This window comes from Patella vulgata, chromosome 1, assembly GCF_932274485.2.
Source record: "Patella vulgata chromosome 1, xgPatVulg1.2, whole genome shotgun sequence".
NCBI lineage: Eukaryota > Metazoa > Mollusca > Gastropoda > Patellidae > Patella > Patella vulgata.
The window spans coordinates 4,212,028-4,284,116 of NC_065879.2; the positions used below are offsets into that span (position 1 = coordinate 4,212,028).

At 35.7% G+C, this 72,089-nt stretch overlaps 3 protein-coding genes across 3 annotated transcripts in view; 1 reads left to right on the forward strand and 2 right to left on the reverse strand.

The window, feature by feature from the left end:
• Nucleotides 1–4,962: 4,962 nt before the first annotated feature.
• LOC126808504 (uncharacterized oxidoreductase TM_0325) lies at nucleotides 4,963–17,190 on the reverse strand. Its single transcript, XM_050533264.2, has 9 exons — nucleotides 17,106–17,190; nucleotides 16,050–16,189; nucleotides 14,843–14,935; nucleotides 13,281–13,419; nucleotides 8,780–8,820; nucleotides 7,034–7,106; nucleotides 6,746–6,782; nucleotides 5,885–5,954; nucleotides 4,963–5,604 (listed from the first exon to the last, which is right to left on the reverse strand). The coding sequence occupies exons 1-9, from the start codon at nucleotides 17,140–17,142 to the stop codon at nucleotides 5,431–5,433; spliced, it is 804 nt and encodes a 267-aa protein (XP_050389221.1). The 5' UTR covers nucleotides 17,143–17,190; the 3' UTR covers nucleotides 4,963–5,430.
• A 3,455-nt stretch (nucleotides 17,191–20,645) lies between these two features.
• Nucleotides 20,646–53,119, forward strand: LOC126808501 (neuronal calcium sensor 1). The gene is made up of 7 exons (XM_050533262.2): nucleotides 20,646–20,823; nucleotides 25,512–25,536; nucleotides 25,856–25,904; nucleotides 45,752–45,841; nucleotides 47,060–47,138; nucleotides 48,371–48,537; nucleotides 50,292–53,119. Exons 1-7 carry the CDS (start codon nucleotides 20,760–20,762, stop codon nucleotides 50,388–50,390), a joined length of 573 nt encoding a protein of 190 aa, XP_050389219.1. The 5' UTR covers nucleotides 20,646–20,759; the 3' UTR covers nucleotides 50,391–53,119.
• A 7,111-nt stretch (nucleotides 53,120–60,230) lies between these two features.
• The window catches only part of LOC126808497 (GDP-fucose protein O-fucosyltransferase 1), a 19,421-nt gene continuing 7,562 nt past the window's right edge, over nucleotides 60,231–72,089 (reverse strand). Inside the window, exons 3-8 of the mRNA XM_050533257.2 lie at nucleotides 69,129–69,238; nucleotides 68,119–68,242; nucleotides 67,507–67,684; nucleotides 65,994–66,186; nucleotides 65,391–65,618; nucleotides 60,231–64,156 (exon numbers count right to left, since the gene is read on the reverse strand). Coding sequence (XP_050389214.1) covers nucleotides 63,962–64,156; nucleotides 65,391–65,618; nucleotides 65,994–66,186; nucleotides 67,507–67,684; nucleotides 68,119–68,242; nucleotides 69,129–69,238 — 1,028 coding nt within the window. The 3' untranslated portion in view covers nucleotides 60,231–63,961. The remainder of the gene's footprint in view (nucleotides 64,157–65,390; nucleotides 65,619–65,993; nucleotides 66,187–67,506; nucleotides 67,685–68,118; nucleotides 68,243–69,128; nucleotides 69,239–72,089) is intronic.

Below are 72,089 nucleotides of genomic sequence, written 5' to 3' on the forward strand. Positions count from 1 at the left end.
ATGATCACCATTATGACTTTGATAACATTTCTTTTTATGTCCTTTACAATTATGTGTACATCCATCATCTTCATCTTCTGATGACGATTCTCCAAACATTCGTGGTTTTTCATAAATACAGCAACCTTTAATTATATATCAATATTACCTAGTATTTTCTTTAATGACAATTTAGAGAGAGAGAGAAAGAGAGAGAGAGAGTGAAAGAGAGACATATGGAGCTTAAGGTAGGGGTCTTTAGCAGTGGGGAGAAACTGGAGGTCGGAGGACCCAGAAATAACCCAAAAGGTTGGACAGGCGACCCTACTCCTTGTCACGTACAACCAGGGAATTCAAAACATAGCAAATGACTCAATGACAGACGTTATGATACAGCGCATATGCGCTAACCATTCGGCCCCGCTCCCCACCCCACCTGGCAATCTAGGATGTATACAATTAAAACTGTCATTTACACAATGATTCTGTTGGTTATCATGATCAAGGAAACAATATCTATACTTTGTTAGTTTCCAGAAAAAATATTTAATGTCAAAAATAGGATATCATACGGACAGAACGACAGCTCTAAATATCCTATGAATAACACAAGGTACAATTTTATGGATACACAATTACTGAGTTTAATACTAAGCGATGTTTTGACGAGGATACTCTCATCTTTATCAAGCAAATGATACAGGTATGTGAATAGTAGGCAAATATATACAGAATATTCAACAAAAATAAGAATTAAAAATGTCAAATTGTTGCATAATCTAATATACTTGCCCTCTTAAGACATTGCGTAATATATCTGTATCATTTGCTTGACAACGACAAGAGTATCCTCGTCTAAACATCGTTTAGTATTAAACTCAGTAATTGTGTATCCATAAAATTGTACCTTGTGTTATTATGTTCAATTACTAAATGCCAATCAAAGATCCTATGAATACCTTGTGGTGAGGGTATAAATATTTAATCGAATATGTACATGTATTAGGTTAATATGGTGATATTAAAATTATCTTCCATACTGCATATTGCTGTGTACTACATATAAATGAATTTGATATCAGTTCACATATTCTATATTCTGTGTAAGTCTTAACAAACAAAACTACATGCATATTAACACGATTGTTTTGAAATAATTACAGGCAGCCTACAAGAAACAGAGATTGATGCAATTCAAATATAGGCTGCCAGGCAATGAAACATGCACTCATCAGACACAAAAGTTGGCCAACAAACAGATACATGTATGAGCCAGGGGGCCACAGTGGCCGAGTGGGTAAGACGCTGGCTCGCTAGCCTGGAGGCCGGGTGTTCGATCCCTGCATTGGCCGTGAAAATTCATCCAGATTTTCCAGCGTGGTTCCCCTTTGTCAGTGATGCAGGACAGAGGACCTGACACAGATACCTGTCTAATCGTTCAGATGTGACGAAAAACTAAGGTACCGTGTACACATTGTCGTGCACGTAAAAGATCCCTTAGCGGTTCGAATTCGATATAAGAGTAAGCCATAGCACTGTTGCCCGGCCAAAATTTCCCTCATAGCACACTGTATGGTGTATGCCCATCTTCATTAGCCCCGACTGGAGCAGAACAGTAATGTAGGCCTATAAAAATAAAAAAAACATACATTTTGATTTCTTTTTGTTTAAATTTTCATTATCAACAGTTCCAGTGGTCCATTTAACTTTCTTATCAGATTTCGGTTTGTGTAATCTCAGTTGTAAAACTGGTAATTCCTGAAAATTGTAAAATAAGAAATTGTAAATATACAATTTGAGTTGCTATTATTACGTATATAAATATATTAAATCAGTAGCTAAATATTTACTTGTGTTATCAAGGAATGGAAAGGATTCAATTCAAAGAATTTTGCCCAGACAGTGGAATATCTGAAATGTTATCTAAATTATTAATTAGACATTAATTAACTTATCCAGGCCATAATCAACTCTCCATGTCATCATTAGCCTGAGATATTTAGGGGATTTTATTTTAATACATTTTGTGAAAAATGATTAAACGTAAAAATGGGTAATCAAGACTTTGTTTTTTTATCATAACGACTTTAGAAATGATGATCGAAGCTAGCCTAAAATTCAAAAGCTAATGTCTCGGTCCAGAGTGGAGCAATTTGACTGAAAATTTCAGCACATTCTATTTACGTTATCTAATTTTTGACTATTATAGCGAGTACTGTCAACTCTTTATCTAATCTCCCATAATGCCCCTTTAGGTTTAAGTCAAGAATAGGCTACAAATGTCAAAAATGTTTTGTTTCATAAACTGTCTTAATATAAAATCCTGTTGTGGTCTTATCATCCAATCTTTTTATGTGTGAACTGTTCTGTATTAACGTGATTGAGAACCTCCTTTTCTTCTCTGATTTTCTGTTTCTGACGTTCGAGTTTCCACTAGTCCTACACTACCGGTACTAACTAGACGAGACGTATTTATCATAATCATTATAATAGTAAATAGGCCTACTTACCTCTTCTTGTTCGTTTTCAACAGTTTCTGTAACGGTCCCGCCAGAATGAGAGCCACTAGCACTGGCCATGGTTTGGGATAAAGATATAACAGATATCGGCCTATTAGATATACATTTATGATACTTTTTTTTCTGTTTGTATCACAAAATTTTAAGTCGTAAATTTATTTTATTATCTCCCCTTGGATTGAGCCAGAGTTATCGCTTCCTGTCTATGATATTCTCGAACGTCATGCCCACGATACAGTTATTGACATCATTCTGTTTCACAGCGGCTATGCGACAGCCGTCTTTTAACTCTGTAGAGGATGACTTTTACTCATTTTACGCCTTTCTGTACTATTTTATGTATCTATTTACACTAAATGTCCAGATATGCTTCCAGTTATCTTTTTAATAATTTAAAAATTTGTTTTAGAATTTAATTTGCGCACACAGCTATATATAACTCGACCCGATGTTCGATCTGCTCCAACTGGACAAATGAAGACGGGCATGCACCATACAATGTGCTATGAGGAAATTTTTTGCCCGGACAGCGGCGCTACTGACTACTCTTACCCGGGATGTTGTTTTTTTTGTCCCATCTGAATGACTGGGAACTATTTTTTTAAAATAGGCTACTAGGCTACGCTCACATTTAACCGAAGGCACGTCGAATTACCTAACTACCCACTAACTAGGCTGACTTTGGAAATAAAACAACAATTTAGTTGTAGACGCGTCTGTTTTGTGCCAAAAATCGGAGTGCAGTATTATCAAAGGAGCTCCGAGAAATTATAACCTCACCCACCCACCTGGCATTTCCATTTTATACTAATCGGATGATTCGGACCTGGCTAATTTGGACCAGAGTCCTCGCTGGTAAATAAATAAAAACTTATAAATTGATTTGTTACAGAGATAGAGATAGAGAGAGAGAGAGAGAGAGAGAGAGCATGCGGACTGCACCATAAGGTCTGTCATTGAGTCATCTGGCGTGGTTTCGATTCCCCGGTTGTACGTGACAAAGAGTAGGGTAAAAGAGGCCTTTTCCGAAATAAATGATGGTTTTATTATTGTAATATATTTAACATCATTCAATCTAAAATATATTATGACATAAGATGTTAATAAACCCTGCTTTATATAAATAAATAAGTTCCTGGCATTTTTAAAAGTTTTTATTAACTTCGGCCAATTTATATCATGTTAACATAAATATACATAAATATTAGAAACTGGTTTATATTATACTTCGTGTACATATATATTAGGTCCCAAGTACCACAGGTGGTAATCTTAATACAATATATAGGCTGACTTACCCTCAATCTAATTAACATACAGATCTATATTTCATTTCGTTTTTTTTATATACTTTCGATGGCCTACACTGCGTGAACAATATGTTTCACAGAGAATTACGGGTCTTATACTATCTCTGTAAAAGATGATTGCCTTTAACACGTGCCGTCACAGTACGCGGCGCCAATCATTGGCTGAATGGCGCGTGCATTGTTTACATAAGACGTTACTGCTTCGGGCAGAATGCTGTCTTTTAGTCATTTTAATACCCATTTACACAAAATAAGAAATAATTTTTACCAAAAAATACGTCTTTATTTATTTTTCTAATACATCAAAACCATGTTTTAGAATTTAATTTGTCGTTGGAAAAAAGTTAATATTTGAGACTCATAAAAGTCGCATTGATGTCATCCTTAGTGATTGTAGAGGCCTAGTGAATATTCACTGCTGATCAGTGTGCTGCGTGAAGTGTAGCAAAGACAACTAAAACGATATTTTGAACTATAATAAACGAAACGAAATAGGATCTGTGATTTAATCAGATTGGCTTACAATAAAATTGATCGAGATCTCGAATGTCAAATTTCAATACTGCAGACACTCTTCAAATAACAGATTAACATATCATAACACTGAGAGAGAGAGAGAGAAATGGGATTTAACGTCCACTTGACACAAACTAGGTCATTTCGGGACTAACAGATGGTTTAATTTTATTTCAATAATTCGCTTGCGCGTAGGGGTCTTTTAGCAGTGGGAGGAAACCGGAGGACCCGGAGAAAACCCACGAGGTTGGACACGCAACCCTACTCCTTGTCACGTACAACCGGGTGTTCGAAACCACGCCAGTTGACTCAATGACAGGCCTTATGATACAGCGCGCACGTGCTAACCATTCGCCATCCAACCCTACCGCTCCGCTCATGTACTAAGGGAGACATTAGGTGGAGAAGGGCTGATTGCAAGAAACACTGAGTGAACAATAAGGAAGACGATATATCGTGACGTTAGTGCCTGATGACGACAGACCGAGGACTAAACTTTGTTATTATTTAACTTTCTTTCAGATAATATACCGGCAGTGAAACTATTCATTTGGAAATATATAATACACTTAAAGTAGGTAAGTCTCTAACTCAAAATCATCCAAATTCTTCGACATTGAAAACAAAAATTATTTGTCAATTTAAATCAACATTGATGATGTGATCTTATCGGGAATATATATGGGCTTCTGATATCCAATATTTAAGACAAAATAAACAGTTTACCATTGGTACACGAATCGTGTACCATAATCCGTTTCAGCGTCATAAGGGACTCGAAGAACAAGGCTAGGCATATTCCACAAGTCATGTCAAACGGTGACGTCATATTCTTATCTCGCGAGCATACGCAATAAATACTATCGGTGTAGACTGCAATAACAAGACACTAGAGATTGCTATTCGATCGAGATTTCTGGCGTATTTCGCCGAATATAACTGATTAGAAATTGCAGTAAAAACAGAAACGATTGAATGTAAATCAGTTTATATACATTCATATTACATTATTATATTTGTGTCAAATTCTAGGTCCCGAATATCAGCGACTTGGCTCCTTTAAGCTACCAATTCTTAGGTCTACTTTCATCAATTGTCAAACGAAATTATTCTGGATTTTGCACACTGCCAGTTACCCAATGACTGGCACCATCAATAAACATGCGTTCACCAGATATAAATGAGGATCGATCACACGCCAGGAACACAATACCCCAAGCTATGTCTTCAGCTGTTCCAACACGACCAATTGGATGACGTTGTTTCTCCAGAGACAAAAACTTTTCATGAAAAAAGAAAGAAACACATTTAGTTATGACACTACCATTCACTATGACCAATTTATTATTGAAGAAGATACCAGACAATAACGGTGGATTCTGTGACAACAGGAACAATTAAGAGTGAAAAAAATATATTTAATGACACAAAAAGATTGGAAAAAAGAGAGAAATGGACGAACGAAGAAAGACAGATCAACTAATATTATTGATAGATTGGTGCAGTCTATAAGATAGACCTATTTTTATCCGAATAGAAAACCGTCCAAATGCAACTTACGTAGTTATAAGTTTCTTCTGATAGACCAGTAGGACCCCTTTTCTCTAGGTTACTTGCAACGGAACCAGGACTGAAAATAAATATATTTGTATAATTTATGATAGGGAGACAACGATCCCCACTGCTTGCAACCAGCCCTTCTCCACCTAATGTCTCCCTTGGTACATGAGCGGAGCGGTAGGGTTGGATGGCCGAATGGTTAGCACGTGCGCGCTGTATCATAAGGCCTGTCATTGAGTCAACTGGCGTGGTTTAGATTCCTCGGTTGTACGTGACGAGGAGTCGGGTCGCCTTTCCAACCCCGTTGGTTTTCTCCAGGTCCTCCGGTTTCCTCCCACTGCTAAATACCCCTACCCGTAAACGAATTATTGAAATAAAATTGAACCATGTGTTAGTCCCGAAATGATCTAGTTTGTGTCGAGTGAGTGGACGTTAAGCCCCATTTCTCTCTCTCTACTCTCTCTCTCTCGGTACATGGGGAAAATGAGAACCTTATTGCTACATGGTGTCATAGTTAAATTCCGTGCCGGATCTAGTTCAGGAAACGGGTATTCCGTTTTGCATAATTTTGATATTCCTATTCTGATACATCGATTTTGTCATTGTGTCTCTTGCGAATTACTAAACAGAAATACAAATTCCAACCTGGAACTTCCGACAGTTTACTGGTAAAATATCCAGCATTGTTAAACCTGTAATTTATTCGTCGTTTTTAAAGGATGAGGTCATCACAAACAGACTTGTTCATTATAAAAAGGACCTTGTCAAAAAGAATGGGATGTCTTTTTTTTGTTTATATCTCTAATAAACTAATATAGGACTTCTTAATTTAACAAAATTGTATGAGAAAAGGCGACTTACTTGACCGAATTTACTCTAATTCCAAACGGTCCAAGTTCTTCAATGAAAAAAAAAGGAATAATGAAATACAACTAGGAGATACACGTAGTAAAGTAAGATGTAATGATCAATATTTTTTAAGGGTGTCGAATTCCTACATGATGGATCACAATTAATGGTATAACTTTATAATGTTTCTACCAAACTGTTAAAATGTCCCCTTCACCTTGAAGAGAATAAGCTATTAATAACACTATTTTCCATTCAAGGGTTAGTTAGTATAGTCTTGTATAAAATATATTGATTTACCAAGTGATAAACATTTTGTAAACATGTCCACGGCTGCTTTAGTCATACAATAAACACCATACATCTGTGGAACCTGTAAACAAAACAATTGATACAATCTGATTAAAATACAGATCTATATTTCGTTTCGTTTTTTATACTTTCGATGGCCTACACTACATGAACATCTGACAAGTTATAGTAGGAGGTTGCCTCAGGGGTCATACAAGCGGTTTTTGATCATATGACGTCAGACATTTGATTAACGAATCAGCGTTGATGTTTCTAATAGGATACCCACAGTTCCATGCATCGCACGCCAAGAACTCACTGCAACAGACCGTTTCATTAGCTAATCCCTCACACTGGCTAATCCCTCACATCAACCGGAACGCGGGTTATATAACAACTCTTCCAGATCCTAGTGTAGTAAAGACAAGTAAAATTTGAACTATAAAAAAACGAAACGAAATAGGATCTGTGTTTTAATCAGATTGTGTATAATAACGACTGGTTGAAGTTTAAAGTCTGCTTCCATGGTAGCGATATCACAGACAGCATGTTGGACGCGTTAAATTTGTTCTTGCTGTTAGCATAGGATTTTACTATCTTTCCATATGTAGCCTCACACTGATCAGAAGTAAATATTTGCTAGGCTGCTACAATCACTGATAAGGATGACATCAATGCGACTTAATGAGTCTCAAATATTAACTTTTTTCCACCGACAAATTAAATTCTAAAACATTTTTTGGATGTATTAGAAAAATAAATAAAGACGTATTTGCAGGTAAAAATTACTTTCTATTTAGTTTAAATGGGTATTAAAATGACTAAAAGGCAGCATTCTGCCCGAAGCAGTTAACGTCTTATGTAAACAATGCACGCGCCATTCAGCCAATGATTGACGTCGCGTACTGTGACGTCACGTGTTGAAGGCAGTCATCTTTTACAAAGATGAAAGACTTTCGTAATTCTCTGTGAAACAGATTGATGTGGCCTATATCCTTGAACGGGATTAGTTGGAATTTCTTCGCTTTATTAATATTAAAACAAATGGGTTCAGCTAAACAAGTTGACCAATTAGGTAGTGAATCTTAACGAATGTATTTATTGTAATCTATGCATACAACAGACGGTACACTGGAAATCTGCTAAAACAATGTATCCCCAACTAATACAGGGACCAGCGTTTGGATGTATATCCAGCACTCGGCAAACCTCGGCAGATTCTGGTAACCTAAACAGAGACTTTTGGCAAGCGTAAATTCCTGGTCCATATTGCGTATCCGTATCGATTTTGCGTGCGACGTCATCAATGCGTGTGTATTTCCCAAACGTGATACAGCACACGGATACGTCAGCACGTATCGAACAGCTTTCATACGGAAAAGGTCCATATAACATCGTCGTCTTTTTTGCTACTTTTAGACGCTGAAATATTGTGCCGTAGCTTTTTTATGAATCTATGTGTATCCTAGAGAACATGAAGGCGTATATTTGATGTGATATTACCATGATAAAGACTGGAATTTAATCATTACTTTTGATGAGCGAAAATCTGCCAAAACTCTAAAACTACATTGACGCAACGTATCACGTGACGATACGGATACGGATACGTGGTACAGATGGGAGAATCCCATTTGCCAAAATTCTGTAATGTTTCGTGAAGCACACGTATCTCTAAGTTTATCCAAATTTTGGCCGTTCTCCGGGTTGTCAAGAAGAAATATTTTTAAATTTTAAAGATTTGTTTAAACTTACCGCCATTTCCGAGAACTGACTTGACACGTTGATAATATTACCTAGACACATGAACAGAAAGAAGCAATGAGCCAATGCATAACAAAATACATTGTTGTATATTAAACATACATTATACAAGAGCTAAATCTGCTTATTACAAGTCTTTCTTTAGGCCTGAAATCTTATCTAAATTATTAATTAGACATTAATTAACCTATCCAGACCACTATCAACTCACGATGTCATCGCTAGCCTGCGATTTTTACTTGATTAGGATCCGATTTGCTGCTCAACTTTCATTCATGACTTAATCATGAACTGGATAATCGAGACTATGTTTTTACCGTACCAACTGTAGTAATGATGATCGAGGCTAGGCCAAAAATTCAATCGCTAAATTCTCGGTTCAGATTGGATCAATTTGACTAAAATTTTCAGCAAATTCTCTTTATATTATCTAGTTTTTAACTATTATAGTGAGAACTGACATCTCTTTATCTAATCTCCCATAATGTATCTTTAATTTAGATATTCTAGCAATTTATTCTCCGGAATAAATGTCCACTGGTTACCTCTTTGCAACGTCATTGTAAACAAATGCTATTTTGGTGCCAGCCAATTTATATTTGATACGATACATGTGGAAATTTGTAAGTTTGAAATGAAATAAAATGAAATGGGGTTTAACGCCCTACTGTTCTGCTCCGACTGGGTTAATGAAGACGGGAATACGCTATACAGTGCGCTATGAGGGAAATTTTGCTCGGGCAGCGGTACATGGCCTACGTATACTCTTATATCGAATTCCACCTGCCAAGGAATCTTTTACGTGCAAGCCAATGTATACACGGGACTTCGTTTTTTCGCCCCATCCGAACGACTAGACAGCTGTCCTTGTCAAGCCCTCATTCCTGCACCAATCACAAGGGGAAACCACATCGGAAAAACCCGATGAACTTTCTCGGCCAATGCATAGATGGAACTTATAAGTTTGATGATGACCATAATGTAATATACTATTCAAAAAAAGTAGGGGATATTTGATTTTGGGGGCATAATACTAAAATATGCAAATGACTACGAAAAAAGTCACTATAGAACCTAACAGAAGAAACATTTCCAGTTACATGTGACGCCCAAACGCACCAATAGCTACCGCATGGAATGCAGGTGATGCTTGGGATCATCATGGGGGTCCAACCCAAGATTGGCACGACTCTGACTTTGAATGTTACAGTCATTGTGGCATTGAATTCCAGGGTGGAAACATCAGTTTAATTGTTTTAGTGACCAGAAAACAAATTTTGATATGCGTCGGCTTACCCAAAATGAAAGGTTACGTGCCCTTGGCATGCTACAGATCGGCACAACACAGGCGGTTGTGGCGCGGACGATGAATGTTTCTCAGTCTGTCATAAGCAGGCTATGGTCCAGATACCGTGATACACAATATGTACAGGACAGACCACGCTCAGGTCGACCATGGGCGACAACTCAAGCCCAGGATCGATTTATCCGTACCTTGGCCTTGAGAAATCGTGTCATCACAGCAAATCAGATCAGCGCTCGTCTTCAAACAGACACTGGTGTGAGAGTGAGTGGCCAGACGATTCGGAATCGACTGCATAGGGGTCACCTTCGCGCCCGACGTCCTCGCGTGATCCCGTGTTTGAGAGATCATCACATTCAGGCAAGACGTCGTTGGTGTAGGGATCGTCAACACTGGGATAATCGACGCTGGAGCAATGTGATGTTTTCAGATGAGTCAAGGTTCACTGTTGATTTTTTGGACAGACGTAGGAGGGTGTGGCGTCGTCGAAACGAGCGCTTCCAAGACGTTAACGTCATCAGACATGATCGATTTGGGGGTGGTTCTGTTATGGTGTGGGGAGGCATCACTGTTGCTGGAAGAACGGCTTTACATGTTGTTGCAGGGCGTGTTACAGGCCAGTACTACCGGGACAACATCTTGGCAGTCCATGTTGTGCCGTTCGCACGACGTCATGGCCGCCGTTTCATCTTCCAGGATGACAACGCAAGATGTCACAGGGCCAGGATCGTTACAGGTTACCTCCAACAACAGAACATCACCACATTACCTTGGCCAGCACTGAGTCCCGACCTCTCCCCCATCGAGCATGTCTGGGACATGCTTGGACAGAGGTTACGTCAACGTCAACAACGTCCTGCCAATGTCCAAGAACTTGCTGCTGCGTTGCAACAGGAATGGGACAATCTGGACCAAAATGACCATAGACGTCTCATTAGGAGTATGCCACGTCGGATCAATGCTTGTTTGGCAAACAGAGGAGGATTACCCGTTACTGACTTGGTTGTGATGCTGTGGTAACTTTGCTGTTTGACCCCGGGTATCATTTTACCCTTATAATGGTCAGTCTGTGCCTTACTTAGTCTAACGATCATTTGGAATAAATCGATGAATGTGAACTTCATTTCATTTTGTCATTTGTTTCTTCGTCAGTTTCATTAGGTGACTTTAATAACACTTAAAAATCAAATATCCCCTACTTTTTTTGAATAGTATATGTATATTAGTCCATGTGGCAGGCAGATATTCAATACCAATTTGATGAATTGGTTTAACTATGGTTTTCAGTTAGCCTTAGGTCTAAAGTGTCCAAAATTGGTCGATGGACTTCCGGGTCACTTTGCCAAATGTCAGTTTGGCGGCCATCTTTAAAATTGACCGCCGTTTTTTTTATTTGAAATAGTGCGAGTCGGGGAAGCCTTCATAACTCCTCAACAGTTTCACCTATGGATATGTAATATAGCTCAAAATGTTCATAATGTCATTCTACATCTGCTGATTTAATCAATACTATCAGTTTTAAAATAAAAGATTAATCTGAAAAAAGCAACATTTTCGTTTTTTTTCATGTCTGTTCATAAGTTTACTAACAAATCGTGTTCAGATCCATATAAGCCAAATTATCTATTTGGTCAACTAAAGTGATTTAATAGATATCAGAAACATTGATCATATAAAATGAGTGCCCCAAATCCAAGATGGCGACAAAATTTCCTAAAATGGCCAATTTGTCAGATAATAGTCATTTCATTGTTTGATATGACATGTACTAACCAATTGAAAGGGTGCTCAGTGTTGCTGAACTTACAATTAAAGATACATTATGTAAGATTTAGATAGAGCGCTAGCCATTCTTGCTACACTAGTTCGAAAATAGATAATGTAAAATGAATAATTTGACAATTTCATTCAAATTACTCCATTGCGAGCGAAGATATTAGCCTTTGGAGGTTTGCACCATTTTTAGCCGTTTTGAGAATACAAGGTCCTCCCTACTAAACAAACTATACATTTGTGGAAAGCTTATAACACCAGGAACACAAATCCAAGCAAAATGTTTTAAGGCCAGATGAAAATTATGATAATTGTCAAGTAAATGTTATACTTATAATGACAATTGTGAAGTTGACATAAAATTACACATATGATACCTAGGATAGGACAGGCCTATCTTTGCTCCGTGAGGTGAACGACGGGGTTCTCTCCAACCAGGCTCGAAAAATTTCTTTTGAAAAAACTGACTGTAATTTAAATGGTGCTTTCTAGAGTATATCCTGGTGTTTTTAGCTTATGCATATATCTTTAAAAAATCATAAAAAGGGAGACGAAAGGTATGATGTTAAAACCGGTTTCAAATTCCCGCATTACTTGAATAGTTTAATTATCAGTAAAAAAACTAAAATTATTCAATGAAAAATTTATTGTTAGGTCATGTAGAAAGATATTGTGCTTAAACGTGTTGCAAATTTCCGTATTACATGGTAGACTAGGCGTTGTTGATTCTATTCAATTAATAACAATATTGTTATACATTAAAAATGTATGAACACTTTTACCAATGACATAAAACTAAAACTCTTGTCGAAAAAATATATAAGTAAACATTAATGTCCCTTATAATAATATGTAGGGAATCAGATAAGAATGATATTTTATACCAGTGGTTCTCAACCTCTCTTTTGTCAACGGCACACCTTGGAACACATAAAAAAAATAGCGGCACACCTAGCTAAATATATATGAAAAATATTAGAATTTCGCAAAATAAAAAAATGGAAAGTCAGACGGTGTACAACTGTGGACACAGCCTAGTCATAGACATACAGAATGACTCAAACTAAATAAAGAAAAACACAGCTATGAACTGATCAGTAGACATCAATGGATACTCAATTAGGATCACGTGGTTTTATCCATTTTCTTTATTTTTAGTGTGTCGTTCAAAATTCCGCGGCACACTTAGGAAAATCTCAGGTGTGGCGCGTTTGAGAATCACTGCACTGTTAGAATTTTTGGGTCGGACCGACCAAATGATATTGCGTCAAAGGCATCCGACCCAAAATATACTAGTCAGAAATTTTAGGTCAACCATTTTGACCCAATAATATTGGGTCATTGGCATCCGACCTAAAATATACTTGTCAGAAATTATCTCAGGTGTGCCGCGTTTGAGAATCACTGTTTTTATACCCTTTGATTGTTTAAGATGAGGTATGGCATGTTGAGTCAAGAAAAAGGGTGCACGAGTATTGGTGTTCATCATATCGTCATAGTGCTCTGGCGTCGTTTTTGTAGTATCTACTAGATGACATACTCCAGCATTATTTACCTGAAGAAAAATCTGATATGTTTATGTAGTCTTGGTCAATCAGATTAAAACACAGATATCCTATTTCGTTTCGTTTTTTATAGTTCAAAATTTCGTTTTATTTGTGTAAACCACTAGAAACGTCAACGCTGATTCATTAATCAATGTGTGAGGTCACAGGGTCAAAAGCCGCTGGTACGACCCCTGACGCGACCTTCCACTAGAAAGGGTCAGATCTTCATGTAGTGTACACCATCGAAAGTATAAAAAAACGAAACGAAATATAGATCTGTATTTTAATCCGATTGAAGTACAATTGGTCAGAACTTTCTTCTTTGATTGGCATTTAGTAATTGAACATATTAACACAAGGTACAATTTTATCGATACACAATTACTGAGTTTGATACTAAGCGACGTTTTGATTGGCATTTAGTAATTGAACATATTAACACAAGGTACAATTTTATGGATACACAATTACTGAGTTTGATACTAAGCGACGTTTTGATTGGCATTTAGTAATTGGAACATATTAACACAGGGTACAATTTTATGGATACACAATTACTGAGTTTAATACGAAGCGACGTTTTGATTGGCATTTAGTAAGGTACAATTTTATGGATACGCATAAAATTGTACCTTACTAAATGCCAATCAAAACGTCGCTTAGTATCAAACTCAGTAATTGTGTATCCATAAATTGTACCTTGTGTGGTCAGAACTTCATGTAGTGTAGGCCATCGAAAGTATATAAAAAAAAAAGGAAACGAAATCTAGATCTGTATTTTAATCAGATTGAGTCTTGGTTTAAACGTTGGTATGGGGTAATACAATATTTATTAGAATAAATGGAATGATAACATGCAAAATACAGTCAATCGTTTATTGTTGTAAATAATTAAACCGAATGAAACAAAACCTACATTTATTTACTAAACTGGAACTATGCAGACAAAAACAAATATTATCAGTCAATTAGTTTATATACCCCAAAGAGTCACTTCAATGGAAATAATTATACACAAAGCCCTTAGGCAATTAACCATATCAACAATAATGACGTCAGAGCTACGATGACTACAACTCTTAACAAAAATATCAGAATATGTGCTAAATTTCATGCTTTCATCACAAATCCCACACTTTTTGATCGACTTTATCTGACCTAAAACCATAGGCTTGAAGGTACGGGCGTATCTCTTCTGGGATAAGGAATAAAGAATTGGATTCCAGCGGTCAAGAACTAAAGAAATGCGCATCAGTGACACAATGCTTGATGCACCGTACATCATTATTTTGAGACTGACATGTGGTTAATTTATTACTAGGGAAAAGTTTTTCCTGAAGTCACAGTCAAAGTCAAGGGAAGAACCACAGGTTTTTCGTTCTATCTGAAGAATAAGCAACACTTTTCGTCAACCAAATTGAATAAACCTACCAAAACATCAAGCCGACCATATTTTTTAATTGTTTCATCTATCAGTTTCTTTCTGACATCGTCATTTGCCAAATCTCCCTGAAGGATAAGAATCTGAAACAAAATAGAGTATTTTAAAGATACATTAGTTAAGAGGTAAATATGCCTATTGCAAAAGTCTTTCTATAGTCTTCAAAAATTATTAATTAGATCTTTATTTACAGAACAAGCCCAAAATCAATTCTGTAGACCCTCGGATGCCTTGGATACAGCTTGGATTTAAACAGTCGTTCATTTAATCATTAAATCATTAAATGGCTGACCAAGCTAACATTTACCGCTAACCACTGACGTCACTACCGGAGACTGCCGATAAAAGGACTGACAATCGAAGGTACCGTATGCATTGAGAATGTTACTTGATAATCGTGAATATGTGGACGGAGTTATCGTTTGTCACTCAAACGATCAGCAATTCTCGGAGACGGCGCGGAGACAGTTGATGCCTATTTCTAGTCCAAACTTCCCAAAGTGATAAGTTCGTTCAGAATAAAGTAATTTGACTGAAATTTTCAATATTTTCTTCTTTTTTATCATCTAATTTTGAACTCTTATATCAAGAATGGCCAACTCTTTATTAAAATCTTAATTAATGTATATTTAAGGCTACATGTAAAATTATATGTTTTTTACGTAGTATTTCCATTCATCAATCCCCACAGATATTAATAATGAATAGATAGTTACTGTAGGTGACTATAGGGCGGGCAAACATATCTTAATCCAGGTCTTATCAATTGGCACACAAGCTGCATAGCTAAGGCCCGGTCGGTGGGCTAAATCTATTTGTTAAGGCCAGCTCAATTTTTGTCAAGGTCGCCGAGATTTAAATAAGGTTAGGGCACGTGATTGTTGGTGAGATGGTAGGGTAAGCATTAGGGCTAAGTCCCTGGTTAGGGTTAGGGTTAGGGTTGGAATTAGCGCTAGTCCTGTTAACATCTCGTGACGCAAAAATTGAGCTGGTCTACTGTATTGAAAAAAGGTTGATTATTGGTTGGGTTTGTAGAATGACAGAAGTAACCTGATACGATTTTATTTTTTCAAGAAAATACAACTTTTTCTGTCACACTTAAAAGTGTATTGTGTTGTGTTTTTCGGAGAGGTGGGGTGCGAACGCAAGGATAGGTAAATTTTAAAAATGTGTCACATCTACATGTGCTCTACTAACTTTATGATCTGTAAGACCAACTTCTCGGCACCGTCCTGCTACACGTTCAAGATTTTCGGAACTTCTCCCACTTAACACTATACGGGAACCGTACTGCGCGAACATAACAGCCGTTCCTTCGCCGATCCCAGAACTAGCACCTGAAAAAAAAACACCATTTGTTTTGACTGTATCCAGATCGTGAAGAAACTAATAATTAATTGTATGAATTCCGTCCCTTATTTCTGAACCGGTCCCTTGAATAGACCACAGTCTCACAAAACCAGTCCACTAACTTGCAGGCTAATGTTCGAGCAGCTGTAAAATCCAAAGTGAATGGAAAACTAATCAGCTACTGTTATTAAATAATATTTCCAGGGTGCGACTTTTTGTATGTGGTCATATTCAAATTATAGACCGGAGGCTTAGTGAAGGGGGGGGGGGCGTTCTCTAATGGGCACAAAAGCACGCCCAACTTTTCTAAAGTAACATTTTGTGTAGAATACGTAGCCGAGTGGTAATCAGGCCGCCGTAAGGGCGTTTTCGAGATATTCGGGACCAAAGGTCAAACGAGTTCATTCATTGTTCTTTGTGTCACCGGGAGGTCAAACAGTAAAATTTTCCGTTTCTGCATTAAGAAGATCTAAAACAATAAAATGTCAGCGTAAAATATAAAAACTAAAGTGGTCTTAGAAACGTACGTTTACTTTGGAACGTCGAAAAAGATCTTGCATAATAGAACCAAAACACTTTAAAACCGGTTTCAAAAATACGTAAAACTGTCAAATCGGAATCTCACACTGGTAAGGAGACCTACGCGCAAGCGAATTATTGAAATAGAATTGAACCATATGTTAGTCCCGAAATGACCCAGTGTGTGTGTGTCTCTCCCTCTCTCTCTCTTTGGAACAAAAACTATAAGCTCAGACTAACTCTCTTTGTATATGATATACATACATGTAGTATACATTACATGATGACCACATACCTATGTAGTGAATTTTATAGCGGTCCTGGGTCTTAAATAAAGTTATTCTACACTGGTAGCTAGCTATAATATTGCCAAAGTAACATTACCTGTTATGATCACAACTTTATCCTTCAAACTTTCCATTTTATATTATTATTGACACGAAACAGCTTAACTGTTATATATATTGTTATGTTTGCTTTGCTTGAAATGCATAGTATGGAAGAATAACGTTGCCAATATCATTTCCCTGTTCACGCTGCAAAATGCCTATGTCAGCAGTTCAAAATACGTATTTTAATTTTACAAAATAATTATAGTGAAAAGTGTATTCTGTACTTATTTTGAACTGCTGACACATTCAGTTTGTACAGTGAACATTGACCTTGAACTCGATATTTACTGAACCACCGCGGCTCTCAGATATTGTGACAGTGCGAGTACAGATGCTCATACACAACTCGAGTTCTTGTTCCACTAATATTTGTGGAAAGGAAAACGTAGAGGGCCAAATCTGAGGAGTTTTCAGAATGTTAATAGTCTGCGCTCAGGGCCCTCATTCACGAAAACTTAAACTAAGTTACAACCGAAATTTTAAGAAATACTGCAACTTTATTGGATATATGCAAATTGATTTTACTGGTCAGCCAATCGAATTGCAGTATTTCTTAAAATTTCGATTGTATCTTAGTTTAAGTTTTCGTGAATAAGGTCCCAGGGGCTAAGTGAGAGGGGCGTAATGATGAGCTTTGCGTCACGCTTTTGAGTTTCTGTGCCCCGGCCCTTGAGTGCTTGCGCCCCGCTCACAAATGGCAAAAATCACGCGGTTTCAATGCGGTGTTCAACATTATAATCATAATCATAATGCTTAACCAGTATCAAACATATACCATGGGTCAGATATGCTACAAATCGACTTTAGCCCAATATTAATCGGCGGCACTGGGGGGTACCCTCCCCTTTCCCCGCACACACATATAAATATTTTATTTTTGGGGGCCCGGACGGCATCTTATTCCTCATGCAAAGTCATGGATCACCAGGCCCCTGTCTGCGCTGGCCTCCCATAATATTTGAGTTACTCGGTTGAGAGATTTTGTACAAGCTATCATGTCCTCGTCACGCCTCGATGGTGCTTCTGATGGTTTAATGTCTGCTTGCACGGTAGCGATCTCGACAACATTACCCAGTGAATAACCGATATTAAATACAAGCGAGAGAGAGGGTTTAACTTTCACTCGACACAAACTAGGTCATTTCGGGACTAACATATGGTTCAATTTTATTTCAGTTATTCGCTTGTGCCTAGGGTTCTTTAGCAGTGGGAGCAAACCGGAGGACCCGGAGATAACCCACGAGGTTGGACAGGCGACCATACTCCTTGTCACGTACAACCGGGGAATCGAAACCACGTCAGACCTTATGATACAGCGCACGAGCTAACCATTCGCCCCCCCCCCCTCATCCCCCTCAAGTTCTAAACCATTGTCAGAAATCTAGACAGAGAAGAAATCTAATTTTAAATGTTGTTTAGAGGTACATGCACGTATAAAAGGATTTAATTCGTCAAAAAATACCAAGACAATAACGATTCTGCAAACCTTAATAGTCAACTGAAAGATGAAGAAAATTAATTACAAAGTTGCAAGTAATCGATAGGTGATATTGATTTATTCAGATGATTCTAATAATATCACCTATTTTTTAACCCCAAAATGATCGAACTCAACAGTGAGGAAATTTAATTAATCTAAAAAATGTTAAATAAAATAAAGACTGTGACAGCGATCTAATTAATTAGATACAGATAGATGGTCGGATTAATTAGTGACTGTGATCTAATTAATTAATAATAACAACTTTACCAATCCAATAAACCTGAACGATGATGAAAATTGGTAAATATTTAAAGGGACAATAACACTCTTGCTGGCTTGACAGCTCCAGAAAATAAAAAAAGGCTTATTCTAAGTACTAGATGTTTAAGTGTCCTACCTGCTGTGTAAATTATCCATTACATGCTATTTTACTTGTCCAGAGAGTTCAAAAATATTTTTAAATCCAAGTCACATTTGAAAAGCTATACGTCAGGCTTTTCAAATCATTTAGTTGAAGTTTTCCAATTTTTTAAATTAGGTGTGTTAAGATGAAATTTGTATCATCAATTAATTGGAATATTGTAAAATAGTACAATTTGTTGACCAGAATAAAGATTGGGACATATTATTCAGTTACAACAAGAGTGGTATTGAGCCTTTAAGAGTTAAATGGACGGTAAAAATTAAATATATAACGCCTATATTGTACAGGAAGGTCAATAATCCTGATTAGTGGGCAAGGTCATTTAATATTGATAATCCCATGGGGAAATGTCTTTATCATATATTTGTCCCAATAAAAATCTTACAGGATTTGAGTTTACCATACGCTTTGGTGAAAACTTACGACCCCGGGCGTTGGTGTATTTACAGTGACCCAATGGGAGAGAGAGAGAGAGGGAGAGAGAGGGGGAGGGGGTAGAGAGAGAGAGAGAGAGATTAACTTCCACTCGACACAAAATAGGTCATTTCGGGACTAACATATGGTTCAATTTTATATCAATAATTCGCTTGCTCGTAGGGGTCTTTAGCAGGATCCTGCTCTTATATCGAATTCCAACTGTCAAGGGATCTTTTACGTGGGACCTCGGTTTTTCGTCCCATCCGAACAACTAGACAGCTGTCCTTGTCACCCCCCACCGTCCTGCATCACTGACAAGGGTGAACCACGCCGGAAAATCTGGATGAACTTTCTCGGCCAATGCAGGGATCGTACACCCGACCTCCAGGTTAGCGAGCCAGCGTCTTACCCACTTAGCCACCGTGACCCCCCACATCAGGCAAACTAGGGAACAAAACATTTTTTTAACAATAGCGGCAATAGGGGCATTTACGTGCTTGCGTGGGGGGTTGGATGGCTGAATGGTTAGCGTGCGCGCGCGCTGTATCATAAAGTCTGTCATTGAGTCGACTGGCGTGGTTTCGAATCCCCGGTTGTACGTGGCAAGGAGAAGGGTCGCCTGTCCAACCTCGTGGGTTTTCTCCGGGTCCTCCGGTTTCCTCCCACTGCTAAAGACCCCTACGCACAAGCGAATTATGTAAATAAAATTAAACCATATGTTAGTCCCGAAATGACCTAGTTTGTTTCGAGTGGACGTTAAACCCCATTTCTCTCTCTCTCACGTGCTTGCGTGGACATACCTGATATGGGGTCCATGTTAAATGTGTGTTAGTATAATCTTGATAAACATCTTTCGTGAGGGGGGGGGGGGCTAAGTGGCTAAGACGCTGGCTCGCTAGTCTGGATGTCAGGTGTTCGATAACTGCATTCAGATTTTCCGGCGTGGTTCCCCCTTGTCAGTGATGCTGGACGGAGGGCCTGACAAGGACAGCTGACTAGTCGTTCGGATGGGACGAAAAACCTATAGGAAATGTGTACACATTCCTGTGCAAAGCTTTCAAATAAAGCAGTTTTACCAGATCGCGGTTTTATAGTACAGCGATTCAACGATTCTGCCTTTTCAAAATAACGCGTAACTCTTGTATAGAAGCCTCCATCGCTATGTCAATATCTGGCGCGCTTTGACGTCACGTGTCAGTGACAGCTTCGCTTCGCGCGTGTTCAATGTAGATCATTTGTTGATGCCATGGCGGAGGATACCAACGTATGGAACTATAAAATAGTTGCTAAATCGTTAATGGCAACATTTAATTAAACGGATTATGGGGAAAAGATCCAGCAAATTAACCAACTCGGAATTGAACGATCTAAATGCCTGCACCAAATGTGAGTTTTGGGTTTGTTTTTGTTATGATTCTGTGAGAGGCTCATCATGAATAACGTTTTGTTATCGTAGATTCCCAATAGAACTGACTGAGGTACTACAGTATAAACTGAGCCTATCTGTTAGTAGTTTATTTACATGATTTAATAAGAACAAGATTTATTTCACACAGAAGTATTGATTTAGCTGGGTCAAGTTATACAGAGCTGTATAAAATATAGACCTAACACCACTAATAGGAATTACATTGTTGTTATTATAAATAACCCACGTATGTTATATATTAGTATTACTTAGTATTGATTACAATTTTATATATTTGAGGCTAGTTACGTTGTATTCATGTAATAGAAAATGGAATCGGGGGCGATTCCAGGAATTTATGCAGGAGGGTGTTTGCCAGGCTCCTGTTACAGAAATTGACAGTTGACAATGTATGATGCCATCATCGTCTCTAAATTACGTAGGCATACATACACACTGAGCTTTTTAAAGAGAGAAAACCAACACTCCGTTTGACGTCAATTTGTATTGTGAATTAATACGATCACATTGTGATTCAGTTTCATTGACGCAAAGCATTAATTGTGATGTCACATGTCTATATAATTAATTGTGATGTCACAGGTCTATATAATTATTATTTCGCGCTTTGAATGCCCATCCCATTCCACCATCTGATGATAAAGGATAAAGCACTCCCCCCCCCACTCCCCTGGATCCGCCCATGGGAATGGGGTTTAATATTCTGATTTTCTCTGCTTCGACTAGGCTAATGAAAACGAACATACACCATACAGTGTGTTATGAGGGACATTTTGCTCAGGGTATGTTTTAGGGGATGTGGGGGGGGGGGGTTCTGTCCCCCCAGCCTTGAAAATTTTTGAGAAATACATGGTCTGTATCGTCAGTTTCGCACATATCTGGGGTAACCAGACGAGGTCACTTTGACAAAATTTAGAAACTGTGATTTTACATAAAAACATACTAAATACATGTACCTACTACACTAGTTTTTAGTTTTACTGATATGCAATGAAATCAGTTCTGCACGATTTTGACAGGAAACTTTAAGGAAGCAAAATAGAAAAACAAAAACTGACCGCAACTGTGTCAAACACCAAAATATCAAGAAAATTAATCACATAAACTATTTATTTTTTTCCAATATCCACCGGGACACAGATAAATTGACAAGAGCCTAATTTACATAAAAACAAATATACGGACAAGACACAATACACAGAAAATCACAAACAAACGAACAATTCAAATAAAGCGAATGGATCCGGGGGTTAGCCGTAAGCGTCCACTGTGTTGTACAGTCCCAGGCCTGTAGTGAAACAGCTTAAATAGATTTTTGCACCATTATGATGATTCCAAATATAACAGAGCGAGAATAAGCAGTGTGGATGTTGATGATGAATGCATCATGTATCATGAACTCGCACTTGGAATGTCCATTCCATCCCACCATCTGATGATAAAGGATAAAGCACACTACCGTGACACTTTTCTCATAAAAAGTGTTGTTTTACAATTTCTTTATGCAGCTGAGCAGTGGGTGTATATGCGAAGTAGTTTTTTCTGTAGGAAATAATTACAGCCAGACTTATATTAGAATGATGATGTAGAAATTGGAGTTTATTTTTACCAGCCAAGAATAAACTGAAATGAAATGAAATGGGGTTTAACGTCCTACTGTTCTGCTCCGAACTGGGCTAATGAAGACGGGCATACGCCATACAGTGTGCTATGAGGGAAATTTTGCCCGGACATCGGCACTACTACCTACTCTTATATAGAATTCCAACTGTCAAGGGATCTTTTACCAGCACGCCAATGTGTATAAATGGGACTTTGTTTTTTTGTGCCATCCAAACAACTAGACAGCTGTCCTTGACAGGCCCTCCGGCCTGCATCACTGGCCAATAATAAACATTTTGATAATCATCTGCATGGTTACCATGTAAGTAGCTTATTCCTTACGCATTTCGGAGGGATTTGGATGGCCGAATGGTTAACGTGTGCACGTTGTATCATAAGGTCAACTGGTGTGGTTTCTAATCCCTGCTTGTCTGGAGTAGGGTCGCATGTCCATCTTCGTGGGTTTTCTCCAGGTCCTCCGGTTTCCTCCCACTGCTAAAGACCTCTATGGGCAAGCGAATTATTGAAATTAATTGGAACCATATGTTAGTCCCAAAATGACCTACTGTAGTTTGTATCAAGTGGAGGTTAAACCCCATCTCTCTCTCCTCCTCTTTCTCTCTCTCTCTCTCTCTCTCTCTCTCTCTTGTCTAATGCCAGTATAGAGAATGGAGAGTTGATGCGGAAGCTGGGTGTATATTACCTTGTTTGGCAAGTTCATTAACGATTGCAACACTTCATATGTTAATTGGCTATTTACCCCAGGGTTTCAACTTATATGTAGACGAGACACAGTCAAGACACACAAATTTCTAGATCACAGTTGGAGAAGCTATATTCTTTTAGTGCTGACCACACACCTTATCAAAAAACACACATTATGTCCTTATTAAAGATAGTGTTGATAAGTTAGATATCCTTAAACATACATTATGCAAGAGCTAAATCTGACTATTGCAGGTCTTTCTTTAGGCCTGAAATGTTATATAAAATATTAATTAGACATTTATTAACTTATCCAGACCATAATCAACCCTCGATGGCATTGTTAGCATGCAATATTTTCTGGATTGGAACTCGGTCTGCTGCTCCACGCTCATTCATGATTAAACGTAAAAATGGATAATCAAGACTATGTATTTTATTGTACCGACTTCAGTAATGATGATCGAGGCTAGACTCAAAATTCAATCGCTATATTCTCGGTTCAGAGTGGATTAATTTGACTGAAATTTTCAGGAAATTCCCTTTACATTATGTATCTAGTTTTTAACCATTATAGTGAGAACTGCCAGCTCTTTATCTAATCTCCCATAATGTATCTTTAATGTTTCATCAGACTTTAGTTTTAGGGGTAAGGAATTCAAAAGGGATGCAAAGATATATATGAAAAATATTTGGCACCAAATGTTGTCAATTGGCACCAAATGTTTTCAAGCAGAAATTTGTCTGAAACGAGCTAGTAGACTAACAAAAACCATCACCCATAAATGCTATCAAGTTTAGCAACGGACAAGGAAGCTGTTAATGCTCATCACCATTGCTTCGAGAACATTAACTAGTTTTCAGAATACCGACAGGACCGTATTTTGTATCAAATGATGATTACGCTGACAGTTCAGTCAAAACAATGCCATTACAGGAGATTAAATGTTACAGATGTAGGAAATCTAATTCACTTGACATTTTGAAACAATAATTTCCGCCAACTTTATGGAGGCACTTAAAAGTAATTATGTTATGTTTTTTGCCAACAGCCATCTATCACATATTTGTTTGTGATAATAGTGGGAAATAAAAATCAATGCAGACCTTCTAATTGATTTAATTAATGGATGTAAACATATTAAAGCTTCAATCTTTCAAAAAATGATTGTTTTTGGTTTGGAATGGCAATCTCTCTTTGAAATAAGTAAAAATAGAAGAATCTGTCTCCTTGAAAAGAGTCTGTCTCCTTAAGTGAGACAGAAATGGGGTATCAAATTGACACAAACTAGGTCATTTTGAGACTAACATATGGTTTAATTTTATTTCAATAATTCGCTTGTGCGTAGGTGTCTTTAACAGTGGGAGGAAAGCGGAGGACCCGGAGAAAATCCACGAGGTTGGACAAGCGGCCCTACTCCTTGTCACGTACAACTTGGGAATCGAAACCACGCCAGTTGACTCAATGACAGACCTTATGATACAGCGCGCACATGCTAACCATTCGCCCCATTCCTTGAAAGGTTGAGGTCTGCAAAAAAAGCCAATGTTCATACAGAAACTACAATCTTTTGAGTATTAAGAATATATGTTGTTTTTTTTTTTTATTTGAGTCAAAAAACGAATTGTCAATGTTGAAAATGAAGGTCCTCAGATAAAACCATTGTTGAAAAATCTTCTATTTAATGCTGTACTGTATAACAGATAATCCAATTATATCTTTAATAAACACAACAGGCCTAAGACTTTTATTTCATACGCTCACGTTTAATTGTAGACATAAACATGTCGCAAATTGTGTCCATCTGTGGTTCAGGATGCTCCCCCTATATATGCTACCCCCATCTTAATAAAATTGTTAGCATATTTAAGAACGATAATTCAAAAATTTTGTGAGCTCCCATCTTTCAGGAAACAAGAAATTTATTGTATGGACCATACCAGTTCTAGTAAAAAGCTTATCAAATTGTAACGAATCCTGCCCTTGACATGTTTTTTTTTGTTTATGTTTCGTTGCCTAACATCCTATCTTCATTTGAATTAGAAATATCATATATTCAGATAAAAAAGATAAGTTTTGCGGGTTCTGACCTAATTGTTTTTATTGGTATTCTTTAAATATATATCTATCTGTAATATGAACGATGATTATTATGAAGTGAATTAGTCTTGCCAATTAAATCTATATCAGTATGATTTTGCGATACTCAGAAATAGATTTACCTAAGATTGATTAAGACACGCTTCCTTTAAGAAAGTTATTATTATCGATTACTTTTTATGGCATCTGCTGGTCCAGAATAGTACTGTAATTAAATCTTTCAAAAATATTTTTCAGTTGAAAAGAAAGAACTACAACAGTGGTAAGACATTTTATGATTATTTTTTTATGAAATTATTGGAAAAAAAGAAGAAAAGAGTCTGAAATTTTAAATGAGAAGAAAATGGCAGTCTAATGTATTTATAATGAATGTCATTCTCCGACATGAGAGTTATATTTTAAAAAGATATTTCTAAAAAAAAAAAAAAGCTTCTGGATTAATATTTTAAAAGGATATTTCTAAAGAAAGCTTCTTGATTAATATTTTCTATCTCATACTGAGTAACATACACTGTTGATTATATTTAAATTTTAATTACGATATTATTTTGTACTAAGAAATTTCTCTAAAATATTTGCAGGTACAGAGATTTTATGAAAGATTGTCCCAGTGGGGTTTTAAAAAAGGAGGTAATATGTCTACTCATTACAATTATTATTAGAGACACATCTGTTAAACATACATTATGCAAGAGCTAAATCTGCCTATTGCACGTCTTTCTTGAGGCCGGAAATAGTATCTAAATTATTAATTAGATATTAATTAACTTATCCGGGCCATAATCAACTCTCGATGGCATCGCTAGCCTGCGATATTTACTTGATTAGGATCCGATTTGCTGCTCAATGCTCATTCATGATTAAATAAAAAAATGGATCTGACTTTAGGAATGATGATCGAGGCTAGGCCCAAAATTCAATTGCGAAAATCTCGGTTCAGAGTGAATCAATTTGACTGAAATTTTCAGCAAATTCCCTTTACCATATTTAGTTTTTAACTATTATAGTGTGTGTTTTTTCCGGGTCCTCCGGTTTCCTTCCACTGCTGAAGACCCCAACGCACAAGCGAATTAATTAAAATCAAATTGAACCATGTGTTAGTCCCAAAATGACCAAGTTTGTGTCTAGTGGATGTTAAACCCCATTTCTCTCTCTCTCTCTGTCTTTCTCTTTTTTAAAGGTCAGGCATTTATTAATAATATCAATAAAAAAAAAAAAACAGTGCCTGACAAAATGAGAAGACACCAGGTTTTTTTGTTAAGGTACCTTACCTGTGACAGGTACCTTATTTGCAGGTTCACTTAATTACTTGTCACTGTCTTTTCCGACAAATAAAATTTCATCAGACATAATAGGTATTATGGAACTTTAGTATATCATGTGAGATGACACTTCAGTGCCTCGACTTGGCATACAAACGATCAGATAAGGAGACATCTCTTCCTAGTTAGATCAGATCAAATCAATTCAAAAACATTGCGTAATAAGTCTGTGTCGAAATCTTCTGTTCTTCACACATGCACTTTAGATTATAAGGTCTGTCATGGAGTCACGCTGCATGGTTTGGGTCCCCGGCTTGTACAACTGCTCAATGTTGTAGTTTCCTCCTACGGCTAAAGAAATGAAATGAAATGAAATGGGGTTTAACGTCCTACTGTTCTGCTCCTAAACTGGGCTAATGAAGACGGGCATACGCCATACAGTGTCCTACGAGGGAAATTTTGCCTGGGCAGCGGCGCTACGGCCTACTCTTATATCGAATTCCAAATGCCAAGGGATCTTTTACGTGCACGCCAATATGTACACGGGACCTCGGTTTTTCGTCCCATCCGAACGACTAGACAGCTGTCCTTGTCAGGCCCTCCGTCCTCCATCACTGACAAGGGGAAACCATGCCGGAAAATCTGGATGAACTTTCTCGCCCAATGCAGCGATCAAACACCAGACCTTCAGGCAAGCGAGCCAGCGTCTTAGCCACTTAGCCAAACCCTACATAAAAGCGAATTAAAAAAAATTGTACCATATTTTTAATTCCGAAATGACCTAGTTTGTGTCCAGTGGACTTACCCCCCCCCTCACCTCTCTCTCTCTCTTTCCCTCTCTCTCTCTCTCTCTCTCTCTCCCCTACCATCATAGCTACCTTAATGTGATGTTGTAACATCCCACCACTGCCTTAAACCCGCTCACTCTCTCTCTCTCTCCCTCTCTCTCTCTCTCCCATCATAATTACTATAATCTGATGTTGTAAGTAACATCCCACCACTACCTTAATGGTTATCCACCATTATGTTATATAGAGTACTGATTCATCAATTATTGCATGTCAGCAGATTCTCTATTAAAAAACTGATATTGGAGAGAGAAATTAATTAGATGAGATTGAATTATTGATTGATCAGACCAGAGATATGATGTATCATTGATATATGTACCTAGACCATTACGTGCGTAGAATTAATGTGAAAATTACAAATGGGTTGTTAGCTGATTATTTTTATAATGCGGGAGGTTGGATGGCCGAATGGTTATTAGCATGTGCACGCTGTATCATAAGGTCTGTCATTGAGTCAGCTGGTGGGGTTTCGATTACCCAGTTGTACGTGACAAGGAGTAGGGTCGCCTGTCCAACCTTGTAGGTTTTCTCCGGGTCCTCCGGTTTCCTCCCATTACTAAAGACCCCTACGCGCAATCGAATTATTGAAATAAAATTGAACCATATGTTAGTCCCAAAATAACCTAGTTTGTGTTGAGTGAACTCTGCAGTTAGCTCCTCTTGAGAACAGAACCCTACACGTTAGCGAATTATTGAAATAAAATTGAACCCTGTGTTAGTCTTGAAATGACCTAGTTTGTGTTGAGTGGACGTTAAACCCCATTTCTGTCTCTATCTATTTTTATAATGCAACTAGCTTAGTTACACAGCGTTGCACAGTTGAGCGTCTTGCATAGTTTTGATTCCCACAAGGTTGGACAAGCGACTCTCTCTCTCTCTCTCTCTCAAATGTTCAGTAGATTGGTGCCATAGTGGCATGTTGAATTGGGAGTGGCTTAAGAGAGAAAATTTACATTTTTTCACAAATGTTCCATTTCTCCTAAACTTTTTGATTGATTACAGCCAGATTTAGTAGAAATTTCACCTGTGTGGTGTTTTTTGTTGAAATGAAATTGATTAATAGTATAGCCATTTTGTAACCATTGTGAATCTAATCAGAGGCTAAAGTTATCATCCAATTTACATGAAATTTATACACAGTGTTTATGTCCATGAGATGCAGAAACTGATAATTACCTTTAGATTTATTGCCCTTGATCACTTTTTAAAATCTTGTGTACACTCTAGTGACTACAGTTTTTACCCTATTGATTTGAAAATTAGACATAGTGTTTATATGCATGAGATTAAGAAATCCCTTTCATCTACAAAAGAATAAATATCCAACAATTTTTGTAAACTGCTGGGACGATTGAACTTTTGTAGGCATATGTTTTGTTGCTTGGCAACCTATCTTTATACTATTGAATGAAACCATATTTGTTTTGAGATGTTAACAAAGCACTTTTTTTATGCGGTTTATTTGTTTAATTGATATTTGTTATTCTTCGATCCTTTGAGGTTTCCAGGCTCATAAAACTAGTTTTCCGAACATGTCTAAGAAACCACATCTATAACAATGAAATATAGTCTTCTGATTTAAAAACCATTTTCATTTATTACATTTAGAACCAATCTATTTCTTTGATAGTTATCTCTTCTCTTTGAAGTCTAATTTGAGCCAAATTGTGATGAGAGAGAGGGAGAGAGGGAGAGATGGGAGGGGGTTGGGAGAGAGAGAGAGGGAGGGAGAGAGAAACGGACAGGGAGAGAGAAAGGAAGAGGGAGAGAGAAAAGAAGAGAGAAATGGGGTTTAATGTCTACTTGACACAAACTGGGTCATTTTGGGACTAACATATGATTCAATTTTATTTCAATAATTCGCTGAGCAGTCGGAGAAAACAGGAGGACCCAGAAAAAACCCGCGAGGTTGGACAGGCGACCCTACTCCTTGTCACGTACAACCGGGGAATCGAAACCACACCAGTTGACTCAATGACAGACCTTACGATACAGCGCGCACATGCAAGATTCAGTCCTCCGTGGTATCATAGCTTCGTGTGTAGACACAGGTTGTTTACACGGCATATCAATTGTGTGATAGGGAACATGCTCAGAGAAGGTTTCAAACACAAATTAGTTATTGCCCTTGTCATTAAGACCTTGTGAACACTCAACAACAGATCATGTTTGTTAGTTTAAATAATAAGATGGCCTGGTGTAATGTTTTGCTAGTCATATGGAGAAACCATATTGGAATTAAGATTCACGCATCCCTCATGGAAGTCTTATAAGGTTTTTCCAGTCAGGTTTTTTTTTTGTGACATTTTATTGTTAAACATGATGGAATTGTTTTGCTTGTCCTAATGACCCCTATCAAAGGGCTTCTCGTATTGCTATTTATCCATGACATGGAAAACATAAAAATACTTTGACCCTCAAAAAAAAATATTGAAACGAAGAAACGTCTTTAAATACTAAATTCTCAACCTTGCTGTCAGACAGCAGAAAAATCTCAAGCAATAAATCAAAATGACATTGTTAAATTGAATTAGTCTGATGGTAATCTCAACGGACAGGAGATATTTCAATGATGTATTAGTTGTGAAATAAAAATCAATGTACATGTATTGATGTTAATAATATAGCAGTGATCTATGAGGTGTGCTGGGTAGACTGTGTTTGTATATATAGGGATGGTTCGATTGTTCTGTACTGTCTGTCCTAATGTGTTGTATAGACTGTGTTTGTATATATAGGGATGGTTCGATTGTTCTGTACTGTCTGTCCTAATGTGCTGGATAGACTGTGTTTGTATATATAGGGTTGGTTCGATTATTCTGTACTGTCTGTCCTAATGTGTTGTATAGACTGTGTTTGTATATATAGGGATGGTTCGATTGTTCTGTACTCTGCCCTAATGTGCTGTATCAATTATGCTTTCTACTCTAGCGAACTGGTAGAGAGGTGTATGGATTAAATTTATATCAACATAGCCCGGTTGGAGCTGACGTGCCATAAAACTATATTACATTCACAATCTGGTTAAAACACAGATCCTATTTGGTTTCTGTTTTTTATAGTTCAAAATTTCGTTTTATTTATCTTTACTACACTAGGATCTAGAAGAGTTGTTATATTACCAGCGTTCTGGTTGAAGTGAGGGATTAGCCAAAGAAACGGTCTGTTAAGGCGAGCTTTTGGGGTGAGGATCACAGAACTGTGGGTAATCCACTAGAAACATCAATGCTTATTGGTTAATCAAATGTCTGACATCACAGGGTCAAAAGCCGCTCGTATGACCTTCCAGTACAACTAGCTAGATCTTCATGTAGTGTAGGCCATCGAAAGTATAAAAAAACGAAAAGAAATATAGATCTGTATTTTCATCAGATTGTTTCATTCATTGATTTAAAGGGACAATAACACTCTTGCTGGCTTGAAAGCTCCAGAAAATAAATAATATCTCTATCTAAGTACTAGATGTTTAAGTGTCCTACCTGTTGTGTAAATTATCCATTACATCCTATTTTACTTGTCCAGAGGGTTCGAAAATATTTTTAAATCGAAGTTTCATTTGAAAAGGTTTACGTTAGACGTTTCAAACCATTATGTTGAATTTTTCAAAATTTTTAAATTAGGTGTGTTAAGATGAAATTTGTATCATCAATTAATTGAAATATTCTAAAATAGTACAATTTGTTGACCAGAATAAAGATTGGGACATATTATTCAGTTACAACAAGAGTGGTATTGAGCCTTTAATGGATTCAGAGTATACTTTCTACGAAAGCTAACTGGTAGAGTGGTGTATGGATTATTCTATCTCAATGATTTAATGGATTTGGAGAACCTGCTAAGAGGGAATTAAAAATACATTTATAAATAACTACCGGTACATTGAAATGTTGTTGGATATTGTTGTCATTCCTGTCTATCTGTTGGTCGTCCACAATTGTGTGTGGACACTCTGGAGGCTAAATTTATCATCCGACTGACTTCAAATTTATACACAGTGTTTATGGTTAGAGATGAAGATACCTTCTGTGTTATTACACTTATTACTTTGATGCTGAAGAGGCTAAAGTTATTGTCCCATTGACATGAAATTTATACACAGTGTTTACGAGAGAGAAGATGTCTTCCGTGTTATTGCCCTTTGACGCTCTAGAAGCTAAAGTTATTGTCCGACTGACATATCTATGATTGACATGAAATCTATACATAGCATTTATGCAGCGAAAAAACCCTATTGATTATCGACAAGTTCTGATAAATATCGTCAGAGTTATGGCCCTTGATCACTTGTGGACACTCTAGAGGCTTAATTAAGTTAGTTTCCAATTTACTTGAAGTTTATGCACACTGCTTTTGTTTATCAGCCGAAGAAATCCTGTTGATTTTCAACTATTTCTGATAACCCAAACAGCTGAATACTGCTACATGTTATGTTTATGTTATCTCTAGAAATTAACAGAAGCCCTAGGAATTAACAGAAGCCCTAGGAATTAACAGAAGCCTATCAGGTTTGAATTATTTCTGATAATTATTTCATTGGGATGTTGCTGTTGTTGATCAGTTATTTGTGTCGTGTAAATGAGAGAGAGAGAGAAATGGGGTTTAACGTCCACTCGACACAAACTAGGTCATTTCGGGACTAACATGTGGTTTAATTTTATTTCAATAATTCGTTTGCGCGTAGGGATCTTTAGCAGTGGGAGGAAACCAGAGGACCCAAACAAAACCCACGAGGTTGGACAGACGGCACTACTCCTTGTCAGGTACGACCGGGCAATCAAAACCACACCAGTTGACTCAATGACAGACCTTATCATACAGCACACACGTGCTAACCATTTAGCCATCCACCCCCTGTCGTGTAAATGCTCCCATTACCTACAGAACATTAAAAATGTGACAGCCCTTAAAGTCTGCGAAGCGCAACACTTGAGCAAAGTTCTTTTCCGATAACACAGGAGCCTAACTAAAACTGTCACTCACAGACTGTTGATTAAAAAAAATTCAGACTGAACCGGATTCACTGGGCAAAACTGGCAATGTGCATGTCAACTTAACAAATCTCGCCTAAGCGAGATTATGCATCTCATAGAAATATTTCTATGGCGTGTCTAATCAATGACATCATATATTTTTGTCGTCAATGAAAATAATTCTCACACTTTTTTGTTCTTTTTTTTTAAACAAAATTAATCATCAATAAAAACCAATTTGGAAAAACGAAATTATTGAAAATTATTTGTATCACTTGAGAGACTTAATTATTAAGGTTTTATTTTTAACAACAATCCCTTCAACTGTTTTTATAATGTAGAAAGATATTTTGCCCCCAGCAGCTGGAATATCTAGATAGTCTGCTAGAACTATTTCATGTGCATCGAATGTGTATGTATTTCCTGAAAAGAACTCTGGACTTCATTTGTTGTTTTAAAGACACAGTTTGCATAGCAGGCATGACTTTAAACTACTGAGATCCCACTGTCAGCATAAATACATTACATACTGGGCTGCAAGTTATCTCTTAAAAACATGTCTGACATCAGGGAACATCTGTTGAACTGTGAACATCAGATATACTGATTAATATACCCTATATGTTATAAGATAAGATAAGATAAGAGGGCTATACTATATACCGGAAAACACTGGAAAACTACCGGAAAACACCATGTTATACTGAATACCGGAAAACACCGGAAAAACACTAAACACCGGAAAAACACTAAATACCGGAAAACACACTAAATACCGGAAAACACCCTAAAAAGGTAACCCAGAGAAGGGCTATACTATAAGATAAGTTGAGAGGGCTATACTATATACCGGAGAACACCGGAAAACTACCGGAAAACACCATGTTATACTGAATACCGGAAAACACTCCGGAAAAATACTAAATACTGGAAAAACACTAAATACTGGAAAAACACTAAATACCGGAAAACACACTAAATACCGGAAAACACCCTAAATAGGTAACCCAGAGAAGGGCTATACTATAAGATAAGTTGAGAGGGCTATACTATATACCGGAGAACACCGGAAAACTACCGGAAAACACCATGTTATACTGAATACCGGAAAACACACCGGAAAAACACTAAATACTGGAAAACACACTAAATACCAGAAAACACACTAAATACCGGAAAACACCCTAAATACCGGAAAATACCCTAAATAGGTAACCCGGAGACCTGCACCCTAAATAGGTAACCTAGAGAAGGGGTATACTATAAACCGGAAACTAACCCTTACCCTAACCCAGGCACACAGAGGACCAGGCTCCGGGTTACCTATTTAGGGTGCCAGTCTCTGGGTTACCTATTTAGGGTATTTTCCAGTATTAAGTGTGTTTTCCGGTATTTAGTTTTTTTCCTGTGTTTTCTGGTATTTTTCTGGTGTTTTCCGGTATATAGTATTGTCGAGATAAGATAAAATGTTTATTGCATCAAAACATCCATTATGGACAGCATGCATACATGTACACTTAGACATAGTCATATACATTTAATAATACATGTACATATTACATAGACAACTCAATACCTTCATACAAACAGTATACTACCATGTATATCAGAGGGGTTTCAGTTAGATGTAGTCGTCACAAAATTTGATTTAGCTATCTTATCAAAAGCCAAAAACACATATAAAGCCACTGCCTTTGGTGGGTTAAAGAGATTAAGAAAATTGGAGAAAATCTTAGGATATACTGAATGATATGTTATATGATCTATAAAAAACATGGACTGTTTACGAAATTATAGATGAGATATATAGAGTATATCATTTACTATATCAACAGTCTGGTTAATCAAATAAATTCCTAACACAAACCCACAGATCGGCCATATCACTTTCACCAAAATTCTTGAGTGTGATATCATATCATATTTCAATATATGTGCAACCATGTTAAACCACATTTCATTTTGTTTTGATTCCCCGCTTGTACATGTACGAGATAAGCAGTAGGGTCGCCTGTCTAACCTCGTGAGTTTTCTCCGGGTCCTCCGGTTTTCTCCCATTGCTAAAGATCCCTACATGCAAGCGAATTATTGAAATAAAACTGAACCATAAGGTAAAACTGAACCATATGTCCCGAAATGACCTAGTTTGTGTTCAGTGGATGTTAAACCCTCTCTCTCTCTCTCTCGTTTTGTTTTGAAAAGCAGTAGGGTCGCCTGTCTAACCTCGTGAGTTTTCTCCGGGTCCTCCGGTTTTCTCCCATTGCTAAAGATCCTTACATGCATGCAGAATTATTGAAATAATCTCTCTCTCTCATGTTAATGTATTTCTCAAATACTAAATAACACTTAAAGCTTAATAAAAGACTTTATTTAGGGTACATTACAGTACGCTCCATTACATGAAGTGTTGTGAAGACAACTATGAGAGCTGAAACCCAATAGGGTCTGTGTTTTAATCGGTCTGGTACTCATGTTTTATCACCTATCATAAACTAAATTGATTGAAAATAAAAGCTGGATAAATATAGTTCACAATTTTATTGGTTGTTTTAAACAGCTGAACAGTATAATGATGATATTGTAAACAGTGTTAATCACAGAGGCGTTATATATAAATACATCAATGCCAACAGAGAGGGTGGGCGGGTGCAAGAGTTTATCGTGATCTTTTGAAAAACGGCTTTCACATCATCAATGTGGAACAGTTGTACCTTCTGATGTACCGGTAAGTCACAGGAGGATATTAAGTAACCATACAGATGCTGTGTATTGATGGAGTTCAAATGGAACTAATTAATGTAACAGATAGATTATCAAACTAATACCCAGATCTTCTTCATGTAACAGTTGTCCGATCATGTACCGGTAGAGTTATCTGATCATATCCTTGTTGAGTTGCCTGATCCTATCCTAGTTGTCTGATCATATCCTAGTTGAGTTATCTGATCATATCCTAGTTAAGTTGTCTGATCATATCCTAGTTGAGTTGTCCGATCACATCCTAGTTGTGTTGTCTATTCATATCCTAGTTGAGTTGTCTAATCATATCCTAGTTGAGTTGTCTAATCATATCCTAGTTGTCTAATCATATCCTTGTTGAGTTGTTTGTTCATATCCTTGTTGAGTCATCTGATCATATCCTAGTTGTCTGATCATATCCTAGTTGTCTGATCATATACTAGTTGAGTTGTCGGATCATATCCTAGCTGAGTTGTCTGTTCATATACAGGAGCCCTGGTGTTGGCTAAGAAAGTTAATCTGGATTTTCCACCGTTGTTCCCACTTGTCAAGAATGTAGGATGGAGGGTCTAACAAAGATGTCTATTGATTTTCACTGGTTTGTGATAATTACTGCCAGAGTTATGGCCCTTGATCACTTTGAAAAACCTTGTGGATGTTTTAGAGACAATAGTTATCATCTGATTGATTTTATATTCATACACCATGTTTACACCTATATATAATTGTTTCGATTGACTTTATATTGATACACAGACTTTAAGGTCTTGAGACAAACAAGTATATTGATTTTCAATGATTTTCGGATAACTACTTTAAAATGAGTTGTTACTCTTAATCAGATTTTAGTGTATTATAAATGTTTCATTACCAACAAAAGTAAAAATATGCAACAACTATTGTTGACTGCCCGGACAGTTTAGCTGCTGTGGGTGTATGTTCCATTGCCTGGCAACCTATCTTTGTTAATTTGAACAGCTAAATCCATAATATTAAATGTTTGTATACTAAACGTTAGCATGGGCCAAACAAATTCTAATGATTTTCTGATAATTGCTTAATGAGTTGTTACTCTTAATCAAATTTTAGTGTATTATAAATGTTTCATTACCGACAAAAGTAAAAATATGTGACAACCCTTGTTGACTACTCGGACAATTTAGCTGCTGTGAGCATATGTTTCGTTGCCTGGCAACCAATCTTTGGATAATTCAGAGAAAGACCCCACCACGGCTGTCTTGTATGTAGTGTCCTATATGTCTATGGCACATGGAGTGGAATGTATTGCATGTGTCATTGTTTATAGCTGTGGTCAGACAGTTTTAACCAGTGTTCTCATAAATAAACATTCCTTATTAACGATTCTCTCCTTTATCCAATGTAAATTCCACAGCCCAGGTTTTTTATAGATCGAAGAGTAAATCACTGACTAACAATATTCAGTGGCCATTGTTTTTATACTAAAATGGTTGTGATAATTATATTCATTGTTGACATAGACTTACTGATTTGATTGGCAGACGGATTCATACAGGAAAAGTCAACAAACAAAATATGATCAGATTAAATATATAGGTATTAGTGTAATTGTTTTGTCAACAGGGGAGTTGGATGGCCGAATGATTAGCACGTGTGCGCTGTATCATAAGGACTGTCATTGAGTCAACTAGCGTGGTTTTGATTCACTGGTTATACGTGACAAGCTTGTGGCTTTTCTGCAAGTACTCCGGTTTCCTCTCACTGCTCCCATAGTTCTAGTTTCCTCCAACTGTTAAAGACCCCTACGCACAAGGGAATTATTGAAATAAAATTGAACCATATGTTAGTCCCAAAATAGCCTAGTTTGTGTCGAGTGGACGTTAGACCCTCTCTCTCCCCCCTCTCTCTCTCTTGTCAACAGGTTACTTGTGAAATATCCTTGTAAATAATAAACGTACACCTACGCTAGGTACAGTAGTGTGATTATTTCTCGTGATTCAAGCCAATAATTGCTTATAGATTAACACATTAAGATTAAAGGATTGCATGTTCTCTGTTCATCTTATTATACCCAAAACGACTAGATCGATTCAACAAAGATAGCAGTAGTAGTAAAGACATCGTACATCGTTCAAATAAGATCACTTTAACATTGATGTCTTTGACTAAGCAACAAATATCTTAATCATTATCAACTAGTTGAATTGTGATGAAATGAGAATACACCGATCGAAGATTGACAGTGTAGGCTGAACACACTGCAAATGGACTAATTAAAATTTGATGTGGGTTTCATATATTAGAATTGCAAGTAAGGGAGGATAGCCAAAATGTCTTGAAAATGCTTCTTGAATAAAGAATGACACATGATCAAAAAAACGACATAAAATAAGCAAAATCTACAAAAATGTGTCGTTAGTATTTTATTGATATGATGATTTACACTTAAATAAATAATGTAAAATCTTATATTTTATTGATATGATGATTAACACTTAAATAAATAATGTAAAGACATAACTTATTGCTAAATACATTGTATTTTTTCTACTATAATTGACATTAAAATAAATAATGTAAAATCTGGACATAGATAACTTATTGCTAAATACATTGTAGATTTTCTACTCCTATAATTGTTTTTATATGATGTATATTACCCCCCACTGATATCAATTGTTTTTAAATGATGTATATTACCCCCCACTAATATCAATTGTTTTTAAATGATGTATATTACCCCCCACTGATATCAATTGGATTAAAATACAGATCTATCTTATTGCTAAATATATTGTAGATTTTCTACTCCTATAATTGTTTTCAAATGATGTACAGTACCCCCCCCCCCCCACCCACCCACTGATATCAATCTGATCAAAATACAGATTTATATTTCGTTTTTTTTATTTATACTTTCTATGACCTCACTACATGAAGATCTGACCGGTTCTAATGGGAGGTTGCATCAGAGGTCATATGAGCGGCTTTTGACCCTGTGACATGAAACATTGATTAATCAACCAGCGTTTCTAGTGGTTTACCCACAGTTCCGTGCATAGTACGTCAAGAACTCGTCGTAACAGATCGTTTCATTGCCTAATCCCTTACATCATCCAGAACACTGGTAATATAACAACTCTTCCAGATCCTAGTGTAGTAAAGACAAGTAAACTAAAATTTTGAACTATAAAAAACAAAAGGAAATAGGATCTGTGTTTTAATCAAGATTGCACTGATATAGAAGATGAAAGGAATGGAAGTTTAAAAATGAAATGTAAAAGAAACAAAATGGTGATTGAAATGATATATAATGATTTGTGATGTAATGAAGATATATTTTACAAAAATGGTTGAGACATTTCGTTCCCCCCCTTGGTTATACAGTTGCGTTGTGGCAATGCATATCCTTTAAAGGATATATTATATTTGGTCCTTTTACATGTAATGAAATAAATGTTTTAGCTTAAATATCTATATTTTAGCCGATCGTGAACGCTTAAACACAGCTTGAGGTGACCTGTCGTACCAGACATTCTTATCTGGACCATATTTGGCATCATAAGCCGTTGTCATCCTCGTGAGTCGATCCACGATGTCATCCATTTCTTGGCGGGAGACTTTCTGATATCCCATGTAACGTCGTTCTAGTCCTGGAATTACTATAAGGGTTTTTTGCGGTTTTGGATGGATGTAGGTGAAGTCTTTTTCATGGAGGTCAACTCCTCCACGGCTAGCCACAGTTGGCCGTGTCACGCGACCCACAATAACATCCAATTCGCCCGATGTCACATTTCTCGATGTTCCAAATAATGGAGAATTTCTTCCGTATTCTGAACGCGAAACACTCTTTGAACGAGACGATTGAGGGGATTCACCATTTGATTTATTTTCATTGGTTGATTTGGATCTTCTTCCTCTGTCACTAGATTTGGAGCGGTTCATTTTGATCTTTCTATTGTTTTGCAATACCATTAAATTCACAGGGACTGCTCTAGTGACCTTGGTGGCGAATCCTCGTTCTAGGCTGAAGAAGAAAACAAAATCTACAAATTTTAAACACTGAAGAAGTTACATAAACCAAAGAAACATAAAGGAGCCTTTAAGTATATCCATAACATGTTGAGAGATCAGCTTATAACAGAGATAGAGATAGAGAGAGAGAGAGAGAGAGAGAGTTAAAGAGGTTGGACAGGCGACCCTACTCCTTGTCCCCTACAACCAGAGAATCAAAACCACGCCATTTGACTCATTGACAGACCTTATGATCACCGCGCACGCGCTAACCATTCGGCCATCCAACTCCTCTGTTGACAAAACAATTACACTAATACCTATATATTTAATCTTATCTTATTTTGTTTGTCGACTTTTCCTGTATGAATCCGTCTGCCAATCAAATCAGCAAGTCTATGTCAACAATGAATATAATACCCTACTCCTTGTCCCTTACAACCGGAGAATCTTAACCACGCCAGTTGGCTCAATGACAGACCTTATGATAGAACATGCACGCGCCAACCATTTGGCCATTCACCCCCCCCCCCCCTCGACTTATGCCCCTTCCCTTCACCCCCGACGCTGTCTATCACAAATCTTCTTGTAATAAGAGTTATTGATTGATTTTCTTTTTAAAATAACATTCTTCTACTAGCTATTAACATGAATTATAACCAAAATCTTTGATTGTGTTATCTTTTCTTTGAGTTATTGCACCTTTCATATAAACCTTGTAATATCTCCATGGAGATCTTTTTACCAACTTGCCAAGTCTGAATCGAGATCTTTGCTACTCTTAGGGGGGTTGGATAGCCGAATGGTTAATGTGTGCGCATTGTATCATACGGTCTGTCATTGAGTCAACTAGCGGGGTTTCGATCCGTTGTACTTGAGTAAGGTCGCCTGTCCAACCTTGTGTGTTTTCTCCGGGTCCTCCGGTTTCCTCCCATTGCTGAACACCCCTATGCGCAAGTGAATTATTGAAATAAAATTGAACCATGTGTTAGTCCCGAAATGACCTAGTTTGTGTCGAGTGGACGTTAAACCCCATCTCTCTCTCTCTGTCTCTCTCTGTCTCTCTCTGCTACTGTTAGAAAACCTACCTTCTACATGAATCCTACTTGACGAATGTACCAGTATATAAGTAAATTATTATAAAATAAAGAAAGTATATTTTACCTACACTAGTAGACCTGTATATCTTCATTATAAACTACTTTAAATACAGACTGTATACACAAAGACATGGCTATGTAATGTATTACATCGTATTAAAAGAATTCCAATTTATCTCTCTAAGATCTTTATTGACTTTGGGGGCTTATTGTTAATCCACCCTTTGAAAAAGTTAATTCACTATCAAATATGTGTTAATCCAGGTCTTGTTCTCCTATAAAATATTAGTCCAGTACAGTTAAGAACGAATCTAATAAAGATTGGTGTATTTTTATATGGAAATTTAAATCCTACTCAAGTAATGGTATTATAGACTACCAAATCTCTACTCCAAAAATTTTTCTGAATATTGAATTTAAAAAATTTTCTGCCGCACTTTATTCTTTCCACAAGAACTGCTGTTACTGACAAAAACAAGATAAGAAAAGTAATCTGTTGCTATGTTCGCAGGACGGAGGGCCTGACAAGGACAGGTGTCTAGTTGTTCGGGTGGAACGAAAACCGAGGTCCCGCGTACACATTGGCATGCACGTAAAAGATCCCCTGGCAGTTGGAATTCGATATAAGAGTAGGCACACTGTATGGCCGTCTTCATTAACCCAGTTTAGGAGCAGAACAGTAGGACATTAAACCCTATTTCATTTCATTTCTGTTGCTATGTTCAAATAAATTAGGGAAAAGGGGTAAAGAGAGAGAGATAGATAAATAGAGAGAGAGATGGGGTGTAACAGCCACTCAACACAAACTAGGTCATTTCGAGACTAACACATAGTTCAACTTTATTTCAATACTTCGCATGCACGTAGGGGTCTTCTAGAGTGAGAGGAAACTGTAGGACCCAGAGAAAACCCACAAGCTTGGACAGGCGACCCTACTCTGTGTCACGTACAACCGGGGAATCGTAACCACGCCAGCTGACTCAATGACAGACCTTAAGATACAGCGCGCAGGTGCTAAGGAGTAAAAAGAGGTATAAATTAGTCATTGAAAATTTAACAACCTCTTGGTATTTTTAATGTACTTAAATGTATATAAAACATTTAGACTTTATATGTTTGATGTGAAATAGAAAAAGTCACTTTAAATTGTATATAAAACACTTAGATTTTATAGTATAAAACATTTAGACTTTATATGTTTGATGTGAAATAGAAAAAGCCACTTTAAATTTTATATAAAACACTTAGATTTTATAGTATAAAACATTTAGACTTTATATGTTTGATGTGAAATAGAAAAAGCCACTTTAAATTTTATATAAAACACTTAGATTTTATAGTATAAAACATTTAGACTTTATATGGTTAATGTGAAATAGAAAAAGCCACTTTAAATTTTATATAAAACACTTAGATTTTATAGTATAAAACATTTAGACTTTATATGTTTTATTTGAAATAGAAAAAGCCACTTCTTTAAATTTTATCTAAGACTCTGAATATGAGTGTATGTAAATAACATTTAGATTTTATATGTTTTACGTGAAATAGAAAAAAGCCACTTTAAATTTTATCTAAGATCTTGAATATGAGTGTATGTAAATATGAGATAGTAGCAGCAGACATGTTAATATCAGATTTCAATTAAAATGGAGATATAATGATAACCAGGTACATTATATTATTGAATTAAGTTGAGTATATAAAGTTTTGATTTTAATGGGATAAAAGTGATAGAGGTTGAACAACTAAGAGATGAGTTAAACTGCCAAATATTTATAAGATAGAATTTGGTAATTTATAATGTAGATGAATATATATATTGAAAAGCATTCCTAAAACCAGGAATGTACCTTAGTTACAGAGGTGTGGGGCAGGGCAGATCTGTATGAAATTTATATGCATCATTTAAATTTGTGAAACAAAGATCTATTGAATTTCAGCAATTTCTGTTAATTAAGTTATGACCCTTGTTTTACTTTCTTGAACCTTATGAACACTCTAACAACAAAAGTTATCATCCAATCTGTATGAAATTTATATGCATCCTTTAGATTAGTGAAACGAAGAAGGGCAGGGCAGGGCAGGATGGCTACATATATTTTATGGGGCATCATTGTATTTTTAGTAAATGTGGAAATTAGAGAATGGAGAAAACAAAATTTTTTGTCAGCCTAGAATGCAAAAAAAAAAAAACCAAACCAAAACTGGACAATGTTGTATTATATATAAGTTTTCTAAAAGAGAATTATTTTTGTATTCATAGCATGAATTTTAAATTAGAGAGATATTTCCAATAAGTTATATTTTCAGTCCGATATTTCCTATAGAATTTACCTGTTAATATACCTATAAGTCAATATATAACATTAATAATAAAGATCAACACCTTACCTGTTTAGCTGAACTTTTTGATATGTAGAAATGTTGTGGTGGACGATAACTTTAATTGAATCCAATAATTAATTATAATTATCCAACTTGTGTTATTCACGAAAAAAAATAATATCCTCGTTTCCATACAAACATAATTCCCTAATTTTAACACGTCAAAAGAAGTGGGCTCTTTTTCCCATTAAACTAAAGCTTTGATAAGTGTATTTTAGCTCTGTCTTCGATCAAATATCAGTTTTATGATAGGTGTTTAGATTTATGTCTTGACCTTTTATATCTTCGCCTTAACTAGACAATAGATGGGGTGATTGACACTTGATTGAGTTCATAAGCGTTAAATACAGTCCTTCAAAAATTGACAAGCTGCAGTCAAACCTTGACTACTACCCCCCCTTGAGTGCCATAAACTAAATATGTGTGAAAAACTTATGAATATATTTCATAATGTACACTTGTATATGTATGTAATACATATTGATAATGAGTAATTATAAGAACTTATTGATCTTGTTCAGTGATTTGGGTATTTAATTAACTTAGAAAGACATACTGTTATAAACTATCTATTTATTTATTGCATAATATCTGGTCATATATCTACATTGAGTGTTATAAATCCCTAATTACTTATATTATTATACGCCTAGTTTGTTTAATACAATAGATATGACATATGGGGAGATATATACCGGTAACTGTTGCAGAATGATCTTATGGTAGGTTAAATGGGATTATCACAGATAAATCTACAATTAGAAATATCCACATTTTGATATTATTTGACTTTTTTTTAAAGGGCTGTTAGATTTAATCGGGTTATGATAAATTTTAGTCATTGAGTCAACTGGTGTGGTTTTGATTCCTCGGTTGTACGGAACAAGGAGTAGGGTTGCCTGTATCATAAGGTTTGTCATTGAGCCAACTGTCGTGGTTTCGATTCCCCGGTTGTACGTGACAAGGACCTTCTATACTAGGGTCTATGATATGATCTCCAACCCTGTTTAGGGGGGTTGGATGGCTGAATGGTTAGCGTGCGCATGCTGTATCATAAAGTCTGTCATTGAGTCGACTGGCGTGGTTTCGAATCCCCGGTTGGACGTGACAAGGAGTAGGGTCGCCTGTCCAACCTCGTGGGTTTTCTCCGGGTCCTCCGGTTTCCTCCCACTGCTAAAGACCCCTACGTGCAAGCGAATTATTGAAATAAAATTAAACCATATGTTAGTCCCGAAATGACCTAGTTTGTGTCGAGTGGACGTTAATCCCCATTTCTCTCTCTCTCTCTCTCAACCCTGTTTTTTTTTAGACAGTTTTCACTTGAATATCATTAAAGAGAGAGAGAGAGAGAAATGGGGTTTAACGTCCACTCGCGACACAAACAAGGTCATTTCGGGACTAACATATGGTTCAATTTTATTTACATAATTTGCTTGCGCGTAGGGGTCTTTAGCAGTGGGAGGAAACCGGAGGACCCGGAGAAAACCCACGAGGTTGGAAATATCATTAAAACCTCACTAGAGATATACATACACTGAACTTAATTATCTATATTAATATTGGATCTTTCCTCGTCAACAGATATTGATTTATTTTGATCCAAGTTGTGCGTTTGAAAATGTTAATTATTGACCACATATATAATAAACGAGGTTTGAAAATGTTAATTATTCACAACATATATGATAAACGAGGTTTGAAAATGTTAATTATTCACAACATATATGATAAAAGAGGTTTGAAAATGTTAATTATTCACAACATATATAATAAACGAGGTTTGAAAATGTTAATTATTCACAACATATATGATAAAAGAGGTTTGAAAATGTTAATTATTCACAACATATATAATAAACGAGGTTTGAAAATGTTAATTATTCACAACATATATAATAAACGAAAGGTTTGAAAATGTTAATTATTCACAACATATATAATAAAAGAAAGGTTTGAAAATTATTCACAACATATATAATAAACGAGGTTTGAAAATGTTAATTATTCACAACATATATAATAAACGAGGTTTGAAAATGTTAATTATTCACAACATATATAATAAACGAAAGGTTTGAAAATGTTAATTATTCACAACATATATAATAAAAGAAAGGTTTGAAAAAATTCAGATAGAAGAGATTTTACTAGTTAGTCTTTAAATCAGATAAACGTCTGCAAGAAAAAATTTAATCTGACAATATTCAAATAAAGACTTTACGCCTGTCAAAAAGTGTCTGACCTTATAAGTTTGAATATGGGAGATGTTCTCTCAGCTAAAAAATCATTATTCTCTTAGCTATGAGAGATACAGTAGAATAAAATAGGTCCAGAGCCGATCTGGTTGAAAAGAAGTCACTCATTCAACAAAGACACATAAACGAAGGATGACAGGCTACCCGTCCAGTTAATACAACGGACAATCTCATCTCGGTCCACAAAAGAGAGATAAATACTAGTCGCCTCCTACTTCCGATTTACAAGGCATAGTCCAAACCTTGACTCTCATATAAATAAACCATTTGGTACTAATTCGTACCTAAATATATTAAACCCCTTGGGCGCCATGTTGAATTACCGTTACACTGTATTTAACGTTTTAAAAACCTAACTACTTTATGGAATCTATGATAAATCTAAACTTGGGCACTCGAACCATTTTTATTTTGTTTTATAAGTTTGAATGGTAAATTGAAAAAAGCCACTGCCTTGGTAAATCAATCTGAGTATAATATCTCAACACTTCATCACGATTTCATTTCAGTACAATGTGTCAATTAATCATCTTAAAGGTCACCGGAAAAACTTCATAAATTATTTAAATAATGCAAGTAATTATGTCAACATATCCTTTCCATGAGTATAACCTGATCCCGAATGTCAGTGTCGTTCTCTGTGAGTAAGCGTAACCTTCCACCAATAGTCATGTTAGTCTTTCTGCTCATAGAAACATGAGACTAGGATATGAGCAGATGGACTAAAATGACGTCACGGTTTGTTTATTGGCGGAAAGTCACAAATACTCATGAAAAATGGCGGAAATCTACCTGTTGAAATTTACCTGTGGCAGGTAACATTGATATAATTCCTTACATTATTTAAAAAAATTATAAAGCTTTTCCGGTGACCTTTAACTTTTTAATATGTAATCCTCATCTGGTTTTTTTCCTTCAGGAATTCCAAAATATATATCAACAATTTTTTCCACATGGCAATCCGAGTAAATTTGCTGGATTTGTTTTTAATGTGTTCGACTATAACAAGGTAAGTTTTCTACTGATAAGACCTTTATTATTTGAAAATGGCAGTTCTTAAAGATTCTGTGATGAGACGAGAGACCACCTTGAAGAAATAAAAAACAGCGTAGGCAGAAATGGAGTCTAAATAATGTCAAATCAAGAAAAAATAAAAATTGGTTTCAGATATATGTTTCTGAGATAACATTTCAAGTAGGCTAATGTGTTTTGTGAACTTGAGATATCAAACATTTATAACTGAGTTTATCTTGTTCAATATTATTTAGTGATTTGCTAGAACAAGTGTTTTTATATATATGCCAGATATTTAGATGTTGTATTCTTGGAGTTGATTTAAAGATAATAATATATGCATGTTTTAAGGAGATTATAGTTTTATGTGGGTAGTGATAAACACAAGACTTCTGTGTATTAGTATGAAAATCAGCCGCCCACACAGAACTGGTCGCGAGAAAAATGAATTAGTTGAGCTGAGCATAAAATATAAATGGTGGATGGAGGCAAAAATCTAAAAGTTTTGAGTTTAGCTTTAAAATTTCTTTTGGAAATTATTTTGATTAATCACGATGTTGAATAATATGTTTCTTCCAAATTTCCCTTTGCAAATACCGCCCCCCCCCCCACTCTCCACCACCCCCTGGCATGTCTTAGTATCGTGTAAACTGAATTATCGTGTTTAAAATTAAATGAAACATTTACCAGGTTTTTGAAATTAATTTGAATATATATGTTAACAGCTATTTAGTTCTAAATATAAAGAATGTGGGTAAATCTTATAAAGGGAACATCCGCACAATTTCAGTGGTGCAGGACGGAGGGCCTGACAAGGACAGTTGTCTAGTCATTCAGATGGGATGAAAAACCAAGGTCCCGTACATTCATTGGAATGCACATAAAAGATCCCTTGGCATTTGGAATTCGATATAAGAGTAGGCCATAGTGCCGCTGCCTGGGCAAAAATTTCCCTCATAGCACACTGAATGGCGTATGTCTGTCTCTATTAGCCCAGTTGGAGCAGAACAGTAGGACGTTAAACACCATTTCATTACATTTAATTTAATGACTTCCAGTTAGAAGAAAGGCTCTGTGTCTATCAATGGTTTTATTATGTATAGTTGAATAAGTTTGAAATTATGGCATAAATATAACAGGTTTTTGTGATAATTTTACAAACATGTCAGATATACTTTAAACACCATAAAATATAAATGTTTATTTATTTCAGGATGGTTTGATAACATTTACAGAATTTATACGTGCATTATCTATCACATCTCGTGGTAGTCTAGATGAGAAATTAGACTGTAAGTACAACTATAGTGTTGTATAGTATATTAACAAATACCTCCTCTTATACAAGGGGGGAGGGGAGGGGGGGATGGCACGTGTGCGGGGATGGCTGAATGGTTAGCGCATGTGCGCTGTATCATAAAGTCTGTCATTGAGTCAACTGGCGTTATTTTGATTCCTGGGTTGTATGTGACAAGGAATAGGGTCATCTGTCCAACCTCGTGGGTTTTCTCCGGGTCCTCCGGTTTCCTCACACTGCTAAAGACCCCCACGAGCAAGTGAATTATTGAAATAAAATATTCAACCATGTGTTAGTCCCAAAATGACCTAGTTTGTGTCGAGTGGACCTTAAACCCCATCTCTCTCTCTCTCTCTCTCTCTCTCTCTCTCTCTCTCTGGTAAGAATACAACAATAGATTAGATCAAATTTGATATTTATGATATGATATATTCGTTACAGCAGATTTCATTCAGCTGTGACAATAGTCGTATCTTATATCGATTTTATAGTTATTCAACCAATAACAACTTAACACATTATTTTACATGTTATTTTACATCTCTCTCTCTCTCTCTCATATATATATAAATCCTATATTACTAATGTATGGACTATTCTCTTTGGTTCTAAATTATAACACAAAGAAATATTAAACAAAAATTAACGAATATATGGCGTGTTTGCTATGTGATTTTGCTTTAGAATATACCAACATCTTTAACTTGCTTTTTAGGGGGGTTGGATGGTCGAATGTTAGCATGTGCATGCTGTATCATAAGGTCTGTCATTGAGTCAACTGCCGTGGTTTCGATTTCCCGGATGAACATGACAAGGAGTAGGGTCACTTGTTCAACCTCATGGGTTTTCTCCGGGTCCTCCAGTTTCCTCCTACTGCTAATTTAAAGACCCCTACGTGCAAGCGAATTATTGAAATAAAAATTTCAACCATGTGTTAGTCCCAAAATGTCCTAGTTTGTGTCGAGTGGACCTGGAGAAAATCCATGAGGTTTGACAGGCGACCCTATTCCTTGTCACGTACAACCAGAGAATCGAAAACACGCCAGTTGACTCAATGACAGACCTTATGATACAACGCCCACATGCTAACCATCCGGCCATCCAACACCCCTATATCTCTAAGAGGCTTACAATGATTCACCCAGGTCACCTTATTTTGTTTTATTATTAAATCCCTCCCAGTTCTTAAAATCAGACATTTGATGATGTTATTGTTTTATATTTCAGGGGCGTTCACTCTATATGATTTAGATAATGATGGTTATATTACTAAAGATGAAATGATAGATATAGTAGATGCTATTTATTCTATGGTAGGTAATCTATTAGATCTACCAAAAGATGAAGATACGCCAGAAAAACGGGTGAACAAAATATTCGACCAAATGGACTTGGTAAGTTCTCAATGCATATATACTAACCATATTTTATATCGAGCCTTTTCTCACTGTTGTGCGATGCGTTACGATAGGATTGTCCCTATTGAGTCCACGATCTGCTACGTTAGTGGTTCTCAACCTCTTTTTGCCAATGGCACACCTTAGAACACATGCAAAAATAGCGGCACACCTGGCTAAATATATATGAAAAAATATTTGAATTTTGCAAAATAAAAACATACAACCATAGACACAGACTAGTCATAGAAACATAGAATGACTCAAACTAAATAAAGAATACACAGCTATGAACTTATCAGTAGACACCAGTGAATACTCAATTGGGATCATGTGGTTTTTCGCATTTTCTTAGTTTGCCGTTCAAAATTTCGCGACACTTATGAAGATCTTGCGTCACACTAGTTGAGAATCACTGTGCTACGTGCAGATATGTTCAGATACATTTGGATACAGTCAATATGTTTGCCACAACTGACCTCAATTACACGATTACTCCAAGACTGAAACCTCGATTTGAATTGTAGCACGAATCGTGATAGTTGGAACCTAGCATTAGAGATGGTCATCCTGGAGTGGACTAATAGAACTAGGCTTACAATCTGAAAACTGCATTTCTCTTTGTTACTGTGATCGTAATTTGTACCCTAAATATCATTTTGCTTGGGTTATTATAATGTGATATCCATTCTTAATGATTTAATCCTGGAAGATCTTGAATGAGAGAGAGAGAAATGGGGTTTAACATCCACTTGACACAAACTAGGTCATTTCGGGGCTTACATATGGTTCATTTTGATTTTCATAATTCGCTTGCGCGTAGGGATCTTTAGCAGTGGGAGGAAACCGCAGGACCCGGAGAAAACCCACGAGGTTGGACAGGCGACCCTACTCCTTGTCACGTACAACCGGGGAATCGAAGCCAGATCTTGAATGAGACAATAAGTCAGAATTTCATGTTTTAATGATTTTGCGATCTTCAGGATCAGAAGATAGTTACTTGTATAATAATGTTGAATCCAAGATGATTATCTCTCTCAGGATGAGAAGATGTTGATATCAGGAGATCTAGTGATTTTTGTGTTTCAATCTGGAGATCAATATGTCTCGATCTTGAGATAAACTTCTTGAAAATGCCAATCTGATTAGAACACAGATGCTATTTCGTTTTGTTTTTTATCGTTCGAAATTTCGTTTTACTTGTCTTCACAACACTAGAAGAGTTGTTATATAACAGGCGTTCTGATTGATGTGAGGGAATCAGAAATTTTGAACTATAAAAACGAAGCGAAATAGGATCTCTGTTGGGGATCACGTGGCTAAGTGGGTAATACGCTAGCTCGCTAGCCTGGAGGTCGGGTGTTCGATCCCTGCATTGGCCGAGAAAGTTCATCCAGATTTTCCGGCGTGGTTCTCCCTTGTCAGTGATGCAGGACGGAGGGGCTGACAAGGAAAGCTGTCTAGTCGTTCGGATGGGACGAAAAACCGAGGTCCCGTGTACACATTGGCGTGCACGTAAAAGATCCCTTGGCAGTTGGAATTCGATATAAGAGTAGGCCGTACGTAGTGCCGCTGTTCGGGCAAAATTTCCCTCATAGCACACTGTATGGCGTATGCCCGTCTTCATTAGCCCAGGTTAAGAGCAGAACAGTAGGACGTTAAACTCCATTTCATTTCATTTCAGGATCTGTGTTTTAATCAGATTATAGCTACGATATAAATGTACAATATAAATGTTATCTCTTTTATAGAATCATGATGGTAAACTGAGTAAAGAAGAATTTCGTGAAGGTTCAAAGTGTGATCCATGGATTGTTCAAGCTTTATCAATGGAACTTCCTCATAGATGATGGTCTGAACTTCACGATTCTTATAATATACATCAATACCTGTATTTTTACATCATCGTATAACCTCCTACACCCGATCTTCCTAACAAATTATTGTATAAATTCAATTTGTTTATGTTAAATGCCTTTTAAAAATATATATATGTGGGACCATTGTAGTCTGTTTAACAGAAATAAAACATTTTTATATGCCCACATTGAAAGGTGGTCGTGTATTGTCTTCGCCCCCGTCTGTCCGGCGGTCCAACGTCCACAATTGCTTGTGGATGCTCTAGAGGCTAAAGTTAATATAAGATTGACTTTAAATTTATACACAGTGTTTAAGGTCATGAGATGAAGTAGCCTATTGATTTTCAACGATTTTTGATAATTACTGCCAGAGTTGTGGCCCTTGATCACTTCAAAAAATCTTGTAGACGCTCTAGAGGCTAAAGATAATATCCGATTGACTTTAAATTTATAAAAAGTGTTTAAGGTCAGGAGACGAACAAATATATTCATTTTCAATGAATTTTGATAACTTGAACAGCTAAATCCATGACATTAAATGTTTCGTATACTAAACGTTAGTATGGGGCCGAACTTTATAAAAAACTAAACAAATTCTAATGATTTTCTGATAATTTCTTAATGAGTTGTTACTCTTAATCAGATTTTATTGTATTATAAATGTTTCATTACCGACAAAAGTAAAAATATGCGATAACTCTTGTTGACTGCCCTGACGATTTTGCTGCTGTGGGCGTATGTTTCGTTGCCTGACAACCTATCTTTACTTATATATATGGGACCATTGTAGCGTCTATAACATAAAAAAAAAACATTTTTTCTAATATATCAGCTCATGTTAAAGACGATACATTTGTGGCTTACAATCCAAGATTTTAGTGCTTCAGATTAAAATTGCTTAATTATAAAAGACTGGTGCAACTAAATCAAAATTTCTGGATTATGCGCTTACTCATTGACTGTATGTTGATGTATATATTGTTGTCGTCTCTGCTTATGGTCAATTTCTTGTGAACAATCTACAGGTTAGAGATCTTGACTGGCTGGGATTGTTCATGTGGTTTAAAGGGACTATCCCGATTTGAAACAGACTCTCAGAAATTTAAGCGCCAAAATATAGAGGAATGGTGTATTTACCTTGTCTAAAGATATCAGCTCAAAATATTGAGTCGTTTGGACGTGAACGTCAAAACCTCTTATCTGGACACGTAAACCTCTTTAAGATTTCGGGTCCATTTTTTTCGTTGGGTGACCTGATAATCTATTGCCGTTCCTTTAGAGGTCTATACAGTGCATGGTCCATGTGCTGTACCTGATAACGAAAGGTAAATTTCACCTACACATTATTTTTATAAAATAAAAGTCTGGTTTTATCTAGACACCGTATAATACAGCTTGGGACACCCAGCTTGGAGACTGATGGGTTTAAGTAGTTTGAAAACGTATCATGTATATTGCTTGGCCCTAAGGTAGAGGATATTAAGGGCTTTAACACAAAATTAAGAAGTGTTATTCTCCAAAATTTAATTGAGATTGGCCCTTTAAGGAAGCACCATATTGAAATTCTGAATTTTTCAATTGCAAATCACAAGGCTATTTCCGTTTATGTTCAAACATAAATTTCCAATGCATTTTGCAGAATTATCCTTGCATGAAGAACCACTGAATTTCAAAATTTATGGATGTTAAATTTCTAAAAGAGTTGTCTTTCATTTTATTTTTATATTTTTAAAGCTTGGGACAACCGGTCGTTATTTTATATTCATGATGTCTGTTTATCAATCTATAATTTATATCGTATATCATGCCAATTATTTTAAATAAAAACTTTTCTGCTGATAGAGTATTAGTGGGAAAATTGTATTGGTCTAGGAACGTACCAGTACCAGTAGTAGTTTCTCGGCCCCAAAAATTAATGTTCAACTGCAAGACAACTTCATCACCTTTCTTGAACTTTCCACAAGAAATCTGCAATCCTTTATCGATACCTTATTACTGATACGGCACTCTTATAATTTATCATCATTCTATGTACAAGCACCTGTATTAATTACCAATTCAATTTCACTTCTGTTCCTACTTATAAAACTAAAGTCTTATTTTTTTTTACAAATTTATGTGCAATTTTAACATGTTTTTAATTATGTGCAATTTTAACATGTTTTTAATTATGTGCAATGTTATTTGAATAACAATTTAAACATGGTTTTAATTATGTGCAATGTTATTTGAATAACAATTTTAACATGTTTTTAGCAACGTGCAATTTTATTTGAATAACAATTTTAACATGTAACGTGCAATGTTATTTGAATAACAATTTTAACATGGTTTTAATTAAGTGCAATGTTATTTGAATAACAATTTTAACATGTTTTTAATTGGGTGTAATGTTATTTGAATAACAATTTTAACCTGTTTTAGCAACGTGCAATGTTATTTAAATAACAATTTTTAACATGTTTTTGATTTTATATTTTTTATTAAGCATGCGCTTTGTTATTCTGTTATAGTAAAATCTGATTAAAACACAGGTCCTATTTCGTTTCAATTTTTATAGTTCAAAATTTCGTTTTACTTGTCTTTACTACACTAGGATCTGGAAGAGTTGTTATATAAAGTGTGTTCTGGATGATGTGAGGGATTAGCCAATGAAACGGTCTGTTACGGCGAGTTCTTGGCATGTGATGTACAGAACTGTGGGTATTCTACTAGAAACATCAATGATCTTTTAGAGGCATTTAGTAACTGGATAGAGCAATAAACTATAACACATACTTATGGAAGAACGTTGAGAGAATACTCTTTGAAACGTCGCCCAAATAAATCAGTAATTGTTCTTCCATAAGTATGTGTTATAGTTTATAGAAACATCAATGTTGATTGGTTAATCAATGTCTGATGTCATAGGGTCAAAGCCGCTTGTATGACCCCTGCCGTGACCTCCCACTACAACCGGTCAGATCTTTATATAGTAGAGGCCATCAAAAGTATGAAAAACGAAACGAAATATAGATCTGTATTTGAATTAGATTGATATTATCATGTACAATAGTGTCTTGCTCTATAATATGTTTTCATAAAGTTTACCTGAGCACTTTTATGTGGCAGTTGTGTGCTATAGAACTGTGTAATAATAATAATAATAATAATGGAGAGGTTTCACAACTTAACAGTAACATTTACAATTATATTTAGATAAATGTAAGTGGAAACTGTACATTATGACTTTTTGCTAAATTTACACTTAGAGTTACACTTAGTAGGTGGTAACACAAACTTGGTCCACGATCTTGATAGGCCTTCATCACGGATAGATTGTTAAAGATGAGATTAGTAAAGCACGGACATGTTTTGTCTCGGCCTCTACCTATTTTGCCTACACAAAGGAGAATGTCTTCTCTGTGTATTCAGTTCGTGAAAACCACGATTCAGAGACAAAGTATGGACTGAATTATAGAAATTAAACAAGGTTTAGCTATATAAGTGTTGTGAACTTGCAGTTATGGAGGCTACTATCCGTTAGGCACACTTTTATGATGTGGGCTTCACATCACACGTCACAAAAACTGATGACGTTTTACTGTCTAAATGTAAAGTTGCGAAACGTCTCAAATATTTTTAAACCATTTTAAGAAATATTTTTATCATAATTAAAGATACATTATGTTAGATTTAGATAAAGAGCTGACTATTCTTGCTATAATAGCTCAAAAATAGATAATGTAAAATGAAAATACTGAAAATTTCATTTAAATTACTTCATTTTGAGATTCTGAGCCAAGTTATCACTGTTTGTTGTTTTGACAAGATGTGTGCATTGTGGTAACCAGGGCACTGGTATATTCCAGTCTTAGCCTCACTTTCCCATTTTCAAATTAAACTTTTAAATTGTGAACCGTTCTAATCTAGTTAAAATCTCGAGTTGATTATGGTCTTGTTTTGTTAATAAATGTATTAATAATTTATATAACATTTAAGGCCTTAAGAAAGACTCACAATAGGCAGATTTACCTCTTGCATAATGTATGTTTAAGCGATTTTATATTTTTAGTATCCCAAAAATTGTAGATTAACGAGTTATAGATATTAATTGACTACTTTCCCCTGCAGCAACTTGTGTTTTTCTGTCAGGGACATGATGGTTGTAGGAGGAGGAACACACTATCTGTTGACGTGGTTGTGGAGGGCATTGCTCAAGCCCTATTTAATTTGTAAATTTATTAGAAATGTGAATACACTTGATGTGAGTCACGATTGTTTTAAACTGCTGTGTTTTAAACTGCTTAATTCACTGACATTATTATTATTTAAGGGACCACAATAATTTATATGAAATAAATTGTTCACAAAATGAACTCAATGTTTGCTTTACTGTATTGTTTTGTTCGTATTTTCAAGCCATTTCACAATTTGTAAACGATTTACACTATATTATACGAGTTAGTGTAGCTACTTAGCTGGGACTAGGACAACTTATCTGTAGAAACTGACATAAATATCGTCCCTTTACCATCAAACAATTTCCAGTCAATTCAATATTTTTATTTTTTTTCCCTTTTATTTTGTTTCTTATATTTTCATTATCTGTGGTAATCAGTGCTTTGCATCTCTTGTTTTTGAGAGGATAGTAATATTTTAATCTCTTGAATTTTTTTTTTTCATTTTATTTATTTATTTATATAAAATGTATATTTTCATGTTTGATTAGAAGACAAATTTATATTTTAGTATGCCTTTCACCACAATAGTTATTAATTCTAATGCCTGTTGTAGCCTTTCTTATATTTTTATTGATAAAAATGCACCTGGTGTGTTAATTAACATGATACCGGTACTAATAATGATTCTTTTATAATTAATATACAATGTACATATAAAAAAAAAAACAACTTTCAAAATCTATATTGTGAAAAAAAACCTGTAGTTTTCTGTCAAAACAAAGAAATTAACAATAATTGTTACTGAAAAATATATGAGCACTTTAGGGACCGTTGCAGAATTTCAATATTTACGTCAAAACGAATAACCCGCCGATAGACCTCGACTCACCACCAACCCACCCACCGACCGAGGGAGCAATAAAATATTGATACCGAGTTTAAGACCAAATAACCAACATTTAATTTAACTTATCACCACACCTAAGATCGTAGCATTTATGGCAAAGCGGGCCAGAATGCGCACGCTCGCCATTCTTTCTTTTCTTAAACCCAGTGTCTCTCCTTTGGATGAAATATACCTTGGGTGCTTCCTAGCAAAGACACCATGTCTTATCCAAATAAACTGGATCAAGCCTATTTTGTGGCTTCCTCTAGTAAGTTTGTTAGGAAAAACTTGTCTACGATATCACCCTTGGTGGAAGTGGACGTAAAACCTTGAGAAGAAGAAATTTAATTAATCATTTCTATCTGTGGTTTTGTTACCCTCCCCCCCACTTATTTAGTTCCGCAGGTTATTTTGAAATGGTCCCTTACCTATGTAGAACATTTAACTAAATATAATTTATCATTATATATCTGTGGTTTTGTTACAACCCCCCCCCCTCCCCCACACACACACACACCCACACACTTATTTAGTTCTGCAGGTTATTTTGAAATGGTCCCTTACCTATGTAGAACATTTAACTTAATATTATCTCCCTTTAGTGAACTGAACAGCATTTTAAATTATCATACAAATGTTCAAAATGAAGTACATATTGCTGCTATTAAGTATATCATGTATTTAGCATATTTGTCCCCCGCCTTTCGAAGAAAGCAGGGGACTATTAAAATGGGTCTGTCTGTCTGTCTGTCCGTCCGTCCGTCCGTCCGTCACACTTTTTGGGACACAATAACTCTCTTCCTAATTGAGCTAGAATGTTCAAACTTGGTGTATGTGTTTATTAGGTCAATGCCTTGATGGAGTTCGAAGCTGAGCATTTTCCGCTTAGGGTAAGCAGAGATAAGCAATTTGATTGGTTGATGCTTTGGGACACGATAACTCTCTTCCTAATTGGGCTAGAATGATCAAACTTGGTGTAGGTGTTGATTAGGTCAATGCCTTGATGGAGTTCGAAGATGAGCATTTTCCGCTTAGGGTAAGCAGAGATAAGCAATTTGATTGGTTGATACTTTGGGACACGATAACTTTTAATTGAGCTAGAATGTTCAAACTTGGTGTATGTGTTTATTAGGTCAATGCCTTGATGGAGTTCGAAGATGAGCATTTTCCGCTTAGGGTAAGCAGAGATAAGCAATTTGATTGGTTGATACTTTGGGGCACGATAACTCTCTTCCTAATTGAGCTAGAATGTTCAAACTTGGTGTATGTGTTGATTAGGTCAATGCCTTGGTGGAGTTCGAAGATGAGCATTTTCCGCTTAGGGTAAGCAGAGATAAGCAATTTGATTGGTTGATGCTTTGGGACACGATAACTTTAGTTCTAATTAAGTGAGATTGATGAAACTTGGTGTATAGTTTCATTACAGTAATACCTTGACTAAGTTTGATAATGAGCATTTTCTGCTCAGGGTAAGCAGAGCGACACGCAATTTGATTGGTCGAGACTTTGGAAAACAATAACTCTCCTACTTTGATTGTTAGACTATAAGTAAAGATATACTGTTTGATTGTTCAATACTTTGTAAAAGATAATTTGTGATAAATTTATATGTGTCCTCTAATTATTTTCCTATTTCGGCGGGGGACATCAGCCTCACTGTTGGCTTGTTTTGCTCAGATGCAATCAGTAATTATATCCATAAATATAACTATAACATATGGACAAACAATTACTATTTTATTTGGCTGACATTTCAAGCAAAACGTCGCCCAAGTATGTGTTATAATTTATTGCTCTATCCAATTACTAAATGTTTATATCCATGCAATTAACTATTAAAAGAGAAAAATTATTGTTATCTGTTTTTTTCTTGCTTTTAATGTTGGTTTACGTAATTAACAATTTATTAAACTGGTTCAACTTTTTCTATAGCACTGTAACCCGGGTATCATTTAATCTTGTGTATCTAGCACTTATTTCTTTCACATTCATTTAATATCTAATCCTTGTTTAAGGATTCGTAAAAATCCTTTAAAATCACCCCAGATCATCTAATTTATACTTGTGTCCAGTTTAAAGTTGACTGATTAATTTTGATAATGAGTGTCCAATTAACAAGTATTTAATTTCCTGACCACTGTTTAAAAATTAATCATTAATCAATTGGGTTATTTATTTTTAACAGTGATTTAGAAATTGAACACTTGTAAAATTGGGACACTCATTATCAAAATTGAATGGTCAGCTTTAAACTGGACACAGCAACAAATTAGATGAATTGGGGTATTTTAAACGTTTTTTACGAATTTTGAAACAAAGATTTAATATTAAACAAATTAAGGTTAAATACACAAGATTAAATGATACTCAGTATACAGTGTAACACCACAACAGTTAAACTCTGTAAATGACACAGTATGTTGCAAGTTTGATGGTAATTAAGACTCATATTTGAAATTTCTCTTGGATTAAATGTCATGTTTGTACTAGCTGTAGGTGTACACCAATTAAAACATTTTGTGGTTTATCACGTCTGGTGTAGATACATCACATGTACTTGTGTTATCTTGTTCTCCCGTAAGTCTGGTATTTTACAAGCAGCTGGGAGTTCGGTTACAGCCGTTTAAAACTATGTACATACATTGCATGGATGCATGTTTACTTAACAACTAGATAGCCTGTTGACAAATTATTTTTAAAGCTTAAATGGACTCAATTTTTTAGTCAACTCTTATATAAGAAATTCCTAGTTAAAGATGTGTTATGTAAGATTTTGATAATGAACTGGTCATTCTTGTATAATAGTTCAAAAATAGAGAATGACAAATTAATAAATTAAAAACTTCAGTCAAATTATTGTGTTCTGAGCAAAGTTATGTTCGTTTGAAGAACAGCTGTTGTCTTGATTGTCATTGCTGCCGTTTTTACGATAATAAACGATATTAACTGGCAAGTGTTTTTAGGTCCGTTGAAAATCAAAACCATCTGATGATGGCACAGGTGTTATAATCCATTTAATATGTTGGCCATCCAATGACCTATAGAGATTATTATGGGCTTGTCATTTGAATAAATGTCTAAATAATATTTTACCTGGAATATATAACATTTGAATTCAGAAAAAAGGACCTAAAGTATATAAATTATTAAATGGTGCCAGTGTACATAGTCCATTTACTATCTTGGCCATCCGATGTAAAATTAGAAATCTATAGAGATTATTTTGGGCTTGTCATTTGAATAAATGTCTAAATAATATTTTACCTGGAATATAACATTTGAAGCCAGAAAAAAAAGACCTAAAATACACAAATTTAATATTTAAAGCCAGAAAAAAACCCACTAAAATATACAGATTTAGCTCTTACGTAATGCATCATTAAGACTGCTAAGGTGTTCATTCATTTAAAATTCACAATTTTTAGGGTTATGTTGTATGAACATCATTTATCACCCAATAATACATTCTACAGTAGATATCGCTTGTGTGATAAATTTCATAATGTACTGCGATATCGCTTTACATGAATTTGATTGGTCAGTTGAAAAGGAACTACTTTTTTTTTATTTTCAAAGAACAGTTAATTTCTTATTAAAAGCAACTTTTTTTTTTTTATTAAAAATGAACTATTGTTATTCAATTGACCTTGATGGAAAAACTGGGTCAATATAAAGGACTTTGCAATGGTTGAATTCTGTCAAAAAATGATGTATCACTACGCCATAATGTTCAGTAAAAGTGAAATCTACAGCAAAGAATTATATTTATCTATTTGTGCATGTAAGAAGAAATTGGGTGATAAATAAAATCTCCTACTCGTCTTTTTTGATATCAAAAAATATCAACACTCGTTGATAAAGTAAAAAAAAAACTCGGCAGAGCCTCGTTTTTTGTTACTTTATCAACTTGTGTTGATATTTTTTGATATCAAAAAAGACTGGTAGGAGATTCTCTATATATCACAGTTTCTAGGGTTATTTTGTATGAATATCAATCATTTTCTTGTATCACATAAATCCTTCTATCATGTGTATAAATTACTGTTCTATTTATGTTCAATAAAATTTTTAGAAAAACATGTATAATCCTGGTTTATATATGTATCATGATTAATGGGTTTTAACGTCCTACTTTTCTACACTAACCGGGGGGGGGGGGGGGGGTGGTTGGTGTGTGCTCGTTGTATCATAAGGTCTGTCATTGAGTCAACTGGTGTGGTTTCGATTCCCCAGTTGTACGTGACAGGGAGTAGGGTCACTTGTCCAACCTAGTGGGTTTTCTCTGGTTCCTCAGGTTTCCTCTCACTGCTAAAGACCCCTACGTGCAAGCGAATTATTGAAATAAAACTGAACCAAATGTTAGTCCCGAAATGACCTAGTTTGTGTTGTGTGGACGTAAAACCCCATTTCTCTCTTTCTCCTTCTACAGGACCAGATTCGTTCGTGGGAGGTTTACCGAGGGGTGATATCCCAGACGAACCGACCGTGCTAATGCCATGAAGTGTTCTATGAAGGGACGTTTTGTCTGGACAACTTCCTTTCCACTAGTACTCTTCATCCAACTGTGCATGGGCAGACCGGGAGCCATGGTGGCTAAGTGCGTAAGGTGCTGGCTCGTTAGTCTGGAGGACACATGTTCAATCCCTGCATTGGCCGAGAAAGTTCATCGGGATTTTCCGACGTGGTTTCCCCTTGACTTGGTGTAAAATCGATGCATGATGGTGCTGACAATATACTCCAACACTGCCATAGAACAAGTAGATTTTTAATGAAGTACAATAATCAGTTTAAAAAAATACTTTATTTTAATGAAAATATTTTTCTACAAATGATCACCCCACACATGAGCGTTGTTAATACATAGTATAAAATGAGAATTTAAAGTGGTATGAATACTATGAAACTTAACATCATCTAACCAACATTAAACCCTCCTGGTAAAACTAAAATTAATATGATACATGGTTATATGTAAATGAAGACGGGCATACGCCATACAGTGTGCTATGAGGGAATTTTGCCTGGACAGCGGCGCCACAGCCTACTCTTATATCGAATTCCAACTGCCAGGGGATTTTTTACATGCCAATGTGTACACGGGACCTCGGTTTTTCGTGCCATCCGAACGACTAGACAGCTGTTCTCGTCAGACCCTTCGTCCTGCACCACTGACAAGGGGGAAACCACCTCGGAAAATCCAGATGAAATTTCTCTGCCAAAGCAGGGATCGAAATATTGCTAATCGATGAAACTGCCGTAAACCAAAATGGCCCAAAAATGTGATCAAAGCAACAATCACTGTTAGTCAAAACCGGCATAAATGGGTTGTAACATCCATATAAAAGCAAAATAACCATTTAAATATATGTTATTTAATACAGATCCAGTTATTTATATTTACATAATTTCAACCAAATTTGAGGCCATTTTGACCAATTTATTTTATGTCTATTTAGACGATATTTCCGCTGCTAAGGATGCCAATTGTTGACAAATTTTCAATTCATGAGATCTTTATGAATACTGAATGGCATTGAACCATATTTAGACAAATATTCCTAGAAATTCAACTTTCAACGACCAGTGTTTTTAAATGAATTCCGTTACATTTAGGAATTTCTCTAGTCACGAGATTCTCACATATAGTCAAAATAAATAAAATAGACAATAGACAGAGAAAGAGTGAGAGAGAGAGAGAGATGGGGTTCTAACTCCACTGACACAAACTAGGTTGTTTTGGAACTACCATATGGTTCAGTTTAATTTCAATAATTTGCTTGCGCGTAGGGGTCTATAGCATGGGAGGAAACTGGAGACCCAGAGAAAATACACGAGGTTGGACAGGTGCCCCTACTCCTTGTCTATCCCCCAAAAAATAGACAATAGCTCATGATTTTTTTTAATTTTTAGCAATAGCAATATTAATATCTTAAGGGTTTTATTACGGGGGTTTGGTGGCCGGATGGTTAACACGTGCGCATTACATTATAAGGCCTGTCATTGAGTCAACTGGTGTGGTTTCGATTCTCTGCTTGTACGTGACAAGGAGTAGGGTTGTCTGTCCAACCTTGTGGCTTTTCGTCAGGTTTTCCGGTTTCCTCTCATGACCCCTACGCCAAGCAAATTAATGAAATAAATTGAACAATATGTTAGTCCCAAAATGAAATGAAATGAAATGGGGTTTAACGTCCTACTGTTCTGCTCCTATACTGGGCTAATAAAGACGGGCATACGCCATACAGTGTACTATGAGGGAAATTTTGCCCGGGCAGTGGCACTATAGCCTACTCTTATTATATCGAATTCCAACTGCCAGGGGATCTTTTACGTGCATTCCAATATATACATGGGACCTCGGTTTTTTGTCTCATTCGAAGGACTAGACAGCTGTCCTTGTCTAGTTTATGTTAAGTGGACGTTAAACCCCCATTTTTATCTCTCGCAAGTGTAAATTGTTAAAATTTATTGATTTTGATTACACCATCAGGTTGACATTATAATATGTTCAAATTAATCTATTATAAAACATTGTATATAGATATAATAGTATGTAACATATGGAATAAATAGGACAATAAATACCTGGTAATTTTCAAAAATCAATATATCAAATCCATTTTAAATATCATTCTAGTAATACATTATAAAGTCTTACTGTCACACATAAAATGAAAAGAGACAGATTGACATTTTTTTCCTCAATTTATTAAAACAAACTCTTAAAACCAACACACATCGAGGATCATTTATTCTAGCTGTCAAGGATCATTTTCAATCATTCAGCTGTTATTCTACACCTCAAGGTTCATCTGTTATTCAGGCCCTGAGATCACAAAGCATTCTCAGACTCAAGTTAAAAATTTAATCAAAGTTGTTAGCCTTATTTTAACTTTGGTTTATATTTTGTACATACTCCCTCAATGTATATAAATGTACATTTCATCCACTTTTATGTAACTTTCATCCACTTTGTATATATTTTTCAATAAACATTTTTATGTATTTTTCATCCACTTTATAATGTATTTTTCATCTATTTTTCTTCATGTATGTATCATGCATACCGTAATGTATAATTTACATGCTGCCCGAAAAGGATCTTTTATGTAATAAAATCTATCTATCTAAGAATTTTATTAATATTTATCAATTAAAAGATTAACACTTGTAGAATATAAATATAAATGTTGATTACTGATGAGGATGAAAACGATATACAAGTAAACTATATTATAATTAGCACCTGGAATGATTTCATCACCACATGGAACAAAGACATTTAACACTAATATATTACCTATTCATCTTATTTCAATGGCATTTAGTAATTGAACTGGTGTCACAATTCTGTTTATTCAGCATTAACTAAGTATTGTTGTGTACATTTATATATTGCCTTGTTATATTGTCGTATTTCATCATTGTTTGATAATGACTAGAGCAGGAAAATATAACAAGACAATATCGTATTTTTGTTTACATGTATATATTGTCTTGTTTTATTTTCATATTTAATCATTACTCGATAATGACTAGAGAAGCCTAGTCGAAACGTCGCTCAGTAATAAGCAGTTATTGTATTCCATAGAACTGTGACCTGTATATTCTAGTTCAATTACATAATGTTATAATATACCTATATATCTATTAGTACCAGCATCTAAGAGTGTTTAAACTTTAGAGTTCAAATTTCTAATATACTGTTATTATGGCCAATCCACATACACTTACTTCAGCTTATTATCTTTTTTATTTAAAAAAGGGCACTGGTATATTCGAGACTATTTAAATTTTTAAATGGCATTTGAGTTGATTATGGCCTGGATAAGTTAATTGATGTCTAATTAATAATTTAGATAACATTTCTGGCCTAAAGAAAGACCTGCAATAGGCAGATTTAGCGCTTGCATAATGTATGTTTAATCGCTCTAAATATTTGTATTATGAATGATGCACATATTCAATCTGCATAGGTTTAGTTTGTAATAATGCTGATTATAAACATAGCCTTTCAATATACATATTCAATCATGCCTTGAGTATTACAAATTCGAAGGGCAGTTTAAAATATTGTGCTATATAAATGGAAGAACTGCTATGATATAACACAACACAGTTCTATGGATAACAATCACTAATTAAATACACACAGCGTTTCAACAAGATTTCACTGGTCGTTATCAAGCATACAAAAATAACGACCAGTGAATTCTTGTCGAAATTCTGTGTGTATTAAATATAGTGATTGTTATCCATATAACTGTGTTGTTTTATATTATGTTAATCGCTAAATGCAATTCAAAGATTATATCAAACTGCTATGATATTATATAAGTTTCCAACAAGGGTGTGGTACTTCAAACTATTTTAAGAATAAGAAATGTCTTGGCAATCGAGGATAGAATTCTTGAGCATAGAATATGATTAAATTAAAATGGGTTTTAAAAAATATAAAGAAAACAAATGTAATGAAAAATAAAACCAACAAAACAAAATTAATTATTGCATATATATTAGAGTTCATCTTTTTGTTTCGACTCTTTACTTTTAAAAGCCCAAAATGATGAGTTTTTTTTCTCAATATCACGGAATCGTTTAACGATAGCTGTGAAAGTAGATATACAATTCCCTATAAAATGATCTGATTTCTGTAAAATTGCTAAATCTACATGTGGACTTGATGGTGACGGTTGACGGATAAACTTCACCTACAAAAACAAAACATGATATAACAAACTTTTCTTAAAAAATATGTTAACAATTTTTCTTAAACACAAGGGCAACAACCAATGAATAAGTAATTTTCGGAAATAAATAAAATTTGATTGACTTCTTGCAAGACGGCACTAAAATAAACAAAACATATTTTAGAAGTCAATCAAATGATTACTTTGGCCTTTACAGTAGCCCAAAACAATTGTGGACAAAGCAAGTACGAGGCAACAACAGAGAGAGAGAGAGGAAAGGGGTTTAACGTCCACTCAACACAAACCAGGTCATTTCGGGACTAACAGAATGTTCAATTTTATTTTAATAATTCGCTTGTGCGTAGGGCAATCTGAACGACAGACTCACCCTACCTGCAGAGAAGTGACTCTGACACAGTGAATAGCCATGATATCCATATGACGTTATCTAAACGTCACAGGTCATGAGGTCACATCAACAAACAATTGTAAACACCATCATTATGATCATTATCAACATTACAAGACATAATGTTACATTGTAAACAATAGCCTTCTTGCAGCCTTTAGGACTGTATAATCCGTACAGAACGTCTTATCGCTTCTTCCAATGATTTTTCACAAAAATAACATCTACAACTCTAGATTTGACGTCGGCATATTGGCACTATTTTGTGCTTCGGTCGTGTCTATTTCAGATATACACAATCAATTCTGTTAATGTTTTTAGCGTGGGGATTGACTAAAAGTTAATTTATTTCAGTTCTAAACAAAAATTTAAAACTTTAACGCAATTTTAAAAAAATAGCCAAATTTTGGCTGGGATTACTGAGCAAAATGGCCATTCACTGTATACGTGCGAAAAAAAAGCCAGCTACCATTTAATTTTCGTACGTTAGTTACGTACGGTGCGTAGGGGTCTTTAGCAGTGGGAGGAAACCGGAGGACCCAGAGAAAACCCATGAGGTTGGACAGGCAACCCCACTCCTTGTTATGTACAACCGGGGAATCGAAACCATGCCAGTTGACTCAATGACAGACATTATGATACAGCGCGCACACATGCTAACCAATCAGCCATCCAATCCCCCAGGTAACACCAACATACGTCCAAATTTCAATTGGTTTGGTTGGGTGCCTGTTTCTTCTGGGCTTCTAAAAATGATATGCTACATCTATCACTTACTCAAGCCACCAAAAACGTTCTTAACTGCATCTTTCATTTAGATCTTCTGGGGTACCTAAAAGAACTTACTTTTTTTATTGTTTTAGACATGGTATCTATAAAGTCGTTGTTATCAGTGGCTATAAACACGGTTTTAGCTTTTATCTTTTTCACCCATTCTTTCACATCTTTTGTAACTGTCTGTGGTGAAGGGTAACACATCTCTTCTGTAGTTTTACCAAATTCTTGTCGATAACCTATACATTGAGCAGCAGCAAACATGGTTGGTGTTTGGTCTATATGTTCACATGCACGTTTCTGAAAGATGGGTCATCAAAGGGGCATTATGGACAGTTCTCGTTATAATAGTTAAAAAATAGATAACGTAAATGGAATATGCTGAAAAATTCAGTCAAATTGCTCCACTCTGAACCAAGGTATTAGCTTTTGAATTTTAGGCTAGCCTTGATCATCATTACTAAATTCGGTACGATAAAAAACAAAGTCTTGATTATCCATTTTTAAGATTATTCATCCTTCACAAAATGTATTCCAATCCGCTAAATATCGCAAACTAGCAATGTCATCGAGAGTTGATTATGGTCTAGACAAGTTAATGTATGTAACATAGCATAATGTATGTTAAAACAATCAGAGTTAAAGCATAAAAATATTTCAATAATATATACTTACAAAATCCATTCCCGTTCTAAGATGAATTCCTACAAATGGATGTTCTATATTTTTCTCTATAAATTTTTCCGCTTTTTGATTAATGTTATCTGACCATTCTAGGTATTTCTGTATATATAAATGATGTTTTTTGACAGGAAAGGAAGCAGGTGGCCCCACAAAGGCTAGAACTAAATATTTATCTGGTGTATACCTGAAACATATTGAATTATATTAGACCAATTTACATGAATGCCTGCAAAAATATAGCCCAAGATTTTTGTTTTACAGTCTATCGTCAAACTACCTACATGTACTACAGGTATATAGAATTGTGCTTTGGATCCACGGTCTATCTTGGACATGGAACTGAGCACATTGTCACTTTCTCTGTATTTCCTCACACTGAAGAGAGAGAGAGAGAGTTTAACCTCCTCGGACACAAACTAGGTCAATTTTATTTCAATAATTCTCTTGCGCATAGGGGTCTTTAGCAGTGGGAGGAAACCGGAGGACCTGGAGAAAACCCACGGGGTTGGACAGGCGACCCTACTCCTTTTCACATACAACAGGGATTCGAAACCACACCAGTTGACTCAATGACAGACCTTATGATAAAACGTGCACGCGCTAACCATTCGGCCATCCAATCCCCCTCACAGGAAACTGAAATGAAATGGGGTTTAATATTTCTGCACCAAACGGGCTAAGGAAGATCGCATATGCCATGCCCAATTCTGTGAGGGAAATTTTGCCTAGACATCAGCATTCCATTTATCCCTCTTCAAATTCAGTAATTATTTACTACACTAGAATCTGTATTAACCAGCCACTCAAGGGAATTTGTTTCGTTACGTGGGAAAACGATGATCAGGGTTTGTCATTTAATAAAACAAAAGATTAATTAACAGATAATCCCGGGTTTATTTTCACAGTTCTGTTTACCTGATCGGTGGGGGGGGGTAGATAATTATCTATTAATCATGGGATTAGCGGGGGGTGCTAAGAAATACGACAAGTGGTATTATTCAACAATGGCCGCTGAATTGGCGATGTTTTGTTAAATTTATTAGAGGAGTGACCGTTGATTAACAATATGAAAGAATATAATTTCTACGGAGGGAATTTCTCGTGACCGCTTAAAAGGGGATGTCGCTGAATAGGAGTGGCACGGTGTGCACAACTCAAAACACATAAAATTCCAGGAGTTTTCCAGGAGTTATTTACCGGATTCCAGGAGTCACTGTATACAATTCTACACCATAATGTATTTTTTTACGCTTAAAGAACATTGAAGGCGACAAACTCGTGAACATTCGATAACTACATTCAGTTTTATATCTTAAAATACATAGCAAAACCACAAATGTTAATTTTCCAGGAGTTTCAAGTAGTAATCTTGTTTTTCCAGGATTTTCCAGTACTGGAAATCACATTTTCATTTTTCCAGGATTTTCAAGGAGTTTTAAGGAGTGTGTGAACATTGAGTGGCTGCTTGTACAGATTCTACTGTACATGAATGAACAATACGTACTTGTCTCTCCAACGCTGGATTTCATGAGCACTTTCAGTATCGTAATAAAGGGGAGCAAACAATTCCGATTTATCAAAATCAACTCCAAAATGATCCCAGAATGGACCAAATGGATTTCCATCTTTGGCATTACAGGAATCTTTGTCTGAACTTCCATGACGAGCACTGTAACAAAATGCTGAAACACAATAATGAATTTCGGTAAGAATTCTTCTTTCCAGTTGAACAAACAATCCCATCACATCACGTCATCCTGTGTCGTATTCTATGGCTATATAACATAAACAAAGAAAAGACAACCCTTGATTTGAATTTAAAGGTGTTATTTTGCTCGTATCTGGCACCTTCCACTACAACTTGTCAGATCTTCATGTAGTGTAGGCCATCGAAAGTATAAAAAAACGAAACGAAATATAGCTTTGATTTTAATTAGATTGTTCCACTACAACTGGTCAGATCTTCATGTAGGCTATCCAAAGTATAAAAAAAACGAAACAAAAAACAGATTTGTATTTTAATCAGATTGAGTGAATAGCTGACAATTGTGCCATGAGTATACATTATTATTATTATTATTATTATTATTTATTAAAAGATTAAGACAAGTCCTACCTGTTCGATCACCTTTAGGCCAGATAATTGGTGCTAATTTTTTCATGAATGTTTCCATCAATATAACACGATGATACTTTCTTAATGGCGCCACTTTAAAATACGTATTGAATGGAACCCGTGACTAAATATATAAGTTATTAAAGGGAATTAGATATTTTATGCAATGGAAATAGTAAAAAATTGGAAATGTAAACTCTGACTGGGCTAATAAGACAAGCATATGCCAAAAAGTGTGCTATGAGGGAAATTTTGGCAGGGCAGCGGCACTACGGCCTACTCTTATATAGAATTCCAACTGCCAAGGATCTTTTACGTGCATACCAATGTATATACGGGACCTTGGTTTTTTGTTCTATCCGAACAACTAGACAACTGTCCTTGTCAGGCCCTCCATCCTGCACCACTGACAAGGGGAAACCATGTAATAAATTGGAACAATAAGCTTAGACATATAATTAATATCTCAAAAGATTAATTTATAGTTCTTCGTAGAGCAGTGGTTCTCAACCAGTGTGCAGAGGCACACAGGTGTGTATGGCACACAGGTGTGCCGCAAGATCTTCCTAAGTGTGCCACATAATTTTGAACGGCACACTAAGAAAATGCGAAAAACCACATGATCCCAACTGAGTATTCGCTGGTGTCTACTGATTAGTTCATAGCTGTGTTTCTCTTTATTTAGTTCGAGTCAGTCTATGTGTCTATGACTAGTCTCTGTCTCGCGGTTGTATGCCGTCTGACTTGCCATGTTTTTATTTTGCGAAATTCAGATATTTTTCATATGTATTTAGCCAGGTGTGCCGCTATGTTTTCTTGTGTTTCAAGGTGTGCCATTGGCAAAAAAAAGTTGAGAACCACTGTCGTAGAGACTTGATCATGTAATATCCACACAAGTCCCGTGAAATTTTTTTTCGTTTAATTAAAATTTCAAAACTTTAAATATTAAATTTTCTTGTAATATATATGTTTACATAAATTAAAATGTGTATTTATCTACTGGTACTTACTGAAGGATGATTTATATATTCAATCCATGGTGGTAAAACTAATGTTCTGTTTAACGATTTAGCGAAAGCTAACGAACCAAGAAACTGATCAGCTTGATTACCAAATCGACCTATAATTTTGAAATTCAAAATCTGTAAACTCAGTGAAATACAGGTTGCTATGCAAACATCAGAGCAGTCCACAAGGGTTCTTTTGTCGGTAATAAAAGCATAATACAAGACACTAAAACTGGGGCCTGTTTCACAAAATTTCAACTAAGATAAAATCCAAATTTTAGTAATTTGATTGGATAATATTAGATTGATTTTAGCGCTTAGCCAAAATTTGGATTTTATCTTTAGTTAAGATTTCAAGAAACAGGACCCTGAATTAGAAAAACAACCCATTAAGTAATTATTATTAGGATCTGTTTGACATCTAGTTCTGCCCCATGCTAACACTTTGGTCTCTTAGAGCGTCCACAAGTGATCAAGGGCCATAACTCTGGCAGTAATTATCAGAAATACTGACACTCAATAAGTTTTTTCGTCTCGTGTTCTTAAATAGGATGAGAGCTTGTGTCTCTAGAGCATACACAAGATTTTTCAAAGTAATCAAGGGCTATAGCTCTGATTGTAATGATAGGAAATCCTTGACAATCCATAGGATACTGCTTCTCATGACCTTAAACTCTGTGTATAAATGTAAGGTCAATTGGATGATAACTTTTGTCTCCAGAGCGTCGAAGGTCATCAAGGACAATAACAGAGAAAGAAATGGGGCTTAACATCCACTTGTATGGTGGCCCATGGTCGCAATAGCGTTTTTGGGGTTATTTTTTGTATTTCATTTAAAATCATAAAAAATAAAAATAAAAAAAAAACTCCATTTTTTTTTGTTTTGTTTTACAAAATAAAAAAAAAATCTTTTTAAAATTTAAGAAAAAAAAATCTTTTTAAAATAAAAAAAAATCTATATAAAAAAAATTAATAAAATATTTAAGATTAAAAAAATCTATAAAAAAAATAACATTTTAATTAAAAAAAAAAAATAAGTGAAATAGAAAAAATCAAAAAAAGAATTCTGCACGTGGCCCATCGTCGTAATAGTGTCTTGATTATCCAGACTCAGTATAAAATCAGCCTACGACAGCTATCATTCGACTCGAGTAACCAGAAATACCTCGTGGCCCATTGCTATAGTGTCTCGATTATCCTATGTGGCATAACTCGAGCGACAAGAAACGAGTTTGTAGTTATCTCCCCTTCCGAAAGGAAAAAGGTAAACAGACATCAACACGTGAAACACAATTTTTCCACCCATGACGTCTATGGACTTGGATATATGTATTTATACATATGCATATCAATAGAAATGTATAATTAATAGACTATAGAAGCCTAGCGTCATTTAGACTAGTTTATCCAGTCTAACTAGAACTAGGCCTACATACATAATGACGTTTGAAGTCATTGACTTTAATGACACCATTCGGCCTACTAGTGCGCAAGGCCTATTCTCCCCTCAAAAGGCTTATGTAATGTTTTTAAAACACTTGGTCTCCCTGAGGTCGAATTTCAAAAGTAGTTAACAACTTTGAAACTAATCCTCGAAGTATAGGCCTACTACCACTAAGTAGCCGGGGGGGGGGCGCCAATGGTAAGCACGTGCGCGCTGTATCATAAAGCCTGTCATATCATAAAGCCCGTCATTGAGTCAACTGGCGTGATTTCGAATCCCCGGTTGTACGTGACAAGGAGTAGGGTGACCTGTCAAACATCGTGGGTCTGTCGTTCAGATTATCCTGTGTGGGATCTATGAAGAACGTATGGTATAGACTCGAGCGACAAGAAACCAGTCTATAGTTACCTCACATCAAGGCACAAGTAATTTTAACTAAAATCTATTAAAATTAAATTTTAAGTTACAATCGATCTTCATGAAACGCATAAATTTAAAATTTCACTTTGATTTTAAAATCTATGTTAGTGATTTTAGCTTCAGTTTTTGTGAAACCCCTGCTCTCCCTGAGGTCATCGCTAGTCCCCCGCTACGACCACAGGAACGGGTAAGAGGTGCGAAAGTGCGATGGCGGACAACATCAATTTAAAAGACATAATAGAGCATGATAGCCTACGTGGACTTCGTCTGGGGCCTGTTTTACTAAGATAAAATTCAAATTTTAGTATTTGATTGGATAATAGATAATATTAGATTTATTTTAGTGCTTAGCTAATCAAAATTGAAGTATCTACAATTATGTTGTCGTGAGATAACTACAGACTCGTTTCTTGTCGTTCGAGTTTATACGTTCTTCATAGACCCCACACATAATAATTGAGATACTACTACAACAATGGGCCACAAAATGTTTCTGGTCGCTCTAGTCTAATGATAGCTGTATACTGGGTCTGGATACTCAAGACACTATTGCGAATTATTTTTTACCTTTTCTTTTTCAATTTTTTTTTTTTTCATTTAATTTTTTTTTTTAATATTATTTCTTTTTTATTTTTTTTAAAATATATTTTATTATTTTTTTTTTATATATATATAGATTTTTTTTTTTTCATTTTAAAAAGATTTTTTTTTTTTAAATTTTAAAAAGATTTTTTTTTTTAATTTTTTAAAAAGATTTTTTTTTTTTTAAATTTTTTAAAAAGATTTTTTTTTTTTTAAATTTTAAAAGATTATTTTTTTTTATTTTGTGAAAAAAAAAATGTTTCTTTTTTTTTTTTTGTACTAATATTTTTATTATTTTAAATGAAATACCAAAAATAACCCAAAAAACGCTATTGCGACCATGGGCCACCATACACTTGACACAAACTAGGTCACTTCATGACTAACGTATGGTTCAATTTTATTTCAAAAATTTGCTTGCAAGTACTAGGGGGTGTTTAGCAGTGGGAGGAAACCGGAGATCCCGGGAGAAAACCCACAAGGTTAGACAGTCGACCCTACTCCTTGTCACGTACAAC

What these genes read in the sequence shown, in the direction of transcription:
- LOC126808504 (XM_050533264.2), bottom strand. Translation starts at nt 17,142, where the DNA reads ATGGAAAGTTTGAAGGATAAAGTTGTGATCATAACAG. An exon ending in TTGGTCTTACAGATCATAAA is followed by an intron (nt 14,936 to 16,049) that starts GTTAGTAGAGCA and finishes ATTTTGTTTCAG; the next exon opens with ATTCTTATCCTTCAGGGAGA. An exon ending in ATGGTCGGCTTGATGTTTTG is followed by an intron (nt 13,420 to 14,842) that starts GTAGGTTTATTC and finishes ATTTTTCTTCAG; the next exon opens with GTAAATAATGCTGGAGTATG.
- LOC126808501 (XM_050533262.2), top strand. Translation starts at nt 20,760, where the DNA reads ATGGGGAAAAGATCCAGCAAATTAACCAACTCGGAATTGAACGATCTA. An exon ending in AAGAAAGAACTACAACAGTG is followed by an intron (nt 25,537 to 25,855) that starts GTAAGACATTTT and finishes AAATATTTGCAG; the next exon opens with GTACAGAGATTTTATGAAAG. An exon ending in GTGGGGTTTTAAAAAAGGAG is followed by an intron (nt 25,905 to 45,751) that starts GTAATATGTCTA and finishes TTTTTCCTTCAG; the next exon opens with GAATTCCAAAATATATATCA.